Source organism: Barbus barbus (genome assembly GCF_936440315.1).
Source record: "Barbus barbus genome assembly, chromosome: 3".
Taxonomy (NCBI): Eukaryota; Metazoa; Chordata; class Actinopteri; order Cypriniformes; family Cyprinidae; genus Barbus; species Barbus barbus.
The window spans coordinates 43,926,272-43,998,360 of record NC_136731.1 but is presented as its reverse complement, the minus strand read 5'-3'; the positions used below and the strand labels follow the sequence as shown (position 1 = coordinate 43,998,360).

The 72,089-nt window shown below is 38.4% G+C and overlaps 3 protein-coding genes across 4 annotated transcripts in view; all 3 read right to left on the bottom strand.

Annotated features, from left to right (window-relative positions):
- Positions 1 to 2,957: 2,957 nt before the first annotated feature.
- Positions 2,958 to 22,800, bottom strand: LOC306859081 (uncharacterized protein; the record flags this gene model as incomplete). The annotated part of the gene is made up of 4 exons (XM_079399898.1): positions 22,328 to 22,800; positions 17,461 to 18,165; positions 12,000 to 12,323; positions 2,958 to 3,028 (listed from the first exon to the last, which is right to left on the bottom strand). The coding sequence occupies exons 1-4, from the start codon at positions 22,644 to 22,646 to the stop codon at positions 2,958 to 2,960; spliced, it is 1,419 nt and encodes a 472-aa protein (XP_079256024.1). The 5' UTR covers positions 22,647 to 22,800.
- A 7,708-nt stretch (positions 22,801 to 30,508) lies between these two features.
- LOC306852598 (uncharacterized protein) lies at positions 30,509 to 40,237 on the bottom strand. Its single transcript, XM_079389572.1, has 2 exons — positions 39,881 to 40,237; positions 30,509 to 33,606 (listed from the first exon to the last, which is right to left on the bottom strand). The coding sequence occupies exons 1-2, from the start codon at positions 40,017 to 40,019 to the stop codon at positions 32,051 to 32,053; spliced, it is 1,695 nt and encodes a 564-aa protein (XP_079245698.1). The 5' UTR covers positions 40,020 to 40,237; the 3' UTR covers positions 30,509 to 32,050.
- Positions 40,238 to 64,794: 24,557 nt separating this feature from the next.
- LOC306852665 (uncharacterized protein) overlaps positions 64,795 to 72,089 on the bottom strand; it is an 8,269-nt gene continuing 974 nt past the window's right edge. Inside the window, exon 2 of one of the 2 annotated variants that reach the window (XM_079389678.1) lies at positions 64,795 to 66,466. In XM_079389678.1, coding sequence (XP_079245804.1) covers positions 65,409 to 66,466 — 1,058 coding nt within the window. In that variant the 3' untranslated portion in view covers positions 64,795 to 65,408. The remainder of the gene's footprint in view (positions 66,467 to 72,089) is intronic. The other variant, XM_079389679.1, reaches the window with a different exon arrangement.

Genomic DNA, 72,089 nt, shown 5'->3' with positions numbered 1-72,089 from the left:
GCACTACGGGCCCCCATGATCCTTTGCGCTGATTCTTTGCATGATGACGGCGCCTCCTTATAATGACGCAGAAGGGCACTTCAAGAAACAGTTGTTTGGTCCCCTACACCCTTCAACCCTTCGAAGCTCTCACTCCGGAGGGTAAACCCTTTGAAGGGATTGGGGCATAGGAATGAGACCTTGCGAATGGAACGCAGGGCTCGTTGAGTATGAATGTGATCCGCCATGTTGACGTTATCATGTGACCTATGATGTTATAACAAGTGCAACAACTTAAAAGATACGAGCTACAGTTTTTTGTTTTTTTTTCTTCTTCTTTTCATTATTATTATTATTTGTTTTGTCTGTATCAAAATGTTACTGTATGTTCTCATATTTTACATATTGTAGTCTATGTTCAATATTTTTCTACACAATATGTTGGAATGACTGCTGTTATGTTCATTGGCTGTAATATGACTGACATTTAATAATAATAAAAAAGGTATCCAGTAATCGCTGAATAAAATGCACAATGATTCAAGATTCATGATTTTTATTTGTCACATACACAATTATACAGAGTATAACCAGCAGTGAAATGTAGGTCAGGTCCGCTCCAAGGACAGTGCAATTATAAAGTATACAAATATTAAGAAAAAGAAAAGTAGAAAATAAAATAAAGATAAAAAAAATATAAATATAAATGTGTTGACTTAGTAATAAAGAGGAATGTGCAAAAAGAATTTGCAAAAAGTTGTACAGGGTATTTAAATAGCAGCAATATGAGGTAGAAAAAATTCTGAATAGCATATAGATATGGTGATATTTACATGGAGTCAAGTGATGTTATGACACAGAGTTAGAGTTTAGGAGCCTGATGGCCTGGGGGAAGAAGCTCCTCCTAAGTCTCTCAGTTTTTGCCATCAGGCTACGGAAGCGCTTACCAGATGGAAGCAAAGTGAATAGATGTTACCAGGGTGATTTGAGTCCTTGAAGATTTTAACAGCTCTATTTTTGCAGCGTTTGAGATAGATGTCCTGCAGAGAGGGGAGAGCAGACCCTGAGATGCGCTCAGCTAAGCGCACAACTCTCTGTAGTGCTTTGCAGTCCTGATTGGAGCTGTTTCCATACCACACTGAGATGCACTGAGTCAATACACTTTCTATGGTCCCTGAATAGAAAGTTTTCAGGATTGCTGGTGAGACCCTGAATTTCCTCAGCTGTCGCAGATGGTACAGTCTTTGCCTGGCTTTCTTAACCTGTGCTTGGATGTGTGTAGTCCAAGTCAGGTTCTCGGAGATGTTTACACCGAGGTACTTGAAGCTACTCACCCTCTCCACAGGGGTCCCACTGATCATAAGAGGAGTGTAGGGCTGCTGCTGTCTCTTCCTAAAGTCCATGATCAGATCATACTCTTTTTCCCTACTATACAGTAGGTATATACGTACGTCCGAATCTCGTGAGAATTAGTGCACTAATTCTCACCTACTCTTTTATGAATACTTATGATTCAAACATACTTATTCGCTCGCCTAATGCTTTTTTGCCTACTATATAGTAGGGAAGTATACGATTTTGAACGCAGCGAGTCAATCACTCAGTGGGTTGAATGAACGATTCAATGCATCCCTCATTAAGACAGGGACTTTATGCCACCTACTGGTGGTTTAGTTTCATATTTATTTATCCTAAAGTTCAAGTTGAGCTTTATTGTCATTCTGCTACATGTGGGGACATACAGTGGAACGAAATGTCGTGTCTCGCAGGACCACGGTGCTACATAAATACAGACATACAACAACGAAGTAAAAAACACTATAAACCTATACACAACTAACCTACTGACAGATTTAACTATAAGTATACTATAAGTATTTACCGTATCCAAACTAAAAACAGATGAGACTTCATTACTGCAGATAATGAATCAAGTAAGTATATCTTGTTATAAGCTTTGTTTATTCTTAATTTAGTCTTACCATTCCTGCGGCTTTCACACCCGGCAGTTCTTGCTATATGTGCTCGGGAGGTGAATTAATCGTGTCCTAAGTTACAATTTATCTACGAATGCATTCTGATATCGGAATGTTATCGCGTGCGTGGACCAAGAAATTTGACTGCTGAAAGTACAATATTTTATTTTTAACTAAACTATTTAATTATTTAATGTATATAATCAATATTATAACCACCAGTAATATTCAATATATCAGCCAATAATGAAATAATGTTGTTGTTTTATTTTCTTTTTGCATTTGAAGAGCGAGATGTTCCATTACTGGTTGTGTTTGTAATATGTAATATTTTTGTACTTATCTGGAGTTATTAATTTTGCAGGATCAGTGCAGATGTGTTACAGGAGATACAGTGTGGAAACACAGACCAGTACTGAAGGGTTAATGTTAGAAGTCTTTAATGAATTTTTTGCCCAGTCAGCTCACCCTGATCACACATGACAAGCTAAAGTGCTATATTAACTCACTATCCCTATGGATTTTAAATGTTTTGAATATTTTCCATTTGCAAGTAATATATTCCCACCTGTGCTTTTACAAATATTTCTATAATCATCATGTATTTTACATTTAACAAACCAACGGAAGAGGACAGCAGCGTTGCTGTGTCAGTCGTGGGGGAAAAAAGGAACATTCTTCATGAAGATGTGCGAGAGAAGGCAATGCAAGGTGAGTGGGGACAAAAATTACCTTTCTTCATTTTCATAGATTTTGGGATATTTATCTATATTTGGGTAATTTATAAAGTTACATTTTATTACCTGTGAAGTAGGAATAAAAAAATTGTAAAAACATTATGCAGATACTGCAAGGTGTATATAAACTTTTGACTGCAACTGTCTATTGCTTTCACTCAACTGCACCATTTATAATTACAGGATATGTTTTAAAACAATCATTGTTCTTTCTTTCCTCAAGGAATTTTTTTCTGACTTTCCTGCCTCTTTGGAACATTTCTGTTTACAGAGACTGTGGAGAGATGGTGTGCAGCGTCATGACAAATTTACTGCCGATGGAGAGCTTCTGGGACACTGTCAAACAGTATTTCCCAGCAAGTTCATTTGGAGTTCTTTTTTATTTTATTATCAATTAATTAATTTAATCAAACTTGCATTCACTAATTCTAGAGTAAGATCAATGTTTAATGTTGGTGCTAGTAAAGGTTTGAGAATTTATGGCCTGGTTTCACAGACAGGGCTTAGACTCAATAAAGTTCAATAAAGACATTTAAGTCATTTTCATTAACATGCCTTAGAAAAAAAACATTACTGGTGTGCATCTTGAGACAAAACAAAGGCTCTGATATTTTTAAAGATCAGTCAGTGCAAGTTTCTTTCAGTCGAAACAGCTCAGAATTACCTTTTAGTCTGGGGCTGGTCTTAAACCTTGTTTGTGAAACCGAGGGTACCATTAACACAGTTTGGCAATGTTTTATAATAAGGTCTCATTTGTTGTACATGGAATGATCATTTTCTTGAATTTTTTTTGTATTAAATGAGTGTGTTTGTTTGTTAGTAATCCTATACGATATGGAGACCAAATGACTCCACAAGGATAGTAATACCAGTAAATGTTGACCTTGTGGAAATGTTTAGGTCTCCAATGAGGAAACAGGCTTTTACATCATACATAATGATATTTTCTAAGATGGCGAGACTAGGTACAAAGTATGTAAAGTATGTAAGTGATTTTGCATTGACTCTAATAAGTGAGTTAAAGTGTTGTGTAGTGTTGGGATTTTCTTGTGCATCAGCAAAAAGCTTATTTTGTATTTGTTTTAGAGATTGTTTTGTCAATAAATGTAGAGGGTTTTCCGTTTTGTGTTTGTGTTGATTGTAATTAGGTAATTAAGAGTTGTTTTTAAATTGCCTATACTAAATTTAATCTTCATTGCCAGAGATTTATGACATTTAAGTACATTGAAATGACATTTAAGTATGTTTTAGTTCACATTAATTGCTTATTCAGAAGTACAAATTCACCATATTTCAAAGTACATATAAAATATACTAAATTCCCACTTAAGTGGTTCAAAAATGTAACTCAAAAGTTCGACTAATTGCATTTAATATCATTTTAAACTTAAATATATTTGAAATCACTTACAAATAACATGCATTTAGGTGGTCAAAAACATTACATTTAATTCATGCTTAAGTGTATTGTTAACTGACATTAAAGTATAATTTAGTTAACATTAATTGCTTGTTAGTACATTGATAGTACACTTTTAACATTTTAAAGACACTAGAAGCAATTATGAAAGTACATATAAAGATGTACTAAAAAGTTCCACTTAAGTGGTTTAAAAAAATCACTCAAAAGTTAAACTTATTGCATTTAATATCACTTTAAAATGTGATACATTTGAAGTTAATTACAAATGTATTTAAACGTCGAAAATAACATTTAATTTGTACTTATGCGTGTTCTTTTATAGTATATCATTTCTGCAATAAGTACACTTTATAAAAGTACAGTTGGGCAAAAAAAAGTATTTAGTCGGCCACCAATTGTGCAAGTTCTCCCACTTAAAAAGATGAGAGAGGCCTGTAATTTTCATCATAGGTACACTTCAACTATGAGAGACAAAATGAGGGAAAAGAAATCCAGAAAATCACATTGTCTGATTTTTAAAGAATTTATTTGCAAATTATGGTGGAAAATAAGTATTTGGTCAATAACAAAAGTTCATCTCAATACTTTGTTATATACCCTTTGTTGGCAATGACAGAGGTCAAACGTTTTCTGTAAGTCTTCACAAGGTTTTCACACACTGTTACTGGTATTTTGGCCCATTCCTCCTTGCAGATCTCCTCTAGAGCAGTGATGTTTTGGGACTTTCAACTCCCTCCAAAGATGTTCTATGGGGTTGAGATCTGGAGACTGGCTAGGCCACTCCAGGACCTTGAAATGCTTCTTACGAAGCCACTCCTTCGTTGCCCGGGCGGTGTGTTTGGGATCATTGTCATGCTGAAAGACCCAGCCACGTTTCATCTTCAATGCCCTTGCTGATGGAAGGAGGTTTTCACTCAAAATCCATTAATTCTTTCCTTTACACAGATCAGTCGTCCTGGTCCCTTTGCAGAAAAACAGCCCCAAAGCATGATGTTTCCACCCCCATGCTTCACAGTAGGTATGGTGTTCTTTGGATGCAACTCAGCATTCTTTCTCCTCCAAACATGACGAGTTGAGTTTTTACCAAAAAGTTATATTTTGGTTTCATCTGACCATATGACATTCTCCCAATCCTCTTCTGGATCATCCAAATGCTCTCTAGCAAACATCAGACGGGCCCGGACATGTACTGGCTTAAGCAGGGGGACACGTCTGGCACTGCAGGATTTGAGTCCCTGGTGGTGTAGTGTGTTACTGATGGTAGCCTTTGTTACTTTGGTCCCAGCTCTCTGCAGGTCATTCACTAGGTCCCCCCGTGTGGTTCTGGGATTTTTGCTCACCGTTCGTGTGATCATTTTGACCCCACGGGGTGAGATCTTGCGTGGAGCCCCAGATCGAGGGAGATTATCAGTGGTCTTGTATGTCTTCCATTTTCTAATAATTGCTCCAACAGTTGATTTCTTCACACCAAGCTGCTTGCCTATTGCAGATTCAGTCTTCCCAGCCTGGTGCAGGGCTCCAGAATTTTGTTTCTGGTGTCCTTCGACAGCTCTTTGGTCTTGGCCATAGTGGAGTTTGGAGTGTGACTGTTTGAGGTTGTGGACAGGTGTCTTTTATACTGATAACGAGTTCAAACAGATGCCATTAATACAGGTAACGAGTGGAGGACAGAGGAACCTCTTAAAGAAGAAGTTACAGGTCTGTGAGAGCCAGAAATCTTGCTTGTTTGTAGGTGACCAAATACTTATTTTACAGAGGAATTAATTCATTAAAAATCCTACAATGTGATTTCCTGGATTCTTTCCCCCCATTCTGTCTCTCATAGTTGAAGTGTACCTATGATGAAAATTACAGGCCTCTCTCATCTTTTTAAGTGGGAGAACTTGCAGAATTGGTGGCTGACTAAATAGTTTTTTGCCCAACTGTATACTTAAGTGCACTTCTTTTTCACAAGGGTAAATAAACAATAAGTTGAGGTGGTGGTTGAGGAGAGACCCCCCACATGATTGTAAAGCGCTTTGGGTGTACAGCAATACACAATAAAGCGCTATATAAATGCATCATTCATTCATTCATTCATTCATAACATGCTTTTTGTATGATCCCTCTTATTTTGGTAAAATAATTAACATTTAGCAGATTCTGAAATGTGTGTGAATGTATGTAAAGTTTTGACTTCAACTGATATATATATATATATATATATATATATATATATACACATACATACACACATACAGTGGTGTGAAAAAGTGTTGGCCCCCTTCCTGATTTATTTATTTTTTTGCATGTTTGTCACACTTTAATGTTTCAGATCATCAAACAAATTTAAATATTAATCAAAGATAACAGAAGTAAACACAACATGCAGTTTTTGAATGAAGTTTTTTATTATGAAGGAAATATGGAAAATTTATAGAAAAAACAAACAAACAAAAAAACAATTAATGATACACATTGTAAATTTAACAAAACTGTGATTTATACATGAACATTTTCAGTAGGCACTGTGTAATCACAGAAAGATCAAATAAGTAGCACAATTTGGCCCAAGTTGGCTGAAATTAGTAAAAATGCTACACTGCCATTTAATTTTCAATAATGCCAAAAATGGACAACTGATTCATTACAGCTCAAAATCAGCCTAAAATATATCACAGCGCATCTTTACTCATCAGTATCATCCCTATCACTCTCATCATCCCATGTAGCTCTTTCCTCTGTTTTCTGGGAAACAATATTGGCAGACATTAAGGTGACCAGACGTGCTACTTCTCAGGGACATGTACTTTGATGTCATACAACGATCATTCTGCGCAGCGCAAACAATCAACACCTGGTTATTTTAGGCAATTTAGAAATCCTGTGCAGAACATATCCCTGGGAAGTGGCACGTCTGGTCACCTTAAAGTGCCCTTATTATGCCATTTTTAAGGTTGCTAAGATTGTTTTACGAGTCTCCTAAAACAGAGTGCACTTTAGTTTTCTCAAAAAATCTATTTAATTTTACCTCATTTCTAAATGATTCATAAATGTCTCGTGCGAAGCAGTTCGAAGAATCAGTCTCTTTAAACCCCTCCTTTCCGTGAGCCCTCACTGCTGTGATTGGTAAGATGGCGCAGTCCTTTGTGATTGGTCTACAGCGTACAGCACGTGTCAGAAACTAAACGCCCTTTGCCATAACGGAATGACTGGAGACTTGTCAATACATAGAAAAGATCATATCGATTGTACTTTACCAATTTGAGCTGGAGTCTGATGATGAAACCATTGAAGTGGCTGATCAACAATAGCCGGAGCAGGACGTTTCTCAGTGGTAAATCTCAAATTTGTGGTAATTATAAAATGAGAGAAAACTAATTTACTCTCACAGTGTAGGATACAGTGTCTTCTTGGCATGATGTTAACCACATGGAAATTTTACTGTGATTGTGGAAGGGGAAATTGTTCTTGAGAACGTGGTCCAGCTAACATAAGGCTAGCGGGCCACTGCTGGCCCACCAGAGGCAAAGTTGGCGGCCCACCGGCGTTTTGCTCATTGTTATTCCAGCGGACCACGAGCAGCAGCCGATGCTTTTCTGACAGCGGTCCGCTGACAACCCACTGGTTTATAATTACTGTTTGCTGGTGGTCCATAGTCGGTCTGTGGTTCATAATCAGTTTGATTACACTAACCAAAATGTCCTTGCACATAATAATGGATTGAAAACAATGTACAATCATAATTGCAAATTTATTTTCTGTTAACAAATTAAATATACAAATGCATTTACAGTATATTTATCTGGTGGTTTATCCAATGTGACTTTCAAATAGAAGCATTCGATTCACATATTAGTACCCGTACAAAAGTCAACCACAAAATCAACCATGGTTTAACTATGATTGTTGTAGTAAATCCACAGTAACCAGCATAGTAGTAAACCTAGTAACTACAAACTTTGCCATGGTTTCAAAAACTATGATTACCACAGTTTTACTCCAGCATTACTGAAATATTACTATAGTAGACCATGATATTAAAACCTTAGTCTGAGAAAAAACCCTGATTACTACAGTCATGGTTAGTTTTACCATAGTAAAAAACATGGTTAACTGTTGTAAGGGTACAATGCTTTTCGCAACGCAGCTTTAGAAAATGCATGTTTCAGGGTTACAATAAAACATATCCTTTAAACAGCCAGAAGTGACTGACTCACTGGGGAGTATCTTCTGGCAACAAATTAATGTCCACATGTCAATAACTAAGATGATACAAGTTATGTGTTCAAAGTCATGCTCAATTAAACAGACAAACATTAAAGGGTAAGTTTGGTGAATTTTAATTCACTTTATACTGTCACAAAGTCTGTAATATGTAAATGAACAATAATTGGATGATGCAAAACATTATTTGGCTGACAAATAAATGGGTATATCTCATGGAACTCAGAGAAAGATTATTCATTGTTCGTTCACATATATTACCATCATAGTAACAATACAAAGTGAGTTGAAAATCACCAAACTTATGATTTAACCCTTAAATGCATTAATGTTTTGCCAACCATTATTACATATTCTGGACTTTAGCTACCCGGACCTATATACAGTATCTCACAGAAGAATACACTCCTAATGAAATTATCCAAATTGGGCCCAAATAGCCATTTTGGTGTTATCGCTCTCAATCTCTCATACTGGTCACTGGAAGTTCAACATGGCACCTCATGGCAAAGAACTCTCCAAGGATCTGAAAAAAAGAATTGTTGCTCTACATAAAGATGGCGTAGGTTATAAGATTGCCAATACCCTGAAACTAAGCTGCAGCACGGTGGCCAAGACCATACAGCGGTTTAACAGGACAGGTTCCACTCAGAACATGGTCGACCAAAGAAGTTGAGTGCACGTGCTCAGCATCATATCCAGAGGTTGTATTTGGGAAATAGACATATGAGTGCTGCCAGCATTGCTGCAGAGGTTGAAGGGGTGGGGGTGGGTCAGCCTGTCAGTGCTCATACCATACGCCGCACACTGCATCAAATTGGTCTGCATGGCTGTCATCCCAGAAGAAAGCCTCTTCTAAAGATGATGCACAAGAAAGCCCGCAAACAGTTTGCTGAAGACAAGCAGACTGAGGACATGGATTACTGGAACAATGTCCTGTGGTCTGCCGAGACCAAGAAAAAAATGTTTGTTTCAGATGGTGTCAAGCTTGTGTGGCGGCAACCAGGTGAGAAGTACAAAGACAAGTGTGTCTTGCCTACAGTCAAGCATGGTGGTGGGAGTATCATGGTCTGGGGCTGCATGAGTGCTGCTGGCACTGGGGAGCTACAGTTAATTGAGGGAACCATGAATGCCAACATGTACTGTGACATACTGAAGCAAAGACTGGGACGCACGGCAGTATTCCAACATGATAACGACCCCAAACACACCTCCAAGACGACCACTGCCTTGCTAAAGAAGCTGAGGGTAAAGGTGATGGACTGGCCAAGCATGTCTCCAGACCTAAACCCTATTGAGCATCTGTGGGGCATCCTCAAATGGAAGATGAAGGAGCGCAAGGTCTAACATCCACCGGCTTTGTGATGTCATCATGGAGGAGTGGAAGAGGACTCCAGTGGCAACCTGTGAAGCTCTGGTTAACTCCATGCCCAAGAGGGTTAAGGCAGTGCTGGAAAATAATGGTGGCCACACAAATAATTGACACTTTGGGCCAAATTTGGACATTTTCACTTAGGGGTGTACTCACTTTTGTGGCCAGCGGTTCAGACATTAATGTTTGTGTGTTGACTATTTTGAGAGGACAGCAACTTTACAATGTTATACAAGCTGTACACTCACTACTTTACATTGTAGCAAAGTGCCATTTCTTCAGTGTTGTCACATGAACACATATAAAATATTTACAAAAGTGTGAGGGGTGTGCAAGCTTCTGTGAGATACTGTAGCTTGATAATAATTAGCAATAATAAACAGTAAGTGTATTTCCTTAATTTACCCAGCACCAAAAGAACAGTTATCATTTGCTTTTGATACTACAGTCTTTCGTAATTTAGCCCCAGAGCTTGTTTAATACCGGGTTCAGGTATTCATTCCTAATTACAAGAGAATCACAGAAGGATCAGTTGCAAAGCTTCTTGACAGTGGATATAGCATATGCATTTCCTAAATACATCTTACGTGGAAGAATAACTCATTTTAAAAACAACAGTGAAGAACAATATTAAAAAAGTGGACCAAAAAAAAGTGACCTGAACAAGAACAGTTTGTAATAAGCGTCTACAAGTAAGCAAAATACAAGTGATACACATGCATTATAAGACAATTGAACATAATATGAAATTCATAAGAAAACACAATGATATAATTTATATCATGAAGCAAAATGGCATACAAGAATAAAACTTTTTAACATTGTTCTTTAGGGAGGAAATCCATCTTTGAGTTGATCTGAATCGGAGTTGAATCTGCTGGTTTTGAAGATGAAGATTAACTTTATTCACTGTGAAAACTTTAGATAATGATTCTTTGTCATGTTGCTTGTTATGACTGGTCAGGACAGATTTATCCAGATGGCATTTTACTGCTTGATGCATTATTGCGTAGCATTTGATGAGAAGGCAGCATCATATCCGATAATGCTGGATCTGAAGATGATCTACTTAGGATTCATCCACACGAAGCCAGAGCTTTCCTCATCCAATCTTTTATTTTCTCATTCTTCCATAAACACGGCGTTGTCTCAAGAAATATGACCTTACGGCCAACCGTCGGCTTGGTGTGTCCCGGCCTTTACGTGACGTGAAGCAGTGTCTGACTAGGGTAAAGATGTGGGGTGATGACATCATCGTTTCACAAAATATACAGATTGGCTTTACACACAAAACACAAAGGTGTTGTTTTCAGATTTATCCTCTCTTGGACCCGGTTTCAAAAAAACATTTTCAGCCTCCCAAAACGCCCGATCCATCTGGACGAAATATACAACTAAATACGTCTCCGTGTGTACGGGGCCTTACTCTGATGTTTTTTTTGTATGACTGTGTAGAACAGATGATTGATTGAAATGCTTCCCACGTGCAATGCAGTGATACGGTTTATCTCGAGTGTGGATCCTCTCATGTTTTTTCAGAGTTGATGAAATACTGAATCTCTTGTCACAGTGTGAACACTTGTAAGGTTTCTCTCCAGTATGGATCCTCTCGTGTGTTTTCAGAGTTGTTAACTGACTGAATCTCTCATCACAGTGTGAACACATATAGGGTTTCTCTCCAGTGTGGATCCTCTGGTGTGTTTTCAGAGTTGATGACTGACTGAATCTCTCGTCACAGTGTGAACACTTATAAGGTTTCTCTCCAGTGTGGATCCTCTCGTGTGTTTTCAGAGTTGTTAACTGACTGAATCTCTCATCACAGTGTGAACACATATAAGGTTTCTCTCCAGTGTGGATCCTCTGGTGTGTTTTCAGAGTTGCTAACTGACTGAATCTCTCATCACAGTGTGAACACATATAAGGTTTCTCTCCAGTGTGGATCCTCTCATGTGTTTTCAGAGTTGATGACTGACTGAATCTCTTGTCACAGTGTGAACACTTATAAGGTTTCACTCCAGTGTGGATCCTATTGTGTCTTTTCAGATGTGTTGACTGATTGAAACTCTTGTCACAGTGTGAACACATATAAGGTTTTTCTCCAGTGTGAATCCTCTCATGCAGTTTTAAATGGGTCGCTGTATTAAAAGTCTTTTCACACTCAGAGCACATGTACTCTCTCACACCAGTATGTATTTTCTGATGCTTTCTCAAATTTTGTTGATGCAAAAAACTGTTACCACACAAATTCTCCTTTGAATGAACTTTCAAGTGTTTCTTCAGATCTGAAACCCATAAAAACGTTTTACCGCACTGATCGCATGTGTGCTGCTTCTCTCCAGTGTGGATGTTCATGTGATCCTTAAGGTTTTCTGATTGTGTGAAACTCTTCCCGCATTGATCACAAGTTAATGGCTTCTCTCCAGTATGAACTCTCATGTGATGCTCAAGACTTGTTTTGCGTGCAAATCTCTTTCCACACTGAGTGCAGGTGAAATATTTCTTGGCTCTTGTTTTCTTTAAATCTTTCTGTTTGGTTTGAGAGCAACTCAAAGGTTTTTCTCCAGTTTTGACATGATTTTTCTCCTCAACATCACTTGATTCTTTATTCTTCTCATTTTCTTCAATCAACTCTGAAATAAAAGTAAAAAATGGTTCATTTTCAGTAACTTGTTAAAAGATGAGAAATGTGAACATAAAAGTGAACACTGATGTAACAGTGAGAACAGCGCCACTTTTACAAATGGTGGCACCAGAAGCAGATTTGGTAGCGCTGGGGGCTGGTGTGTGGGGTATAAAAAATAAAGATAATTTAATTTAATCATAAAATGACTACAGTTTTGCATTAATAAGTGCAGTTACTAATAACATTACATGTTTATTTCTTGGTAATACACATTTGACACTAAAGCACTAAGCTTGAGTTGGGAAGCATACAAAATGTACTTTTATTAACAGCAGTAACTACAAAATCTAATTTTCATATAGGAAAATATATATATTCTACTCTTACTAAATATTCTTATATAGTATTATACAGAACTGACCAACAACTTTAATGATTATAACTGATGTGCGATTCAGTCGCAGAAGAAAAGTTTGGTGTTTAGTGATTTTAGAATTTCGAAACAAAGCAAAAAGTAGAAATGAATGACTGATAAGCCAGTAAGTTCTCCTCTGCTGCCATCTACTTGTTATAGTGGTAATTTTATGTATGGCTTTACTTTAATAAGGGCTTGTTTACCACAAAACTATATTTTGATGTACAATGTGTTTTGGCCCATTAAAAATACAATTTTAATGTGGAATACTTAAAAAGTCATTAAAAAGTGCTTGAATTTATCTCTCAAAAGGTTGTACAAGCCCTGAAATTAATGATGTAATAACTTTGGACAATTTCTGCCACAACATCATGCGCAGCACATAGGAGTAGTTCTGTTATGCTTTTGCTTTAGTTTGCTGTTTGAAGTTTCTCATATGCAAACTATGAGTGAAATGGGTGTAAAATGCTAAGTTGCAGTCTGGAGTCCAGCAGTGGAAAGTAGACAATTGCGTCCAAAAAAACCCCCCAAAACAAATAAAATTAATTATTATATATATATATATATATATATATATATATATATATATATATATATATATTATAGACACAAACCCCATGTTTCTATACTGCCCTACAAAGGCAAAAGACCTTAACTCTGTAAAATGATGAAACTATAGTGCCATGTGCTTTTTAAAAACCATTTTCATAGGTTTCACATCATCTGCTTGGAAAATATGTAAATATTTTACATTTATTCATTTAGCTGACGCTTTTATCCAAAGCGACTTACAATTGCAATATATGTCAGAGGTCGCATGCCTCTGGAGCATCTAGGGGGGTTAAGTGTCTTGCTCAGGGACACATTGGTGTCTCACAGTGGATTCGAACCCGGGTCTCTCACACCAAAGGCATGTGTCTTATCCACTGCGCCATCACCACCCCAGTATGACTAGAAACACCAGAGACTTGAAAACTCGTGTGCCATGGTTGAAATAAAATATGTTTGATGTGTATTAGTGTTTATTTCATGCTTTACATACATATGAAAAGACGATAGGATCACGTGTGCTGCCTGAACTGAGGAGGCATACTGCCAAGTATGGTGACCCATACTCGGAATTCGTGCTCTACATTTAATCCATCCAACGTGCACACACACAGCAGTGAACACACACACACCGTGAACACACACCCGGAGCAGTGGGCAGCCATTTATGCTGCGGCGCCCGGGGAGCAGTTGGGGGTTCGGTGCCTTGCTCAAGGGTACCTCAGTCGGGGTATTGAGGGTGGAGAGCTACAGCGATATGTCATGACTAGTGTAAGATTAATCGCGATTAATCGCATCCAAAATAAAAGTTTTTGTTTACATAATATATGCGTGTGTACTGCGTATATATATATATATATATATATATATATATATATATATATATATATATATATATAAAAATACACACACATGCAGCATATATTTTGAAGATAATTACATGTACAGTCAGGTCCATAAATATTGGGACATCGACAATTCTAACATTTTTGGCTCTATACACCACCACAATGGATTTCAAATGAAATGAGCAAGATGTGCTTTAACTGAAGACTGTCCGCTTTAATTTGAGGGTATTTACATCCAAATCATGTGAACGGTGCAGGAATTACAACAGTTTGCATATGTGCCTCCCACTTGTTAAGGGACCAAAAGTAATGGGGCAATTGGCTTCTCAGCTGTTCCATGGCCAGGTGCGTGTTATTCCCTCATTATTCCAATTACAATGAGCAGATAAAAGGTCCAGCGTTCATTTCAAGTGTGCTATTTGCATTTGGAATCTGTTGCTGTCAACTGTCAAGATGAGATCCAAAGAGCTGTCACTATCAGTGAAGCAAGCCATCATTAGGCTGAAAAAACAAAACAAACCCATCAGAGAGATAGCAAAAACATTAGGCGTGGCCAAAACAACTGTTTGGAACATTCTTAAAAAGAAGGAACACACCGGTGAGCTCAGCAACACCAAAAGACCCAGAAGACCACGGTGAAGAAAGAAACTCCAGGGAACAGGAGTTTCACAACAGTTGGCCAGATCAAGAACACTCTCCAGGAGGTAGGTGTATGTGTGTCAAAGTCAACAATGAAGAGAAGACTTCACCAGAGTGAATACAGAGGGTTTACATCACCACAAGATGTAAACCATTGGTGAGCCTCAAAAACAGGAAGGCCAGATTAGAGTTTGCCAAACGACATCTAAAAAAGCCTTCACAGTTCTGGAACAACATCCTATGGACAGATGAGACCAAGATCAACTTGTACCAGAGTGATGGGAAGAGAAGAGTATGGAGAAGGAAAGGAACTGCTCATGATCCTAAGCATACCACCTCATCAGTGAAGCATGGTGACGTGACATTCGTGCTCTGCATTTATCCCATCCAAAGGGATAAATGCAGACCCGGAGCAGTGGGCAGCCATTTATGCTGCGGCGCCCGGGGAGCAGTTGGGGGTTCGGTGCCTTGCTCAAGGGCACCTCAGTCGTGGTATTGAGGGCACCTCAGTCGTGGTATTGAGGGTGGAGAGAGCGCTGGACATTCACTCCCCCCACCTACAATCCCTGCCGGCCCGAGACTCGAACCCGCAACCTTTGGATTCCGAGTCCGACTCTCTAACCATTTGGCCACGACTTCCCATGGTGGTGGTAGTGTCATGGCGTGGGCATGTATGGCTGCCAGTGGAACTGGTTCTCTTGTATTTATTGATGATGTGACTGCTGACAAAAGCAGCAGGATGAATTCTGAAGTGTTTAGGGCAATATTATCTGCTCATATTCAGCCAAATGCTTCAGAACTCACTGGACGGTGCTTCACAGTGCAGATGGACAATGACCCAAAGCATACTGCAAAAGCAACCAAAGAGTGAAGGGAAATAAGTGGACTGTTATGCAATGGCCAAGTCAATCACCTGACCAGAATCCGATTGAGCATGCATTTCACTTGCTGAAGACAAAACTGAAGGGAAAATGCCCCAAGAACAAGCAGGAACTGAAGACGGTTGCAGTAGAGGCCTGGCAGAGCATCACCAGGGATGAAACCCAGCGTCTGGTGATGTCTATGCGTTCTAGACTTCAGGCTGTAATTGACTGCAAAGGATTTGCAACCAAGTATTAAAAAGTGAAAGTTTGATTTATGATTATTATTCTGTCCCATTACTTTTGGTCCCTTAACAAGTGGGAGGCACATATGCAAACTGTTGTAATTCCTACACCGTTCACCTGATTTGGATGTAAATACCCTCAAATTAAGCAGTTAAACCACATCTTGTTCGTTTCATTTGAAATCCATTGTGGTGGTGTATAGAGCCAAAAATGTTAGAATTGTGTCAATGTCCCAATATTTATGGACCTGACTGTATATATTTACATAAATTAGATAACATAAATATATTTAATATGTAAGCGTAACATATTTTTCTTAAATATATAAATGCATGTATATACATATACATGTAAAATTGAAAGTTGAGAGTCCTGAGATCTTGTTTCTTACCAGAAGTAACTTGCTCTGTCTTGTCTGTCGGCACGATATCAGTTTCCTCTTTGCTCTGCATTGTATTTTTCACTGCGTGAGAACATGTGTAGTGTGAGAGTGGCATTGTTTGTTGGAGATAGCAACAATAACTAAAGGTGGGCAGGTCTTTGCGAATGGTCAAGTACAGCAAAAGTGATCAATAATTACTGAAAGTAAAAGTGAAACGTAATGAGATAGATCTCTCTCCTACTGACAAGTACGGATGGGTATCGTTAAGATTTTTACGGCATTACTATTCTTACGATACTGCACATCAGTTTGGTTCCAAAGGAGTGGATGGCAGATCTACAATGGCCTTCATAATAATATTAATCATAATATTTCTTGAATAATTAATTAATCAAAGTTACATTATACATGTTAGAGAATAAGTTGAATATGGCTTTAGTCTGCCTTTTTACTCTCTAAGAATCTGTTCTCATTGTCCAGCGTATCAGATATACGTCTTCGGAGAGACGTATTGCATCTGACCTCTGATCACTTGTCACCAAAATAGTCATCAGAAGATATGCTTCTAGCTTGCGTCCATATGTGGAAATTGTCTAAGTTTATCTAGGTTTTGGAACCAATCAGAATTTTGATCACTTATGCATTGACATAATTTGCAACCTCTGTCAGGGTATAATTGATTTTTGTATTGTAAGGCAGAGCGGCCTACGAACTCCATCGCGAATGTTAAAGCTGACTTCTGCTGATGAAACTGCAAACTATTTTCTTCAGTAAATTTTTCTTGAATTAATCACATCTCTGACTCCTGGTCTTTGTTCATCATACCTGGTCCATGGGTTTTAACTGTAATTCCCCAACTGTTATTTAATGGCATACTTTTTTTTTTTTGCATGAAAAAATGACCCTTTAAATACCATGTTCCGGTCCCCATTCCTTCTTACAAGAGAAGTAAATAAGTTAACAAGTAAATAAATATCAGTTGCAAAACTACATGACAGTATATCTTCCATTTGCATTTTCTAAATACATGGAAGAATAATTAGTCATTTTGAAAAAAACAGTTTTGCTTTCCTTCATGAAAGAGTCAGGAAACATGCATTATAGGACAATTAAACATATGAAACTCATAAGAAAGCACAATAAATAAAAATGTTTTGACATTGTTTTTTGGGGAGGAATCTCGAATCTGAATCTTGAATACTTACTGTGATGTCTTTTTGTATGCTTGCGTAGAGCAGATGAATTATTGAAACGCTTCCCACATGCAGTGCAGTGATACGGTTTATCTCGAGTGTGGAACCTCTCATGTGTTTTCAGGTCTCCTGACTGACTGAATCTCTTGTCACAGTGTGAACACTTGTAAGGTTTTTCTCCAGAGTGGATCCTCTCATGCAGTTTTAAAAACTTTGCTGAAGTAAAAGTCTCTTCACACTCAAAGCAGATGAACTCTCTCACACCAGTATGTATTTTCCGATGTACTTTCAAAATTGAAAAACTCTTTCCACGCAAATAACATGAATATGGCTTCTCCTTTGTATGAACTGTCAGGTGTTTCTTTAGGACTGAAGTGCTCAAAAATGTTTTATCACATTGATCACACGAGTGCAGTTTCTCTCCAGTGTGAATGTTCCTGTGTACCTTAAGGTGTACTGATTGTATGAAACTCTTCCCACATTGATCACACGTGTAAGGTTTCTCTCCAGAATGAATTCTCATGTGACGCTCAAGACTATATTTGCTTGTCAAACTCTTTCCACACTGAGTGCAGGTGAAAGATTTATTGGCTCTTCTTTTCTTTAAATCTTTCTGTTTGGTTTGAGAGCAACTCAAAGGTTTTTCTCCAGTTTTGACATGATTTTTCTCCTTATCTTCCTTCAATTTTTCGTTCTCCTCACTTTCTTCAATAAACTCTATAATAAAAGCAAAACAGTTTATTTGTCAGTAGCTTGGAAAAACAAACAACAACAACAAAAAACAAGAGAAATCTGAAAGTACATAAAAGTGAACCCTGGTGTAAAGACAATTTCTATACAAAATTTTGTTCCTTTTGATGCAATTGTATAAATTATACTTCCCTGAAACTTTTCATGAAGAATGATCTTCAAAACAATTTTTAAAACATTATAGACACAATCCCATGTTTTTAAAGGAGAACTATTAAAGGGTTACTCCACCCCAAAACCACAACAAATTCCTTGTGTGTTTGCGCACACTTGGCGAATTAAGCTGATTCTGATAATTCAAATTTTGTCAATCAATCACTTACCGCCATGTCGTTCCAAACCCATAAAAGCAATTGAAGATATTTTGGATGAAAACCGGGAGGCTTGTGACCGTCCCATTGACTGCCAAGTAAATAACACTGTGACGGCTCAAAAAAGTATGAAAGACATCGTCAAACTAGTCCATCTGCTATCAGTGGTTCAATCTGAATGTTAGGAAGCGACAAGAATACTTTTTGTTTGTGAAGAAAACTAAAATAACGACAGGATTTTAGAATTTATTTATTTTCTCTGAAAAACAACGAAATTGACTCAAGATTCTTATGCCAAGCGCCATGCTCTACTATTTGAGCTACAGGAAAGCTATAGGAACCGGAGCTTCTAACAGCAGCTGTGCATTGAAGCGATGACTTTACTAATCAACGATCCTTTAGTAGGTGGGGCTTATTTGCCATATTGTGCATTGCACTTTTTCCCATTCATAAGTATTAAGAGTCCACAGTGTAATCTTTGCTCTAAAGCGCATCCTGCTGGCAGAGAATGAGCCTGTCTATAGCAACAGTTAAGCCCGGCTCACACTGTGCGATTTTGGCCACGATTTGTTCGTCTGAGACAAATTTTGAAAATCCTAACATCCTAAAAGATTCCTATAATCCTAGGCTAAAATCGGTTGTCTAGATCGCTGGTTTGACATGTTCACCGACAGCCGATTAATGGCCGTTGCGATCAATTTTTTCCTCCGATTAAATTCTGGCAGTGTCAGAAGATTTCAGACACTTTCCTCAAGTTTCCTGCAGTGTGACATCTCCTACGACGACCGTCAAACCAAGAACCAATAGGAGCACTGAACTTGATGACGCAATTAGCGCGACAACTTCAAACCATTCATTATTTGTAAAAAAAAAAAACAATATATGTACAACGTAAAGTTTACTTAAAGTTTATTTATTAAGGGGCAGGATGTTTAAACTCGAATAACAAAATTACCTCAAGTTCGCTCTGTAGAACTGGAAGTCCATAAAGTCCTCTTTTGCCCAGCCATGACTTGCTCCACACACGTCGTCTTTTTCGTTTTTTTTGTTTTTTTTTACATCAAGGCATGTAATTAATAAAACTAACGCTACACGTTGCTGTTGTTTGCTAGCTACCATTATAGCGAGAGAACGCGGGTCACGTATTGATGACGTAAAACTCCGGACAAGTCTTCTTGAGTACGTCCGTTTTTATCGCGTCTTGACTGTCGTACAGTCTGACATTAAGACAACTGAGATCCTACAGTCTGACATGGGGATCATGTTCGTACAGTGTGACAAGCAGCAATCGCAAAAGATTATTAAAAATCGCACAGTGTGAGCCCGGCTTTAGTGTAGTTTTATAGTATATTTTATAGTATAGTTTTTGTTGTTGTTCACTCTTTTTTTCTGTTTTCTGCAGAAACTGAGCACTGTTCATATTCTTTATCATGGCTGAAGCACTTTTGTTTCAATCTATAAGAATAATCAACTGATGTTATAGTTTAAAGTTAAATATATTAATATTAATAAGGTGAGACTGAGAGTGTTATAAAAAGTAAAGTAAAAAGTAAAGTCGTGACGTATTGTCAAGTATGGTGACCCATACTCGAAATTGGTGCTCTGCGTTTAACCCATCCAAGTGCACACACACAGCAGTGAGTAGTGAACAAATGCACACACACACACACACACACACACACACACACACCGTGAACACACACCCGGAGCAGTGGACAGCCATGCTCAGCCAGGGGGTTCGGTGCCTTGCTCAAGGGCACCTCAGTCGTGGTATTGAGGGTGGAGAGAGCGCTGTACATTCACCCCCCCCACCTACAATCCCTGCCGGCCGGGGACTCGAACCCACAACCTTTCGATTCCGAGTCCGACTCTCTAACCATTAGGCCACGACTTCCCCACTTATGTGTGTTATGTTCCCCACTTATATGTGTTATGTTTATTTGACAGTGATTTCACATTTATTGTTTGTATGAAGTCTAAATACAAATAAAAGGTGACCGTTCATTTATTTGTGCCATTTGTTTTCTAAAATAGTTAAAATAGTTCCTATAGTTTTATAGGAGGTAGGCTTGCTGCGATAGACGGTGTTGGCGGTGATACCGGTGTTAAGCCGCAACACCGGTTACTTTACTTGCCCACCGCGGCAAGTAACCGTAATTTAGATTTTTTTTTTAATAGTAATAAAAATCATTTAGTTCAGTTAGAGAACAGACACTACAATTAAAACTGAACACGGCTGCTCAATGCAACACATCGAGCGAACGACAGTCACGCATCACAGATCAGATTTCATTTATCACGTGAGGAGAGTGAGCCGAGGGGACTGACAGAAGAGTGAGGTGAGACAGACAAGACGATGACAGAAGAATTTCAAAACGGAATGTAAAAGCGCCTGTTTAAAGAATTATTTTGGATTTTGAAAAGCCTGTTGACCTGCCATTTATCTAAGGTGATATTGGAAGGGTTTTTTTTAACATTCATCTCTCATTTATTTGGTTCCACAGTATTTGCTAGTTTTTATTTTATTTAAACTGTGTGATTTTCCCAAGTGAAAGTAAAATGCGCACGGTGCTTTTACAAGCAAAGGAAAGTGGGAAAACTCAAACAAACTAAAAACAAACAACTGCTTGATGCCGAATTGCCGCAAATTCGAGGTGAGGTATTACCGGTGTTGTCACACGTCGATTAACCAGTGGGAAAATTTCCTCACCGTCACAACCCTAATAGGAGGAGATTTCATAGACTTGGCAAATCCTTGTTTCATAAGATGTAGGTACAGATAACTGTTGTGGGTGTTCTTGGCAGTTTTTCTGAGGATTTATTTTATTTTTTATTATTATTGTTGTATTGACCGAAATAAAAAAATATATTGTGATATACATTTTGGCCATATTGTCCAGCCCTATGTGAAATAGTCTTAGACTAGTCCAGAATTTAATAGGCGCTATTACAGGACTAAATTGAGGCTTAAATTCAACCAGGGTTAACTTCAGATTAACATTGTGTTTCTAGTCTTTATATATCAAAATTATTGGCACCCTTGATAGATATGAACAAATAAGCCTGTAAAACTATATATCTGCATTGTTAACAATTTAGATTTTTTATTCCAAAATATACATTTACTTTTTATTTTTTGAACGATCAAAAGGTAAAACAATCGTTTTAGTTTCACAACCTTCTTTGATCATATTCTCTTAGGATGCCAATATAATTTTGACCATCTCTCGCTCTCTCTAAAACATAATAATTTGCATGTTGCAAAACTGAAAACAACAGCTGGGTGGAAGAATTTAGGCATGAATTCATTACAAAGAGATTTCTAGACATTCCTTTTTCTTTTGCTCGACACCTGATGTGTGCAGTTTACTTTGCTTGCTTTAAAAAAAAAAAAAGTTATCTTCTTCAGCAACATTTTTTGTTTGTTTTGTTTTTTTGATTGCAGTCTTTCTTCCACTGCTATTGTTTTCTTTGGATTTGCTTCTGAGTTCCATTCAATTTTAAGCTTTTCCTTGTTCGTTCCATGTTTTATAGGCAACCTCTATCATGCTAATTCAGATTAGCACAGTTGGTTTCAAATTATTCTAGTTTATTTTAGTTCAGGACTCCATAGTCCAAGAGATAGTAATCTGTACTTAATCTGTGTTTCAGAAAGCCATTTTTGAAACCTTGATTAACTATTCTAGATTAAGCCTACTTCTATCTTAATTTAAACCCTGTCTGGGAAACTGCCCTAGAATTTACCTCCGAAGAATGCGGCTTGGTTAGCCTAATGTCCCACAAACAGTCATTAAAGAAGAATGAAGAATAACACCAACCTCCTTGTTCCTCCTGTTTTATACTCCGGGTTTCTGGTTCCTCGTGTTTTATTCTCCAAGTTTCTGGTTCCTCCTGTTTTATTCTCCAGGTTTCTGGTTCCTCCTGTTTTATTCTCCATGTTTCTGGTTCCTCGTGTTTTATTCTCCAGGTTTCTGGTTCCTCGTGTTTTATTCTCCATGTTTCTGGTTCCTCGTGTTTTATTCTCCAGGTTTCTGGTTCCTCGTGTTTTATTCTCCATGTTTCTGGTTCCTCGTGTTTTATTCTCCATGTTTCTGGTTCACTGGTGTTCTCCTCACTCTCTTCTTTAACAAACACCATCTTCACAGCAGATCTCAGTTCAGATGATCCTCCTCCAGATATTCCTGCTTGTTTCTAAACTTAGTCACGACTCTGAGGATGAGAACATTACAGGTATTGAAACAGCACCACAACAAAACACAAGAGATCGCGGGGAAACTAATCTTCTTCCTCTGAGGTTTAATGGTGTTTGGCAAACAAACATGTGTTTTAGCGCCCCCCGCTGGACTGGAGTGAAAGCGGCGAGAGGATACGGAGATGGGTATAAAACGGAGGTCGGAGCCAGCTGCAAATGGGTGTGCCAGACGCAAGTAGGCTGTACAAACCAACAGATGATTTTGATTGGTTTGTTTAATGTCATGTGGGTTGTAGTATCGGTTCACGCTCCTAGTGGCGGTAGTGGGCGATTTTTTTGCAATCCGTCATAAAAACTAAGACGGCGGCACAGTAGGTTTTTTGTTTGTTTTGTTTTGTAAAAATTATTACAAGCTGTGAAAAGTGCATTTTCTTGGTGGCTTTTGTACAACGTTTTCTTAGTACCCCACACAGCTTACAATCTTGTGCCTGTCAATATCTTTTTTTTCTACAAACAACCATTTGCTCTCCAGGTTATACGGATGACCATAAGCAGGTAATGTAATTGCATGGCATTGTAATTTTGGTAACACTTTCTATGAAGCCCATATTTACAATACATTATAAGGGTATTTTAAGGCATTATAATGAATGCATAATGCATTATAAAAACCTTATAATATGTTATATCATCTTATGAATATCCATAATAACAGTTTTAATGTATTATAATATTTACTTATTAGTGGTTATAGCTTTTAAGAGTATGACGATTTATAAGTTGCATCCACTTAAGTTACAATGTATTATATTTCTCATAGTTATAATGTATTATAAGTTTCATATGTTGCCACCTTTCTTATGCTACTTTACTTAAAGTCATCAATGTCCACTTATAAGTATAGTAATAATAATAGTAATATATATATTTTTTTCTCTCAAACAGCCATAAGATCAGATATCAGATCAGGGGTCCGTTCTTCGTACGTCGCTAACTCAGTTAGCTGGATTTGATTGTTGACGATTTGGCATGATCTTGGATTGTTTGGTTCTTCAATGCTCATCCTGGAGTTGCTGTCATAGCAACGGGTCGGTAAGCTTAAACCTGCTCGGGAGCAGGCTTATTTCATGTAAACAGGATTAGATCGCGGCTTTATAAGCGGCGGTGATACGGGAAGTCTGTTGCACTTGCAGCCATGTCTAGCCCGTTTTTACGAGAGCAACCTGTTGCGGAAGGTGCGAGGATAATTCGCAGAGCTTTTAGAATTAAATTGCGTTTTGTGACACAGACAGCATCCATTAGCACAGCGCGATAGTGTACTTTTTGAAAGATATCGTTTTTCACGTGGGGGTGTCATTTACATAATTAATTTGTTAGAACCTCATATCAAGTTTGACTCGTCGAAGTCGGGCTTTAACCACAGCACAAACTGTGTGCATCGCGTTGAGATTCTTTGCGAGTGGCACTTTCCTGTACACTATTGGGGATGCGGAGAACTTGGCCAAAAGTGCTGTCTGTCGTGCCATTCGTAAAGTTTACCTGGCGCTCAAGCAGTTTTTAGGTGTTTTTGTAGTCTTTCCAAGCCACTTAAGACCCCAAGTTGTAAAACAGAGCTATTTCGCAATTGCAGGTACATTCTACTTGTTAATGAAGATCGTATGAATATGACCACACTAGTAAATATAAATCGATTGTCCCCCAGGCTTCCCTAATGTGATTGGTGCCATAGACTGCACACACATTCATATCAAGGCCCCACCAGGCCCCAATGAAGGGGGTTTTGTGAACCGAAAGGGGGTTCACAGTATAAATGTGCAGGGGAGTTACTATCACAATTCTTAATATTTTATATTGGTAATACAATGTATTCCATAAGTATGCAATTGATTGACTACAATGTCTTAGATGGTGTGTGACTCTATGTGTCATATCACAAATGTGGAAGCCAAATGGCCAGGATCTGTGCATGACTCAATGATTTTCAGAGAGTCACATTTATGCACATTATTTGAACGTGGTAAGGATATTAATGTCATGCTCACTGTATTACACACACACTTATTGTGGGCCTAACAGAACTGCATTTTACCATTGTACAGGTGATTACGATGGGATCCTGGTTGGAGACAGGGGCTATGCTTGTAGGCAGTATTTTATGACTCCATTCCCTGACCCCAACCCTGGACCACAAACCAGTTACAATGTAGCTCTAGCCAGGACAAGGGCACGCATTGAAATGACCTTTGGCTAAATGAAATGACTAAAGGGAAGATTTCAGTGTCTGAAAAGTCTGAGGGTTGCACCTGACAGGGCATGCGACATTGTCGCATGTGCTGTATTACACAACATTGCCACCATTAGAAAGGAGAGGACCCCTGTGGTGGAAGTTCAACCTGATGATGACCTCCAGCCAGTGCACTTGGATCAACCTAGTGGCAGAGCTGCACGGGGCAGGATTGTGGAACACCATTTTTGAGAATAATTTAATAAAAATTAAGACAAATAAAAAAAAAAAAAAAGACAAGGCAAATATGGATTCAATGACTTTTATTAGTTGTTCTTTGAGAAAAAACAACAAATTAGGGTCATCTTTTGCCTGTAAAGAGATATTGTTATGCAAGGTCAACAGTAGTGCTCTGAAATGTGAAATGTTTTAGTACTTACTCTGAAGTTCCTTTTGCAGCAACTCTTTCTTCTTCATTAGCTGTTGAAGCTCTATTTCTCCCCTCAGTTTTAGTTTTTTTAAATGCAAAAATTCAACCTTATGCTGTAGGCTACGTTTATAGAGGGAACGGATGTCACCCTGTGCCATTTGCAGAGAAAATAAATTAGACTCAACACATACAAAAAAAAAAAAAAAAACAAAGTAAAAAAACAAAACAATGCAACACTGTCCACCTCTGTATCGGTTCTCTGTGCAGACTCCCTCTCTGCAGGCCTATGTGCAGACTCCTGCAACTCATATTGCGGTCAAAAATATAAAGGACATTAGTTGATACAAGTTTATAGGGTATATTATATAGTGCATTTTTATGTGTAGTTATGCTTCCTCCAAAGGACACTCATCCGAGAGGGTCTCTTCACTGTCCTGTGCAATGAAAATAAATGGTATGACAAAGTGATACGGTGTCTCCACTGTTGATATTGATTTCACTATTGAGAAAAAAAAGAAAAAAAAAGTACAAGTCCACTTACTGCACATGCTTCTGCCACCACTTGCATGGGAACTGGTAAAAGTGTGGGTGTGTTATGTAAAACTGCACAGAAATAGAGAGAAAAAAAAATTTCATTACAATGAGGTACACAGGAAAAGAAACATAGCAACGTTCTTTTGTTTGTTTCTCCGCCCCGCCCCCATTTACTCAAAGTAGGTTTAACTGCCTTCCTTTCATGTCAATGCAATTCAGCACTACTCAAGATTTACCAGTTGAAGGGTGTAGCTGACATTTGGATTACACCAAATGCAAGGTAGCTACCAATTATTTTACAGTAGCCTATACAAAGTGAATTAAAAACCTCTTTGCCAGTAATGAAGGTGCTGCTGCTACTGCTTCCTGGCTGTGGGTCTAAGGAAGAGCTGCTCCCAGGGATGCCCTGAACATTGGGTCGGTTCACATTTAACTCAAGGGCCAGCTCTTCTGCCGGGGTGTGACGTGGGGGTGCAGGACCACCGCCTGTTTTTTTTTTTTGCTCTGCCTTTTTCCTAGTTGCTGATATCAACAAGCACATAATTTCACAGTCTTTTTTTGTTTTAAACGACTAAGAACAACATATGTAGTTAATTATTACCATTTTGTAGAATATTCTTGTATTTCACCTTTACTTGTTCCCAATTTCTAGTGGGTCCTGTGGTGGCTCTAATATGAAAGATTAAAGTATGAAAATGCTTAATGTACATATACTGTAATAACCGATTGAAAACATCTAACACAATCACTACTTACGCATTTAATTTGTCTGCAACGTTTTGCCAGCCCTCTCTCCTGGCTTTTGCAGCCTTTGAGGTGTTCCCTGTCGTTTTTATTAAATTTTGGATCTCCCCATAGCCCTCCATCAAGAGTTCTTGTTCTGCCGCTGAGAAAAAGTGGGCGCGCTCTTTGGCCATTGTGGGCAACCAATAACAGCGTTGCTGATCAGTGTTTCTACTATCGATACATATCCCCTTTTAAACCAGCGCATGAACGCGCAATGATCTCAGATAACTCAATCCAGCCATATAGTCAATAGACTTAAGGGGACATCAAAATCAAATGTAACCTAACATAAACATTGCATTTTTTTTTTTTTTTTTAGTTGAAATTATTAACTAGCTCAAATCAAAATTAATATTAGCCTAACAGGGAACACTCAAATAACACTCCACACCTAACCACTTACAAGATGTACTGTAGTAAGATACTATGCAGATCATAAATAATGTCAAGATATATAGTCTATTATCAGTGTAAAAGTAGATTTAATATGGTGTGCATTGTGTTATAAATGACACAATTTTATACAGTCTGTGATAGATACACTGTAAATAGTGAACAGTTGGATCAACTTAACTTAAATTTTCTAAAGAATAAGGTACATTTTCAAAAGTATTAGAACACATCTCCTAACCTCCTAATCCACAATGTAATATAATTAAAACATGGTTTAAATAACCTTTTTTTAAATACTAATAATAATCAATAATCAGTTTTGTGTACATTAATGGTGAATAAATTAACGTTTTGTCTAGTGGTTTTTAAAAGGAATACTTCGTTTAAAAATAGTAATAACTTGACCTGATCGCGAGCCCCTGTGAACGCAGTTTGATTACTGGTCACGTGGAGGAGGATTGTCCTTTATCTGCTAAATTGCACTGTCACTTCTGGTATGGATTCACTGATCTAGTGAATCCATACCAGAATTTTACATAATTTACTTAAAGGGACAGTTCACCCCAAAATGAAAGTTCTTCCATTATTTACTCTTCATCACACTTATGTTTTTCCAAACCTGTATGAATTTCTTTCTTCTGTTGAAGACAAAAATATATTTTGAAGAATGGTGATAACCAAACAGTTCACAGTAGCCATTGACCTCCATACAGTAGTAGGAAAAACATTACTGTGGAAATCAATGGGGCCCATCAACTGTCTACAACGTTTGGAACAACATAAGGATGAGTAAATGATGACAGAATTTTCATTTTTGAGTGAACTATCCCTTTAATGCAATGTATAATTTTGATTCTGAATTACAGCATACAATTGTAATTTGTAGAGAAACAATATTTGTGGAGACACATATATTATCAGACACATATTATTTGTGGAGACACATATATTATCAGAAATTACAGCTGCCCGATTAATCGTTAAAAGATCGTAATTTCGATCCAACTTACTCTTATTCCTAAATGACAATGTTTGTTGTTGTTGCATACTAACACCGCGTCTACACCAGATGCGACAGTTGTCATATCGCACCGCGGCACAACAGCTAAAGTCTGTCTACACTAGACGCAACCGTTGAAAATCATTTAACTTTGTGTCAGTATGTCATAAATAGAACGAAGCATCAGTTTGCGGTCTGGGATTTATCACGTCGCGCCGTATCCAGTGTAGACAGAGTCACTGATTATAATGGGCTCTATTCTATTTTGTCACACTGTGCTGCGTGGTGTAAACATCCATTATTTTTTATAAAGCAAACTTAACATCTATCTTTTTCGAATCCTAATTAGGAGATGACGAGCACACAAAGCTTTGTCCTGTGATGCTCATACTAACCAAGCGATAAAAAATACTCCTTACCGTGCTTAAAACAAGGTGTCTGCAGATCAGAGTCCGAAACAGTCACTTGTGGGACAACGTTGTCCTGCACCACTTCACAGTCAATATTCATTTATTACATTCTTTAATATAATATTAAGACAACATCAGCTCATTTTGTGCATCATACATCATTTCTATTTCATTACACATGCACAAAAACTTTTCTAGTTCAGTTTTCAATTTGATCAAGCGTTTACATATTCTATTTAAAGGATTAGAAAAGGTTTATCCCACCTTTCTAAAGTGATTGAAATTGTAATCGGATTGAGCATTTTTATTTCGATTGATTTGTTTACTTGGAGCTTTTTCAGTACACAATACACAAAGACAGAGAAGGCAGTTGTCATGTGTAGGTATGAAACAGTGTCACTTTTCTTTTAACAACACATCCTTTTTTTCTGTGTTAGAATTATTCAAATGATCACAGAAGTACTGGGATAAAACTTTAGTTTGGATATAAAAACTGATGTCTACAGTAGCGATCAAATCATTTGAAACAAAGTTGACACTTCTGATAAAGATTATATCAGTGATGTAGTTGCCGACAAGTGACCGTTAAGTCATTGAATCATTAATTTAAGAGATTAAAAACCTAGATTCATCCAGTAATGAAACAAGTTAAGCATCTATTAATGAGTCATTTAATCATTCATTCTGACCATTCATTCATTGGGGCCAATATGGAAACCGTGGACAAACCCACTCACAACTCATATTTAGATGGCTCCCAGATGGGTTTTACATATGATCTCTAGTTGAGCCCCACCGAAAACCCAGGTAAATCCTGCATAAAACCCACATGGGTAAGTTGCACAGGGCCAACATGTGCACTTGCAACCCATATATCAGCCCATGTAGTAAACTTGTAGCACACACATAAAAAAAATAAAATAAAGCTGGGACCAAGATGGGTCTTGCGCATGTTGCCCAGTTGGGGCCCCATCTGTTTGCAAGTACAATCTCACATGATATCCATGTGGGCAATTGGCCATTATGGACCCTGCAGACAATCCCATCCCACTTTTTCAGCTCCAGACTGCAACCTTTTTTGTCACGACTAAATCATGTTTCCCAGCTCAACTCTTCTATTGCTTCATTACACCAGTTTCCGTTGTCTATTTGTTTTTTCACATCACACTTTGCTAACTCTGTGACACATTAGTATTATACGAATCTCAACGGTTCTTCTCTTAAACACCCAATCCAATTTTATATGCAAATACCTTGTTAGAAGACAAAGGATTGTGAAGTTTCCCTGTGTGTTAGCATGTCTTAGAATAGATTAAGTGTTTAATGTACTTAATACAGTCTTGTTTGTTTCACACTCAAGGTTGTTTGTATATATATATATATATATATATATATATATATATATATATTAATACAATGAAGAAACTTGGACATCATTGCGTGGCGTCTTTGCAAAAAGGGTTTTCACCAGGTTGTTGATTGGCTAGCTGGAAGTTACATCGAAGTGACGTCTTGGGCATTGGCTGAAGGATGGTGTGGAGTCATGCACGCTGGTTGAAGTTTTAAGGTTGGTGCAGACAACGTCTGACAAAACATAACATTGGACATTAAACTCTCAATGGGAAAAGAAAAGAAACTGAATTTTAATTAGAAGAAAGAAAGATCTGGATGGATTTTCTTCTCAGGGTGGTTTAGTAGTGTGCAGGCCAAAGCACACTGGAAGTGGAGTGCTAGAAGAATGCAAAAAGCAGTGTCAAAAAGGCAAAATTTGTTGGTGTCCTGAGTTTGTAAACTCATCTGTTGGACACATCTCAAATGGTGTCTTGACCAATTTGGGGGTTGCTGTTTCACCTCCCAATACACAAATCAATGTGTTATCTTATTAGTCACATAGTCCGACTTTCCTCACTCTTGCAAAGTATAATTTAGACATGATTTTTATAAGAAGAATGAGATACGTTTTACAAAGAATATACTGATATCACCATCTTGGGACAGAATTCTCAAAGAAACATACCAAACATGAATATAAACCTATGAACTATTTAATAGTTATTAAAAATGACATACACAATCAGTGATTAGAACATAAGTCAAATGTGTGGGTTACATACATGAACTGAAGTTATGCAATGGAATGATATTTGTTCATAAGTCCTTTTAGCATATATTGTATATGTTGGTTGATCTGATGCATTTAATCATGTAAAGACTGGGATCTGATTTATGATCATCCTTGTTAACTTGGGCTTCTTTGTGGAATTCAGCTCTTTGCGTTTCAACAATGTTCTGTTTGAAACTTAAATTGTCTGATTTGCTCTGATACGCTACATTGTTGATATAATGAATAATAAGGTCATCAGATGCAAAATTCACTTTTACATGTTGCTTGAACTGAAATGTGTCCTGGCACCACCACCGTATAATGATAGGAATCCACCCAGTGCTTTTTTTTTTTTTTTTATCCCCATAAATCATAACCCCTTTCTCAGATCAAGCAGTTTACAAATTCTTGGCTGTGTGACATCACAAAGACCCAGGCCACTCCCATGATTGTTGATTGACACTAGCGTTTTACATCAGACCCGCCCTGAGTGAGCTGTCATCAGTCTACCATTGTTTCCACCACACTGTAAATAAAAATAAAAGTTGAGCCAATTAAAAATTTTAAGGCAACCAGCTTCAGCAGATTTTTTAGTTCTCAACTTGTTGTTTTAGGTTTATACAACAAAAAGTTGAGAATCTCCTACAAAAATAAGTTGAGAGAACTTAAAATCTGCTGAAGCTGGTTGCCTTAAAATTGTAAGTTGGCTCAACTTTTTTTTTTTTTTACAGTGCAGATCAGGAGTTGACAAGAATGTCTCCTAAGCGATTGAGTAGTTGTTATTGGATGTAACGAACTGCATGATTCTTATTGTATATTTCTGCCAGTCACCACGATAATAACCTATGCCTAAATGTAATATAGAAACTTATTTTCTGTAAAGCTGCTTTGCAACGATTGGTATCGTGAAAAGCACTCTACAAATAAATTGAATTGAACTGAATGTAAATATTAACACAGCAGTTGTCATTTACGCTTGACATCTGAGCTGCTGAAGATGCAGTGGCTTGATTTTGGTTTTGAAGGGAATGTGCCCCCAATCTACCTAAATCCATCTATGTTCACACAAATCATTTGTGATTCAGCTTCACCGACAGAAGAAGTATATAAGGTTTTTTTAATGAATCTTTGCAAATCGCCTTTCATAATAATGTGTTAGTTAGCAAGTTCTGCGGCTAAAGTCTCACGAGAGTGGCTTGTAGCCCCACTAAACCGAGAGGCAGGGTGAACACAGCTCATTAGCATTTAAAGGAACATCCACCGAATCAGCTGTGACACGAAAAATTGTGTTGTTTTACACTACAATTGAGACATTTTAGCCAAAGCATGTTATAAACTTTTTATTAAGACCCTAAAGAATCATATCATCTTTGTGGAAAATGGGCATCCGATGACCCCTTTTACATGTTGAGTCTAAGGTATCCTTTACACACAAAAGACTTTCCACATTGAGAGCAGGTGAAAGGCTTTATGAAGTGTGAGTTAGCAAATGATCATTAAGGTCTCCTTTCTGTGTAAATGTCTTTCCACACTGAGAGCAGGTGAACGGCTTTTTCCCAGTATGAATTAACATGTGCCTCTTAAGGTTTGATTTATGTTTAAAACTCTTTCCACACTGAGAGCAGCTGAAAGGCTTTTCTGAGGAGTGAGTTAACAAATGATAATTAAGGTCTCCTTTCTGTGTAAAAGACTTTCCACACTGAGAGCAGCTGAAAGGCTTTTTCCCAGTATGAATTGACATGTGCTTCCTCAGGCTTCCTTTACATATGAAACTGCTTCCACACTTTGAGCAGATGAAAGGCTTTATTCCAGCATGAATTGACATGTGAATCTTATGGTATCCTTTACTTGTGAAACTCTTTCCACACTGAGAGCAGGTGAACGGCTTTATCCCAGTATGAATTAACATGTGGCTCTTAAGGTTTGATTTATATTTAAAACTTTTTCCACACTGAGAGCAGCTGAAAGGCTTTTCTGAAGTGTGAGTCACCAAATGACAATTAAGGTCTCCTTTCTGTGTAAAACTCTTTCCACACTGAGAGCAGCTGAAAGGCTTTTTCCCAGTATGAATTAACATGTGCTTCCTCAGGATTCCTTTACATATGAAACTCTTTCCACACTGTGAGCAGGTAAACGGCTTTATTCCAGCATGAGTTGACATGTGAATCTTAAGGTATCCTTTACTTGTGAAACTCTTTCCACACTGAGAGCAGCTGAAAGGCTTTTTCCCAGTATGAATTACCATGTGATGCCTCAGGCTTCCTTTACATGTGAAACTCTTTCCACACTGTGAGCAGGGAAACGGCTTTAGTCCAGCATGAGTTGACATGTGAATCTTAAGGTTTCCTTTACTTGTGAAACTCTTCCCACACTGAGAGCAGATGAAAGGCTTTTCTGAAAAGTGAGTTACAAAATGATTCTCAAGGTTTCCTTTCTGTGTGAAACTCTTTCCACACTGAGAGCAGGTAAAAGGCTTTATTCCAGCATGAATTAACATGTGCTTCTCGAGGCTTGCTTTACGTGTGAAAGTGTTTCCACACTGAGAGCAGCTGAAAGGCTTTTCTGAAGAGTGAGTTAGCAAATGATTCTTAAGGTGTACTTTCTGTGTAAAACTCTTTCCACACTGAGAGCAGGGAAAAGGCTTTAATCCAGCATGAATTAACATGTGATCCTTAAGGTGTACTTTCTGGGTAAAACTCTTTCCACACTGAGAGCAGGTGAAAGGCTTTATTCCAGCATGAATTAACATGTGATCCTTAAGGCTTTTGTTACATGTGAAAGTGTTTCCGCATTGAGAGCAGCTGAAAGGCTTTTCCCCAGTATGGACTCTCATGTGTTTCGTAAGGCTTCCTTTCTGTTTGAAAGTCTTTCCACACTCTGAGCAGCTGAAAGGCCTTTTGGCGTCTGTTATTTGAATGCTGCAACTCGCTGATTTTTCTCCATTGGCATCATGATCTTTCTGACAATGATGTTTCTCCTCCACTTCATTCAGATCTTGACTTTCTTTTTTAATTATCATCAGGCCTAAAATTGAATCAATATAAAGATGAAAATCAATTGGTACATTTGAAAAATGAAAGGATTACATATTTGTGTAGGCTTGCTGCTATAGACGGTGTTGGCGTGATACCGGTGTTAAGCCGCAACACCGGTTACGTCACTTGCCCACCACTGTTCTCCCACCTTTGTTTTGATTTTTTTATAGTAATAAAAATCATTTATTTCAGTGAGAGAACAGATACTACACTTAAAACTGAATGTGGCTGCTCAATGCAGCACACCAAATGAACGACATTCATGCATCACAGATCAGATTTCATTTATCACATGAGGTGAGACAGACAAGAAGATGGCGAGTTTCAAAATGAAATGTAAAAGCACCCATTTTAAAATATTTTGGATTTTGAAAAGCCTGTTGACAATTCATTTATTGTGATATTGGAAAGGTTTTTTTTTTTTACAAACCGAAGATATGTTGGGGCATTTTTTTTTTTTTTTTTGAATGAAATAAACTAAAAGACTTTCAAAATCACATGAGCCAATATTTTATTCACAATAGAACAGATAACATAAATGTTTAAACTGAGAAACTTTACACTTTTATAAACTAAATGAGCTCATTTCAAATTTGATGCCTGCTGCAGGTCTCAAAAAAGTTGGCACGGGGGAAACAGTGTTGAAAAAGCAAGACATTTTGAATAGATTCAGCTGGGAGAACATCTAGCAACTAACTAAGTTGATTAGATATATGATGATTAGCTATAAAAGGGATATCTTAGAGAGGCAGAGTTTCTCAGAAGTAAAGATGGGCAGAGGCTCTCCAATCTGTGAAAGAGTCTGTAAAAAGATTGTGGAATACTTTCCTCAAAACAACGTTTCTCAACGTCAAATTGCAAAGGCTTTGCAGATCTCATCATCTGCAGTGCATCACCATCTGCAGTGCATCACATCATCAAAAGATTCAGAGAAACTGGAGAAATCTCTGTGTGTAAGGGACAAGGCCGAAGACCTTTGACGGATGCCCAAATTTGACATTCCTTTTGGAAATCATGGACGCCGTGTCCTCTGGGCTAAAGAGGAGGGAGACCTTCCAGCGTGTCATCAGCGGTCAGTTCAAAAGCAACATCTCTGATGGTATGGGGGTGCATAAATGCATACAGTATGGGCAGCTTGCATGTTTTGGAAGGCACTATGAATGCTGAAAGATATATAAAGGTTTTAGAAGAACATATGCTCCTCTCCGAACTGCGCTCCCAAGCATTCATCTAGCGAATCTCCGATCCCTTCCTAACAAAATGGATGAACTACTTCTCCTCACCCACACAAATAAGGACTTTTCAAACTCTGCTGCATTGTGCTTCACTGAAACCTGGCTGAGTGAAAACATCCCGGATAACATGCTTCATTTGCCGGGATATGCCGCATCACGGAGCTAACGGGGAAAACGAGAGGTGGTGGACTATGTTTCTACATAAATGAAGGTTGGTGTTCAGATGTAACAACTCTGAAGAAGATGTGTTCTCCTAATTTGGAGGCCTTCTTCATAAACTGTAAGCCGTTCTATTCACCCCGAGAGTTTTCCTCCTTCATTCTCGTGAATGTGTACGTGCCTCCGGACGCGTGCGTGAGCACCGCGATGCAACAGCTGGCCGAACAAATATCTGAAACAGAGCAAAGGTATCCGGACTCTTTTTTAATCATTCTTGGAGATTTTAATAAAGCAAATCTCTCCCGCGAACTGCCAAAATACAGACAGCGCGTTACATGTCCCACCAGAGACAGTAATATATTGGATTATTGTTACACAATAATTAAAGATGCATATTACTCTGTCCCACGGGCAGCTCTGGGGCTCTCTGATCACTGTTTGGTTCATCTCATACCGACCTATAGGTAAAAACTCAAATCTTCTAAGCCTGTATTAAGAACTGTTAAGAGATGGACTAATGAAGCAGAGCAAGATTTAAAAGCTTGTTTTGACCTCACTGATTGGAGTGTTTTTGAAGCCGCTGCCACCGATCTGGATGAACTCACAGAGACTGTAACATCATATATCAGTTTCTGTGAGGATATATGCATCCACACCAGGACATTCTTATCATTCAATAATGATAAACCGTGGTTTACTGGGAAACTCAAACAGCTTCGTCAGGCCAAAGAGGACGCTTACAGAAGTGGGGATAAAATCTTGTATAACCAGGCCAGGAACAGACTAACAAAGGAGATCAGAGTGGCTAAAAAGAACTACTCTGAGAAGTTGAAAAAAGAACTTTCAGCCAAAGATCCGGCGTCGGTATGGACTGGTCTGAGGAACATCACCATGTACAAGACACCACCCCCACAGTCTGTGGAGAACCAACAACTGGCTGACGATCTCAATGTGTTTTACTGCAGATTTGAAAAGGCCAGACTGACACCCAGCACCCGCTCTGATCTGCACTTCACACATTCACCCTCCCCCCCCCTGCAACCCCCCTTACTCCCTCCCCCACCATTCTACCTGCGTTTAGAGGATGTGAACCGGGTCTTCAGAAAACAGAAATCTAGGAAAGCCTCAGGACCAGACGGTATTTCACCTGCCTGTCTAAAAGTCTGTGCTGACCAATTGGCCCCCATCTTTACACAAATCTTCAACAGATCTCTGGAGCTGTGTGAAGTTCCCTGCTGCTTCAAACGCTCCACCATCATTCCCGTCCCCAAAAAGCCCAAAATCACTGGACTTAATGACTACAGACCTGTCGCACTCACGTCTGTGGTCATGAAGTCACTTGAGAGACTGGTCCTGGCCTACCTGAAGGACATCACTAGACCCTTGCTGGATCCTCTTCAGTTTGCCTATAGAGCAAACAGGTCTGTGGATGACGCTGTCAATATGGGACTGCATTACATCCTGCAACACCTCGACAAACCTGGGAATTATGCAAGGATCTTATTTGTGGACTTCAGCTCGGCCTTCAATACCATCATACCTGACCTTCTCTCAGACAAACTGAGACAGCTCTCTGTACCCTCCTCCATCTGTCAGTGGATCACCAGCTTCCTGACAGACAGGCAGCAGCTAGTGAGGCTGGGCAAACTCGCATCCAGGACTCTCACCATCAGCACTGGCACCCCTCAGGGTTGTGTTCTCTCCCCACTGCTCTTCTCCCTCTACACGAATGACTGCACATCAAAGGACCCCTCTGTCAAGCTTCTGAAGTTTGCGGACGACACTACAGTCATAGGCCTCATCAAGGACGGTGACGAGTCTGCTTACAGACAGGAGGTTAAGGAGCTGGCTGTCTGGTGCAGTCTTAACAACCTGGAGCTGAACACGCTCAAAACTGTGGAGATGATAGTGGACTTCAGGAGAAACCCCCCTGCTCTCCCCCCACTCACCATCATGAACAGCACTGTGACTTCAGTAGAGTCATTCAGATTCCTGGGCACCACCATCTCCCAGGACCTGAAGTGGGACAATCACATTGACTATTGCGAAAAAGGCCAAGCAGAGGCTGTATTTCCTCCGCCAGCTAAGGAAGTTCAACCTGCCTCAGGAGCTGCTGAAACAGTTCTACTCTGCAATCATCGAGTCTGTCCTATGTTCTTCTATAACTGTTTGGTTTGGTTCAGCTACCAAAACAGACATCAGAAGACTACAACGGACAGTTAGGACTGCTGAGAGAATTATCGGTGCCCCTCTGCCCAGCCTCCAAGAACTTTACACCTCCAGAGTGAGGAAAAGGGCTAAGAAAGTCACTCTGGACCCCTCACACCCAGCTCACTCTCTCTTTGTACTGTTGCCCTCTGGCCGGCGCTACAGATCACTGAGCACCAGAACAGCCAGACACAAGAACAGTTTTTTCCCCCAGGCCGTATCCTACCTGAACAACACATAACACACCCCGGTACTGTACATCTGTAAATAACTCATCAAACCTTCATCTGTACATAGGACACATGCACATTCACAGTTCTGTCTATGGTCATGTCTCTTTTCTGTATATTTTTGTTTTTATTACTATTGTTATTCTTAATTATTGTATATTCTCTTCATTAGTGTTCTTTATCACCTTAATTATATGTTGTCTGCACTATGTTTGTACTTTCTGTACTGGAAGCTCATAACACCAAGACAAATTCCTTGTGTGTGCAAACACACTTGGCAATAAAGCTCTTTCTGATTCTGATTCCAGGCGACGTGCATTTCAGCAGGGCAATGCAAAACCACATACTGCAGCTATTACAACTGCATGTAGTAGAAGAGTCCGGGTGCTGAACTGACCTGCCTACAGTCCAGATCTTTCACTAGGGATGGGCGATATATCGCATCTGGTTGCATGTGCATCTCGTCAGTAAAGCCGGTTCCTTGATTAGCGCTAAATCTCCATCACCTGTTTTCAAATGGAGCGGCATTTAATACACGGAGCCGTAGTTCACTGACAAGCTACGCAATATCGCTTTCATTATTGCAGATATATCGCCTTCGACAATGAACGCAAATTGCGTAGCTTGTCAGTGAACTACGGCTCCCATGCAAACATGCCCCCGTCCCAACTTTATCTGTAGCAGGCATCAAATTTGAAATGAGCTCATTTTGTGCATAATTGCTAAATTTATCAGTTTAAACATTTGTTATGTTATCTATGTTCTACTGTGAATAAAATATTGGCTCATGTGTTTTGAAGTCTTTTAGTTTTCATTTTATTCAAATTTAAAAAAAGTCCCAACATTTCCAGAGCTCAGGTTGTAAATATTCATTTAATTTATTAACTTCCACAGTGTTTGCAGATTTTGATTTTATTTAAACTCTGTAATTTTTTTTTTTTCATCAATGTTGTATGCCGTCCGTGCCTCCAAACGTTCTTATTTGTTTTGCTAAACTTTCTACCTTTCATAATAATTATTTGTTCCACAGTCTTTAGGCTCCTGATTTTCAGTTATTTAAACTTTGTGTAAGTCATATGTTATTAGGCATATTGCATGGTGTATTTTTATTCATTTTGTTAATAAAAGTTCTATGTTCTACATTGTATTTTGTTGTTGCTTTTTTTTTTTTTTTATCACAATAAATAGCATAAGTCAACAGGCTTTTCAAAATACAAAATTTTAAAACAGGTGCTTTTACGTTTTGTTTTGAAACACTTCCTCCATCGTCTAGTCTGTCTCACCTCACTATTGTTGATGCTTGAATCGAATTCAAGCAATTGATGCCGAATTGCCGCTAATTTAAAAGTGTAAGTAAAATGCACAAGGTGCTTTTACAAGCTATTTAAACCGAAGGACACAGGAAAAGAGGGAAACTCCATCGATTATATTCATGCTATTAGGAGAAAGAATGGTTAGTTTGGTCACTGGCTTGATTTACGCACACACACACACACACACTGAACAATTTTGAGACAAATAAAATCTGACTGAATTTGAACAATTACACATCAGAAATCACTGATTACACATCAGACATTAGAATAAACAAGTTTACTTCCATGTTGTGACAATGCTGTCAGGTATATGTAACCCTGGAGCACAAAACCAGTCATAAGGGTAAATTTTTGTAAATTGAGATGTATGCATAATCTGAAATCTTAATGGTTTGTTAGGATAGGACAATATTTGGCCAAGATACAGCTATTTGGAATATATCTGGAATCTGAGGGTGGAAAAAAATTATAATTTAAAAATATTGAGAAAATCGCCTTTAAAGTAGTTCAAATTAAGTTTTTAGCACTGCTTATTACTAATCAAAAATGAAGTTTTGATATAGGACAATTACAAAATATCTTCATGGAACATGACCTTTACTTAATACTCTAACGATTTTTGGCATAAAAGAAAAACTGATAATTTTGACCCATTCAATGTATTTTTTGGCCATTTCTACAAATATACCTGTGCTACTTATGACTGCTTTTGTGCTCCAGGGTCAAATATATCTTACAGAAAAAGCCTGTTTGCATTTTTGCAAAGCCTGCTGCAAAACTGTTACTGATTTACAGTGAAATGTACTGAACAAGCAAATAATGCTCCACTGAGACATTCACGATGGTTGACATATAACCACAGTCCTATAGCGACTTTACTAAAACACTGGATTCTACTGAATAAAAACACATTCAGTCTCACACGGTCCGAGTTCAACGCAGTTTCACGATTACAAAACGCAAAAATAAAGGCTAATTAAAGTAATAATTAAACATCCACAGTTTCCAGTCACATTTCCATTAGAACTTTGAAAGTTAAGGTCTTATTTTTACATAAAGGATCTGTGGATGTACCACAAACAGACATTAAAGATGAATGAAGAATAAACACCAACCTCCTTGTTCCTCGTGTTTTATTCTCGAGGTTTCTGGTTCCTCGTGTTTTATTCTCGAGGTTTCTGGTTCCTCGTGTTTTATTCTCGAGGGTTCTGGTTCAATCATGTTCTCCTCACTCTCTTCTTTAACAAACACCATCTTCACAGCAGATCTCAGTTCAGATGATACTCCTCCAGATATTCCTGCTTGATTCAACACTTAAATATTACAGGCACTTACTGACCTGATCCAAAAACTGTATTTCTCTATTTACAGAAACAACATTTCTAACGTTTGTATTAAAGCAGCATCACGACAAAACAACAGAGAGCATGGTGAAACCAATCTTCTTCCTCTGAGGTTTGATGGTGTTCGGCAAACAAACATGTGTTTTAGCGCCCCCCGCTGGACTGGAGTGAAGCGGCGAGAGGAGGGAAATAATACGGGGAAGGTGCGCTGATTTGTTTCCTTAAAAAAAGCCGATCAACAAACTGATTGGTAGTAGAGAAAAATAAGAGAAGTCAAATATTTCAGGTCCCTAATGGTTAAGAGCCATTCCACAGAATAGTTGCTATTTGCTTCCAAAACTTAATACATATACTGTACCTAAATATTTGAGACAGTCCTATTGGTGCATTAGTATGCTCCAGCTTAAATGTAGACCATGAAATATGGAAAATTCATAGAAAAAAAAACACACCATAATTAATGATACACATTGTAAATTTAACAAAACTGTGATGCTTTATACATGAACATTTTCAGTTTGCACTTTGAAATCACAGAAAGATCAAATAAGTAGTACAATTTGGCCAAAGTTGGCTGAAACTACACAAAATGCTACCCTGCCCCCTTTCATTTTTAATAATGCCAAAAATGGACAACTCTACAATAGATTAATTACAGCTCAATATCAGCCTAAAATATGACACAGTGCATCGTTACTCATTAAGGTGACCAGACATGCCACTTCTTGGGGACATGGACTTTGATGTCATAAGGTTAGGACATGGACTTTGATGCTCCACAGTGACGGGCCTGAATGACTATCGACCCATAGCCCAATCGACCTCATGTGACACACAGCAGACACAACAGCACTTATATTTTGTTTATTTTTTCATTTTTATTTGAAACATTCCCAAACGCTTTAACTATATCATGAAATATCTTGATTCTCACCTTTATATATTATGTTGATCTATGGGGGGCAATGCTCAAGTAACCTAATAATGTAAACTATTAATAAAAACCAGTCTGTTTATGGGTGTTATGACATAAAATAATTTTAATACGACTGACTTTATATTTTATGTGAATTTAATATTGGAAGTTAATGTGAATAAAAACATTGCAAGTTAGGATACTAACTTTCATTGTACAGAAACAGAGCATTTACTACATTATCAAAGACCAATTTGACTGACAGTCTAGTTCAAGCACTCTCAAAAACTACCATTAAAATCACTGAAGCTGTTTACACTATTAAATATCTTACAGATTCGTACACACATTTGCACTTTGTTGTTTCTGACAAGAGAATTCACCAGAAAGAGGTATTCAGTCAGAAAGCGAGTAAAGAAAACACCGCATTTTAGCGATGTCTCATCTGAACGCCTCTGATTGGTCATTGCATTCATAAGCTCAACAGAATCGTGTGTGATTGGTTATAATGTGCAGTGCTGTAAAAATGTCTGTTTCTGGCTCAGTGCCAGCCAGCGAATGCAGAATTGTATCAAATATAGTAAATATTAATTGGCTATTTTTTGTCTTTTGAAAGCTGCATTCAAAATCCACTTGGCTCAAAAATCTGAGGTGGCACGATGAATGGGCATGATGCCTCTGCACATACTTAAGTGCGGACGACGCTCACTGTGTTTTCATCTTCTGCCGTCTCTATATGATCTATATCTCCAGCTGCTCTCAGAGTCATTTCATTAGCATTTTATCGTTTCATTTAAGAAAACTATCGTCTTATAACATGATACACAGCAGCTGCAAGTTCCTCATGGAAACCCGTCAAAATAAAAGTTTAGTTTAATGTTAAGAAACTGTCAAAATATACGACTCAATGCTACTACTAATAAATATTAATAAATCTTTATTTTTAATGGAATAATCACATTTTTTTTCTTTTTAATTTTAACAGTAAAACTCTGCTGTGCAGCACTTTGTTTGCCAAAAAATAAGAGAGTTTAATTTATTAGATTAGGATAAATTAAATGAATGTTTTATACCTTCATCTGTTTACCAGAAAAATTAAGAAGAACATTTTATAGCGCCCTATTATTGTTTAAGAAAGGACCCTATTAAAAAAAAAAAAAAAAAGAATAGGTTTAAAATACAGGCCTGTGGTTCTTAATTTTTGTTGTTAATTCACCATTTGTAAACTTATGTGTACTGTTAATTTCTTAGAAATATCAATAGCTTTTGTATATAAACTATATTCACTGAATGTAAAAAAAAAAAAAAAAAAAAAAAAATCAAGATTTGAATCGAGAGCTTGCGAATTGAAATCGAATTGAAATGGGACATCTGGATCGATACCCAGCCCTAATTTTAATGCATATTCTGTATTTGGGGGGGGGGGGGTGTATTGGCACAGTGGTTAACCAGGAAAATTAAAAATGGCACATCATGCCGAAAAGGTTGCAGAGCTCCCCTGTTAGAGAGCAACAAATAAATTAGCTTAAAACATGAAACTGGGATCAGAATCAACCATCAGCATCGGAATGCCTGTATTAATTTTTTTTAAAAAATTTTTAAATTTTTTTTTTAATCCAATCAAAATGCTTGCAGTTTTGCTTTTTAAAGAGCCCAAAAGCTAAGCAAAAGGGGTTAGTTCTGTTGAATATGACTCATCTGATTTACAGGTTCATCTAAAAAAATTTGAATATTGTGAAAAACTTTCATATATTTTAGATTCATTACATGTATTAGAACACTTTAAACACTTTAAACCTATAAACCTATAAAAAACACTATAAACCTATACGCAACTAGCCTACTGACAGATTTAACTATAAGTATACTATATATAAGTATTTACCCTATACAAACTAAAAGAATAAAGGATAAAAAAATACAAACTATACGAATGCTTCACATAAATATTTACCCTATACAAACTAAAAAATAGAAGATAAAAAATACAAACTATACAAATGCTTCACAAATACTGTACATGTGCAAAGAGAGACATTTGAGTCAAGCAGCTGGTTGGGGAACAGTGCAGGATGATTTGTAGTGCATGAGCATGTAAACATACATATATTTACATAGTCTTTTGTGGGATTGTGTACCCGCAGCAGTGTGTGTAAAGTGTCTAGTGCACATAGAGGAGAGTGTGTTACTACAGGTGGTTTGTACAGGCCCACTCACCTGTGTGTAGCACACTTCGAATTGCACAAAAAAAAGTTCCATACAGTTTTTTATTTGGTGTGGTGAAGTGGGGGGGTGGTCCATGTTCAGGAGGTAGGGGTTTGCATGGGGTTTCAGAGGGGGGCGGGGTGGTTTGAGTTCAGGGCTCTCACAGCCTGGGGGAAAAAGCTGTTGAGCAGTCTGGCGGAGCGGGCTCTGATGCTCCGGTACCGTCTTCCTGATGGTAGGAGCTGGAAGAGACTGTGGGAGGGGTGGGTGGAGTCCTTCACGATGCTGTTGGTTTTGCTGGAGCATCGTGTAAGGAAAATGTCCAGAATGGAGTGGAGAGGGGCACCGATGATCTTTGCAGCTGTGTTCACTGTCCGCTGGAGGGTCTTGCGGTCAGCAGCACTGCAGTTCCCGTACCAGACAGTGATGCAGCTGGTCAGCACACTCTCGATGGTGCCTCTGTAGAATGTGGTGAGGATGGATGGAGGGAGACTTGCTCTTTTCAGCCGGCGGAGAAAGTGTAGGCGCTGTTGTGCCTTTTTGGAGAGTGACATGGTGTTGGTGGTCCAGGTGAGATCCTCTGTGATGTGCACCCCCAGGAATTTAGTGCTGCTGACTCTCTCCACAGTCGAGCTGTCGATGGTCAGTGGGGGGTGGTCAACGGAGTTTCTTCTGAAGTCTATCACAACCTCCTTTGTCTTCTCCACATTGAGGGACAGATTGTTGGTGCCACACTATTTAGCCAGCTGTGCCACTTCCTCTCTGTAGTGCGTTTCATCGTTGTTGTTGATGAGACCTACCACTGTTGTGTCATCAGCAAACTTGGCAGTGCAGTCATGGGTCAGCAGTGTGAAGAGCAGCGGGCTGAGCACACAGCCTTGTGGGGCCCCTGTGCTCAGTGTGGTAGAGCTCGAGGTGTTGTGGCCGACACGGACTGACTGAGGTCTTCCGGTTAGAAAGTCCAGGATCCAATTAAACAGGGAATTGTTAAGGCCCAGCAGGTTTAGTTTATTTATGAGCTGTTGTGGGATTATTGTGTTGAGTGCCGAGCTGAAGTCAGTGAACAGCATTCTAACATAGGAGTCTTTATTTTCTAGGTGGGTAAGAGCCAGGTGGAGGGTGAAGGAAATTGCATCGTCCGTAGAGCGGTTTGGACGGTATGCAAACTGGAGCGGGTCGAGTGTGTTGGGGAGGCTGGTTTTGATGTTGTGCATGACTAGCCTCTCAAAGCACTTCATCATGATTGGAGTCAGTGCTATGGGACGGTAGTCACTGAAACAGGACACAGGTGATTTATTTGGTACTGGTATGATTGCTGTGGATTTGAGACGTGGGGACGACTGCCTGGCTCAGCGAGGTGTTGAAGATATCTGTGAGGACATCTGTCAGCTGTGCAGCACAGTCTCTCAGAACACGGCCAGGTATGTTGTCAGGACCCGCAGCCTTGCGTGGATTAATCCTAGATAGGGTCTTCCTTACGTCGACTGGAGACAGACAGAGCGCCCGGTCGTTGGGAGGTGTGGGCAGTTTTTGTGCAGGTGTGTCATTCTGCATTTCAAACCGTGAATAAAAGTGGTTGAGTGCATCGGGGAGGGATGTGTGCTCATCACAGGCCTGTGGCGGGGGCTTGTAGTCAGTGATGGTGTGAATGGCTTGCCACAGGCTCCGTGTGTTTCTACTGTCTGTGAAGTGGTTGTTGATTTTTTGAGCATTTGACCGTTTTGCATTTTTGATGCCACAGGACAGACGGGCTCTTGCTGTTTTGAGGGCTGCTTTATCTCCTGATCTGAATGCGTCATCTCTGGTCTTTAGCAGCCCACGAACCTCTGCTGTCATCCATGGCTTCTGGTTTGCACGTGTGGTGATGGTCTTGGTGACTGTCAGTGCACTTTTTGATGTAAGCAGTCACAGTTTCAGTGTACTCATGCATGTTCCAGTCTGTGTCCTGGAAGCAGTCCTGCAGTGCTGAGGTGGCATTGTCTGGCCATACTGTGATCTGCTTTTGAACCGGTTTGGCGAGTTTGAGAAGTGGTCTATATGCTGGGATTAGCATAACAGTGATGTGGTCTGAGTACCCGAGGTGGGTGCGGGGTACAGCCTTGTAAGAGATCTTTACTGTTGTGTAAACAAAGTCCAGTGTGTTGTTTCCCCTTGTTGCAAAGTTCACATGTTGGTAGAACTTTGGTAAAACTGTCTTTAAGTTTACGTGGTTGAAGTCACCGGCTATGATGAAAAAGCCGTCTGGGTTTTTTGTTTGTTGTTCACTGATGGCGCTGTGTAGTTCACGAAGCACGTACTTAGCGTTTGCACACGGGGGTATGTAGACCGCAACAATAACAATGACCGTGAACTCCCGCGGCAGATAGAACGGTCGACACTTCACAAACATAAACTCCACTGTTACACCAGTCTTTGTTGATATACACACACAAGCCACCTCTGCGGGTCTTACCAGACAGTGATGAATCTCTATCTCTATCTAGCCCGTGCAGCTGAATGGCGGAGTCCAGGATGTTGTCGTTTAGCCATGTTTCAGTGAAAACAAACACACAACAATCCCTTGCCTCATGCTGTGTAGACCGACTGAGTTGAATTAAATCCAGTTTGTTTTACAGAGAGCGAACGTTTGAGAGCATGAGTGTGGGAAGAGCCGGTCTTGTTGAGTTAGCTCTTAGCCTAGCTCATATACCTCCGCGCTTACCGCGCTTCCGTCCTCTCTCACACCGCTTGCGACGCTGCCTTGTGCGGGTAGCATCAGTAGGCGAGGCCGTGGTCTCGAGGTCCGGCTCCAGCAGTAAACAAAGGCCTCGTAGCTTCTCAGTAGCCGCCGGCGAGAGTTGATGTTCGTATGCGTTGCTGATATCCAAAAGACTTTGGCGATCATAGATGACTTCTGGGGTGATTTCCTTATGAGTTAGCGGTAAACTGACACTATTTGGAGACGAACAGACGACATTAAAAGTCATAAAAGCACCATCTTTGGGACCCGGAGCAGCCACTGCATCTGATCGCGCCGCCATCTTAGTACCTTAGATATGTATGTGTATAATAAAGATTCAAGTTCAAAGGTCTAGAAAGCCTCTTATCTCTATCTCCACCTCTTCTGTGAAGTAGAATCCTCTCGATGGCCAGGAACTTCATGTCAGACAAAGAGTGGTTAGCAGACTTAATGTGACAAGAAATGTATCATCCTGTCTCCTAATGGCACTTGTGTGTTCAAACATTCTTGTGCGTAATGCAATGTAGTTCTGCCAGCATATAATTGCAAACATGGACAGTTGATAATGTAAATAACATATGTACTCTTACAAGTGATCAATTGTCTAATCTTTAAAGTTTTTAAACGTATGAGGATGTGTAAATGATTTACATTTGACATAGTACAGAAAGTACAGTTGTGACATGGAAAGTTACCCTGGGCATCAACAAGAGTAGTCAGAGAAGAGATGTAGGTGTCACCATGAACAAGCTTATCCCTCAAATTAGAGCTCCTGGAAGAGACAAAGAGTGGTTGATCACCAAATACATTCAATAATTGGGGGTCACTTTGGAGAATGTGCCAATGACTCTTGATAATCCTTTTGATGTCATTGCTTGGTGGACTGTATGTGGATTTGAACATACATGAAAACTTGTTTCTTTTTTCTTAGTCAAATTTCTTTCCTCCTGTTTTTGTAGGCGAGAAACCTTCTCAAGTGCAGTGTCAAGCCATTTATTAGGATAACCCTGTGATATATATAAAGGTTATATAACCCTGTGATATATATATATATAAAGTCCATATAAAGGTTCTGGGCTTTAGCCTCAAAATCCTCTTTTTTAGAACAAATACTGAAATACAAAGACCAGGCCATCGAGAGGATTCTACCTCATAGAAGAGGTGGAGATAGAGATAAGTTGTTGTTGCAAAGGGAGGCTTTCTGGATCATTGAACTTAAATCTTTATATCCTGAGGGTATGAATGAAAAACTAGAACTCTCTTGTTTCTTGTAAAGATTGCTATTAACATTGCTGCATTGTTTTCGATCTCTTCTGCTGTATCTTTTGTATTCGTAATGTTTATTAATTCATAAAAAATTAATTTTCAGTAACTTGTAATTTTTTTTTATAAATAAAACAAATGTGAAAGTAGATAAAAATGAACCACAATATAACAGCAGAAAGCAGTTAATCATTTTGATGCAATTTTATAAATTACAGACCCCTGAAACCTTCCATGAATGGGATAAATTGATCTACAAATTATTACTTAAAACATTAAAGGCACAAATGTTTCCCATGTTGCTATAGGGAGAATGCCCTGAGAATCCACAGCTGCCAAAAAAGTCTTCCATATAGAGCCTCAATGACTACTATCCTGTCATACTCACACCTATCATCATGAAGTGCTTTGAGCGGCTCATTATGAGGCACATCAAGACCCTGCTGCCACTCTCACTGGACCTGCGGCAGTTTGCATATGATCCTAACTCAGTCCCGGCGCCATGGGCGGGCAATGGGGGGCCTGGCCCGCCCTGTGAGTCACTAGTGCCCGCCCTGAAGAAAACGCTGTACTTTGTACAAACATCAGTTATTATTTATTTACTCTTGCATTGCGAAAAAGCGGAGATCTGTTTCCTCCAGGCTGTGCACGGTGCTCAATCTGAAAGGAGGCGGGGTGGAGTTACGAGCTTTCGCTGAGAGCTTGAGGATCCAATGGCGTTACGAAGTTTTACTGACAAGCTCTTTTTAATGATTGGCATTGGTTAAACATTTTAAAACCCTCTGATTTAAAATAATAATGACGAATTATAATACAGATATGAAGTATGGATAATTTTTCATTCACGGGCTGTGCCCCCCCACTTTCCATCCTCTCCCCTCCTTGCTGAACGTGATCGATTTCAAAAGCGAAAGTGAAACCAATAAAACAGCGCACATAAGAATGCGATTGCATGCTTTAGCGAGCGTCAGGGACTGCACGCAATCACAGATTGCACCCCCTGAAAGCTGAGCCTGCTAAGTCTCAACAACTCCCTCTGCAACTGGTCCTTTTGACAGAGAGACCTCAGTCAGTCTGGTTTGGGAACAGGTCTGTGTGCTCAGCCCCCTGCTGTTCACACTGCTAACTCACGACTGTAGTAATTTACGGTTTGAATCATCAGTAAGAATGACAAGTTAGCTTACAGAAAGTAAATACATGGGTTAAACGACTGGTGCGAAACCGACAACCTGTCTCTGAATGTGGACAAAACAAAAGATATGGTTGTAGAATTCAGGAAGGCATGGTGCAGTCACTCCCTACTGAACATCAAGAACACCAAATTCCTTGGTGTTCACCTGTCAGAGAATCTTACCTGGTCCCTCAACACCAGCTCCATTACAAAGAAAGCCCAGTCTCTACTTACTGAGGAAGGCCCAGCTCCCACAACCCATCCTCACCACTTTCTACAGAGGAGCTATCAAGAGCATCCTAATAAGTAGCTGCCTGGTTTATGAATTGCACATCCTTGGATTGCAAAACCCTTAGCGGATAGTGAAGACAGCTGAGAATATCATCGGGGTTTTCATGGACATTTATGCAGCATGCTGCATCTGAAAAACCCCCAGCATTGTGGCTGATCCCATCATCCCACACCCCTGAAACCCACTCTTCACCCCCCTGCCATCTAGAAAAAAATGTTTAAAAATGTGCCCATGTCTATTAAACCTTTGCAAAACCGGAACATTCAAATCTGTGTTCACGCTGTATAAGCGTGAAAGTTCCGAAACTGAAGCTGTAGAACTAATAGAACGTGATGACAGAAGAACTCATCCACAATATCCACCGTGCGCTGCCATCAGCTCCCGCGTCTCACGAATTTAGCACTAGATTTAGCAACTTTCAGACCCTTTTAGCTGCTTTTTTTCAAAGAATATACAAACTGACAAACCTAGCGACTTTTTTGGATAAACCTTATGGTTCAGTTGGAAGATGTCAGCAGGGCTGCCCCGCGAGATCTGACTCTCTCTCTGCGTCTGTTCTGTGTAGTGAGCGGTAGAGAAGAAGCAGTGCATTCAGCTGGCCGTACCGCAGCAGACTCACCAGTAAATAAGTACACAACAGCGTTTCCAAGCACCTGTCACTTACTGACAGTTTGGAATTAGAAACATGAGCATATTTTGTGTTAATATGATACACTTTTTTGTTTGTAGTTTTTTTTTTTAGTTTGTGACTCAGACACAGGCAGTGCAGTGCGCTGCATGAGACAAAAAAGTAATATAGCCAAAACTACCGCATAGCTGCTCTTTAGTGTAACGTTAGATGATGTTGATTTTATCAGACGATGTCACGATTATAAATGAGAGTGACTCCTGGTTAACATGTAGGCTATTAATGGGTCGTATTTAGTCACTATTTAGTGTGGAATTTTTATACAAAATTCTCTCATCATGACAGCAAAATATGGCATTCTAAGTCAATCTACTGCAGTTTTTCCTCTCAAACAGTAGAAAATATGGTTAACACCCGGTCATGCATGAAAAAAATAAATACAGTCATATACTGTGAAACCGGTATAATTGTGAAAAATACTGTGATATAAATTTTTGGCCATACGCCCAGCAATAATATATATATATATCAATGTGAGTTTTTTTTTTTTCAATATCGTGTAGCCTTACAAGTAAGTTTAGTAAAGCTAATAGACTCAGTAGCTTCTGCAGCATGAACACAAACAAGTAAGGTAAACGTACCTATTAAGCTCACCAAAATCTACATTGAGACATTTTTAGTGCACAAGATATTGGTTTCAGTAGAAAAATGTATGTTAAAATAAAATATCAATCTCTCACGCTAAAATATTTAATTTTATTTTAAATGACAAAAGCATTTCAATTAAGATATGCATGATTAAATGCAAAAAAACTGGCTGTGCCTGATGGGTGCATTTTTGTAGCACACCCCTGTTCCCATTAAGGTCACATCATGTTTTATCAAAGATTCTTGTTTATTTTAAACCTTTTTAAAGAAAAATATATTTCTTGAAGGTACAAAGTCAATAACAACAACAACTAAAAAATGAACACTAAAATTAACCAACAAGGCATTCAATTCGATCAGTTATATATTCATAGTGAAGCGTCATTTAAGCACACTGCAACATCTACGCTACTCCACGTTAAGTAGCACATATTCAAAAATCAAATAAGACATTTCATTCTTGGGGATGAACACAGAAACTAGCCTCATTATGAAGCCTCTTATTAAATGGACATCAACTTATAGTCTCTTAAGTCTGGAATAATCAGTTAATATTTAAAGTCTGTTTTGAAGTATTTATAACTATAGATGTTCAATGTGGAAGAGCTTAAACAAAGCACTGAGCTTAATTGGATCAGCAACTATTTTTACTAATTTTCATGTACTATTTATTAAAATGACAAGATTTTGCTAAATAAAAACTCTAGGTCATGTATTAAGTTCATACATATTTTATTATGAACAACTATTATTAACAATATCTATGAAATTATACTTTTTCTTATTGACGTCACACTGAAGCTGTGTGATTTTCATAGTAGTGCACCCTTTAAACTCACCTTAAAATAATATGAAATCTTTCAAAATTACAGCACTGTAAAACCACAGACCAGCAATAAACTGTAAATTTATAATATTATGGATGTAAAAGTACAATCCAGTAATGCCTGTGAAGTAATATGTTAGCGTAGCACACAATCTCATACAGCTAGTCAGCTAACTGTGTTCTGTAGCATCTGTAGCTGTGTTGATAAAACTATCTTTTGGATCTAATTGTAATTATATACCGCATCCAAGTTCCAGGTTATAATATGCAAAAGTCTAAACATTAATCTCATAATAATTTTACACTAAGTAGTGAAATTTACCCAAAATAAAGATTAAATATCTAGAAAAAAAAGCACATTTACAGGGCTACACGTTTGGTGAAAGTTTTCAGTGTGAACACACAGACAGCCATATCTTAGTGTGCAATTATCTGATTAACTTGAAAGTATAGGAGGTATATAGTAACAAAAATATCAATTAGTTAAGACATCAAGTATGATAAAACATTGTTTTCTTTCCTTTTACAATCTGAGCTCAAATACGGAAGTGTGCTTAATGGGTTCTTGAGCATAATAGATACGTTTACCCTAGTCCGCCATTGTTGTTGTTGCTGCTGCTGTTATGTGATGTAGCAGTGTCTGACTAGTCGATACGTGGGGTAATGACATCATTGTTTAACAAAATATATGGATTGGCTGTACACACAAAACACAAAGGTGTTGTTGTTGGTTTTCTCAGATTTATCCACTCTGGGACCCGCTTTCATAAAATAGCAGTTTGAGGCTTCCAAAATGTATCCATCCATCTGGACAAAACGCTGATAAGATACAAAATATTTACATGTACAGCTAAATGCGTCTCCGTGTGTATGAGGCCTTACTGTGATTATTTTTGTGTGTGTGTTTTTTTATTTTATTGTATTACTGTGTATAACAGATGACGGAATGAACCGATTCCCACGTGCAGTGCAGTGATACAGTTACTCTCCAGTGTGGATCCTCTCATGTGTTTTCAGATGTGTTGACTGACTGAATCTCTTGTCACAGTGTGAACACTTATAAGGTTTCTCTCCAGTGTGGATCCTCTCATGTGTTTTCATATTTGTTGACTGATTGAATCTCTTGTCACAGTGTGAACACTTATAAGGTTTCTCTCCAGTGTGGATCCTCTCATGTGCTTTCAGGTCTCCTGACTTTTTGAATATCTTGTCACAGTGTGAACACTTATAAGGTTTCTCTCCAGTGTGGATCATCTCATGTGTTTTCAGATGTGTTGACTGATTGAATATCTTGTCACAGTGTGAACACTTATAAGGTTTCTCTCCAGTGTGGATCCTCTCATGTGTTTTCATATTTGTTGACTGATTGAATATCTTGTCACAGTGTGAACACTTATAAGGTTTATCTCCAGTGTGAAGCCTCTCATGTGTTTTCAGATGTGTTGACTGACTGAACATCTTGTCACAGTGTGAACACTTATAAGGTTTCTCTCCAGTGTGAATCATGTCATGCAGTTTTAAACAGGCTGCTGAACTAAAAGTCTTTTCACACTCAAAGCAGGTGTACTCTTCCACAGCAGTATGTATTTTCTGATGTACTTTCAAATTTTGTAGACGTGAAAAACTCTTACCACACAAATTACATGAATGTGGCTTCTCCTTTGCATGAACTTTCAAGTGTTTCTTCAGAACTGAAGCCCATAAAAATATTTTACCGCATTGATTGCATGGGTGCTGCTTCTCTCTAGTGTGGATGTTCATGTGTGCCTTAAGGTTTGCTGATTGTGTGAAACTCTTCCCACACTGATCACAAGTGAATGGTTTCTCTCCCGTATGAATTCTCATGTGACACACAAAACTTGTTTTGTGTGTGAAACTCTTTCCACACTGAGTGCAGGTGAAAGATTTATTGGCTCTTCTTTTCTTTAAATCTTTCTGTTTGATATGAGAGCAACTCAAAGGTTTTCCTCCAGTTTTGACATTTTTCTCCTCAACTTCAGTTGATTCTTCATGCTCCTCTTTTTCTTCAATGAACTCTGAAATAAAAGTAAAAATTGTTAATTTTTTGTAAATTGTTCAAAGGTGAGAAATGTGAACATAAAAGTGACCCCATTCAATGTTTAAGGTCTGTAAATACTAGGGGTGGAACAGTACACAGATGTTACGGTTCGGTATGTACCTCGGTTCGGGGGTCACGGTTCAATGTGATTTCGGTACAACAGGAAAAAAATAAAATAAATCTACTACGCTCGGTTTCTTTTCATTTATTTTGAACAGACAGTTGTACAAGTTACAATTTCTTTCCACCTAGATGTGAAAACACTGAATATTATTAAATATATATATATATATATATATATATATATATATATATATAGACATACATACATATATATATGCACAGTATCTCACAGAAGTGTGTACACCCCTCACATTTTTGTAAATATTTTATTATATCTTTTCATGTGAAAACACTGAAGAAATTACACTTTGCTACAATGTAAAGTAGTGAGTGTACAGCTTGCATATAACTGTAAATTTGCTGTCCCCTCAAAATAACTCAACACACAGCTATTAATGTCTAAACCGCTGGCCACAAAAGTGAGTGCACCCCTAAGTGAATAAGTCCAAATTGGGCCCAAAGTGTCAATATTTTGTGTGACCACCATTATTTTCCAGCACTGCCTTAACCCTCTTGGGCATGGAGTTCACCAGAGCTTCACAGGTTGCCACCGGAGTCCTCTTCCACTCCTCCATAAAGACATCACGGAGCTGGTGGATGTTAGAGACCTTGCGCTCCTCCACCTTCCGTTTGAGGATGTCCCACAGATGCTCAATACGGTTTACGTCTGGAGACATGCTTGGCCAGTCCATCACCTTTACCCTCAGCTTCTTTAGCAAGGCAGTCGTCGTCTTGGAGGTGTGTTTGAGGTCGTTATCATGTTGGAATACTGCCGTGCGTCCCAGTCTTTGCTTCAGTATGTCACAGTACATGTTGGCATTCATGGTTCCCTCAATTAACTGTAGCTCCCCAGTGCCAACAGGACTCATGCAGCGCCGGACCATGACACTCCCACCACCATGCTTGACTGTAGGCAAGACACACTTCTCTTTGTACTCCTCACCTGGTTGCCACCACACACGCTTGACACCATCTGAACCAAATAAGTTTATCTTGGTCTCATCAGACCACATGTCATGGTTCCAGTAATCCATGTCCTTAGTCTGCTTGTCTTCAGCAAACTTGTTTGCATCTTTAGAAGAGGCTTTCTTCCGGGACGACAGCCATGCAGACCAATTTGATGCAGTGCACAGCATATGGTCTGAGCACTGACAGGCTGACCCCCCCCCAACCCTTCAACTTCTGCAGCAATGCTAGCAGCACTCATACGTCTCTTTCCCAAACACAACCTCTGGATATGACGCTGAGCACTCAACTTCTTTGGCCAACTGTGGCGAGGTCTGTTCTGAGTGGAACCTGTCCTGTTGGTCTTGGCCACCGTGCTGCAGCTCAGTTTCAGGGTCTTGGCAATTTTCTTAAAGCATACGCAATCTTTATGTAGAGCAACAATACTTTTTTTTCAGATCCTCAGAGAGTTCTTTGCCATGAGGTGCCATGTTGAACTTCCAGTGACCAGTATGAGAGAGTGAGAACGATAACACCAAATTTAACACCTGCTCCCCATTCACACCTGAGACCTTGTAACACTAAGGAGTCACATGACAAAGGGGAGAGAAAATGGCTAATTGGGCCCGATTTGGACAATTTCACTTAGGGGTGTATTCACTTTTGTGGCAAGCGGTTTAGACATTAATGGCTGTGTGTTGAGTTATTTTGAGGGGACAGCAAATTTACACTGTTACATAAATGTAAAGTAGTGAGTGTTCAACTTCTATATATATATATATATATATATATATATATATATATATATATATAATCTGAAGTGCATATATACAGGTCCTTCTCAAAAAATTAGCATATTGTGATAAAGTTCATTATTTTCTGTAATGTACTGATAAACATTAGACTTTCATATATTTTAGATTCATTACAACACAACTGAAGTAGTTCAAGCCTTTTATTGTTTTAATATTGATGATTTTGGCATACAGCTCATGAAAACCCAAAATTCCTATCTCAAAAAATTAGCATATTTCATCCGACCAATAAAAGAATGGCCATTATGTTCAGTTATGCACTCAATACTTGGTCGGGAATCCTTTTGCAGAAATGACTGCTTCAATGCGGCGTGGCATGGAGGCAATCAGCCTGTGGCACTGCTGAGGTGTTATGGAGGCCCAGGATGCTTCGATAGCGGCCTTAAGCTCATCCAGAGTGTTGGGTCTTGCGTCTCTCAACTTTCTCTTCACAATATCCCACAGATTCTCTATGGGGTTCAGGTCAGGAGAGTTGGCAGGCCAATTGAGCACAGTAATACCATGGTCAGTAAACCATTTACCAGTGGTTTTGGCACTGTGAGCAGGTGCCAGGTCGTGCTGAAAAATGAAATCTTCATCTCCATAAAGCTTTTCAGCAGATGGAAGCATGAAGTGCTCCAAAATCTCCTGATAGCTAGCTGCATTGACCCTGCCCTTGATAAAACACAGTGGACCAACACCAGCAGCTGACATGGCACCCCAGACCATCACTGACTGTGGGTACTTGACACTGGACTTCAGGCATTTTGGCATTTCCCTCTCCCCAGTCTTCCTCCAGACTCTGGCACCTTGATTTCCGAATGACATGCAAAATTTGCTTTCATCCGAAAAAAGTACTTTGGACCACTGAGCAACAGTCCAGTGCTGCTTCTCTGTAGCCCAGGTCAGGCGCTTCTGCCGCTGTTTCTGGTTCAAAAGTGTCTTGACCTGGGGAATGCGGCACCTGTAGCCCATTTCCTGCACACGCCTGTACACGGTGGCTCTGGATGTTTCTACTCCAGACTCAGTCCACTGCTTCCGCAGGTCCCCCAAGGTCTGGAATCGGTCCTTCTCCACAATCTTCCTCAGGGTCCGGTCACCTCTTCTCGTTGTGCTGCGTTTTCTGCCACACTTTTTCCTTCCCACAGACTTCCCACTGAGGTGCCTTGATACAGCACTCTGGGAACAGCCTATTCGTTCAGAAATTTCTTTCTGTGTCTTACCCTCTTGCTTGAGGGTGTCAATGATGGCCTTCTGGACAGCAGTCAGGTCGGCAGTCTTACCCATGATTGCGGTTTTGAGTAATGAACCAGGCTGGGAGTTTTTAAAAGCCTCATGAATCTTTTGCAGGTGTTTAGAGGTAATTAGTTGATTCAGATGATTAGGTTAATAGCTCGTTTAGATAATCTTTTCATGATATGCTAATTTTTTGAGATAGGAATTTTGGGTTTTCATGAGCTGTATGCCAAAATCATCAATATTAAAACAATAAAAGGCTTGAACTACTTCAGTTGTGTTGTAATGAATCTAAAATATATGAAAGTCTAATGTTTATCAGTACATTACAGAAAATAATGAACTTTATCACAATATGCTAATTTTTTGAGAAGGACCTGTATACTGTATACAAAAAAAGGATGCATAATATATAGTGTGTTTACATCTTACAGAACATTTGTATTGTTCAGTATTAACGTTTAGTGCAGCCTTTAGTTATCCTTAGTGGCTTTTCACCAGGGGAAGGGGGGGCCTAATGGTTAGAGAGTTGGACTCGTGATCCAAAGGTTGTGGGTTCGAGTCTCGGGCCGGCAGGAATTGTAGGTGGGGGGAGTGAATGTCCAGCGCTCTCTCCACCCTCAATACCACGACTGAGGTGCCCTTGAGCAAGGCACCGAACCCCCAACTGGTCCCCGGGCGCCGCAGCATAAAATGGCTGCCCACTGCTCCGGGTGTGTGTTCACGGTGTGTGTGTGTGTGTTCACTGCTGTGTGTGTGTGTGCACGTTGGATGAGTTAAATGCAGAACACGAATTCCGAGTATGGGTCACCATACTTGGCTGAATGTCACTTCACTTACTATCTGTCTGACATGAAAAACACTTCAAGGACAACACCAGCCTTCATATAAGTGTATTTCTAATGATTCCTCACTCCAAACGTATCCCTGAAGCAGCATTTATTCTCATATCTATTTCTTTACCTAGCAAGTCCATTTGAAATTTTCGCAATTTCTCAACTTCCGGTCGAAGCAAAATGGACATATAGGACACATACCCCTCGTAAAGCATACGATTCTGATCCAGTGTTAATTTTGACAAAACAAATTTTTATTTAGTTTTAGTCATAATCTTTTGACTAAAATGCGACAATTTTAGTCATCTGAATTGTTTTAGTTTTAGTCTAGTTTTAGTCAACGAAATACAATAAGATTTTAGTCGACTAAATGTAAAATTGAATGGGTTTGGATAAATTGTAATGCATTAATTTAGAATTTCTCAAAAATTTCCAAACCCATTATATACTCCCAGAGAAAACATGTATTAATTAACCTGTTATTATGAATCACTTTTAAAGCTTGAACATGCAATACAGATACAGATTTAACTGCAGTGAGATAAAAAGTTTTCACAGACGAAAACGAGACGATAACTAAATAAAAAACAGCTTTAAATGACGACAACTATGAGGACAATTTAGTGACAGTTTCGTCAATGACAAAAAAATGTCGTTGATGAAAATAATGACGAAAATTACAGTGTCAATGAAATTAACACTGTTCTGAGCATTAAAAAAAAAGTAATTCTCTACCCCATTCCTGTGAGGAGTTATGGTCGTTTAAAGGAACCACAGAAATGAGCTAAAACAGCTAAATCTAGCTAAGTAGAGAATGAATGCTGCTACTACAGGGATACATTTGGGATGAGGAATCCTCAGAAATATACTTGTTTGAAAACTGGCGTGGTCCTTTCAGTTAATTACTATTACAATATCCATATTACCATTCTTTTATCAAAACGCTGGGGCAGACCTACCGGTATTCACTGAAGTCACTGTCACTTACCACAGACAATGATGAGCAGCTTCGAAGTCCATTGGTAACCATTGGTTACCGTTGGTTAGTTGTTCCAGACAACCTCATTCAAATTACTAAGATCATGTGTGTGTGCGTAAGTGTGCCATGATGTTAAATATCCAGCATGTTTTACAGAATTTTGAGAGTAGCCTAAAATTCTATTGAGGTTCTGAGCCTGCTGATCAACTATTAGTGAAATCATCACAGATCCATTGATTTTGGTTGGATTTTTATGATTTTTTCTGTGGAATGAGTATACTGTTTGGTGAAAAGAATGACATATTGACTGATGTCATAACTTGGGGGAATAGTTGATTGCCAGTGAAGTAAACATGAAAATATTGGAAAAAAGTGAGAAAACGCCTAATTTTTTGGCATTAAATTAATGCAAAATCATGTAGAAATGTGTTTTAAGAGTTATTTTTTCAGTGGATGTTGTCAGAACATGTGTTCGGTGTACCTGGAATGCATTTATTGACAGCCTACCAAACCCACTGAGGATTTGAGGAAAAAAATATTTTTTCACATTTTTCTAATAAAAAATAAAGGGTGCATACACTAAAATGGCCTCAATTGTTTTTCACAATATTTCCGGCAGAGCAGACCCTCCAATTATTGGTTCATAGGGTCAAAATTAACAGAAAAAACACAAATAAAAAGTATGACAGACCATGTCAGGTTCAACCCATTTTTGAGACTTTGGCTCCCCAACTATTCCCTTCTATGTACTATTTCTAATCCATTCAAACTCATCTATCTAATATTTCTAATTAATCTATCTATCCTAGCGACATGCTAATCATGCTAGAAACATACTAACAATATGCTAGAAGCTTGCAAATCATGCTAGCAACATGCTAATCATGCTAGCAACCTGCTAGTCACTTGCTAATCATGCTAGTGACATGCTAGTGACTTGCTAATCATGCTAGTGACATGCTAGTGACTTGCTAATCATGCTAGAAACATGCCAGCGACATGCTAGTCATGCTAACAACATGCTAGTCACTTGTTAATCATGCTAGAAACATGCTAGCAACATGCTAGTCACTTGCTAATCATGCTACCAACATGCATATGCATATAACATGCTTATTTCTAATTAATCTATCTATCTATCTATCTATCTAACTATCTATCCTAGCGACATGCTAATCATGCTAGAAACATACTAACAATATGCTAGAAGCTTGCAAATCATGCTAGCAACATGCTAATCATGCTAGCAACCTGCTAGTCACTTGCTAATCATGCTAGAAACATGCTACCAACATGCTAGTAACTGGCTAGCGACATGCTAGTAACTTGCTAATCATGCTAGAAACATGCTAGTGACTTGCTAATCATGCTAGAAACATGCTAGTGACTTGCTAATCATGTTATAAACATGCCAGCGACATGCTAGTCATGCTAACAACATGCTAGTCACTTGTTAATCATGCTAGAAACATGCTAGCAACATGTTAGTCACTTGCTAATCATGCTACCAACCTGCATATGCATATAACATGCTTATTTCTAATTAATCTATCTATCTATCTATCCTAGCGACATGCTAATCATGCTAGAAACATACTAACAATATGCTAGAAGCTTGCAAATCATGCTAGCAACATGCTAATCATGCTAGCAACCTGCTAGTCACTTGCTAATCATGCTAGAAACATGCTAGCAACATGCTAGTCACTTGCTAATCATGCTACCAACCTGCATATGCATATAACATGCTTATTTCTAATTAATCTATCTATCTATCTATCTATCTATCTATCCTAGCGACATGCTAATCATGCTAGAAACATACTAACAATATGCTAGAAGCTTGCAAATCATGCTAGCAACATGCTAATCATGCTAGCAACCTGCTAGTCACTTGCTAATCATGCTACCAACATGCATATAACATGCTTATTTCTAATTAATCTATCTATCTATCCTAGCGACATGCTAATCATGTTAGAAACATACTAACAATATGCTAGAAGCTTGCAAATCATGCTAGCAACATGCTAATCATGCTAGAAACATGCTAGTCACTTGCTAATCATGCTAACAACATGTTAGTCACTTGTTTATCATGCTAGCAACATGCTAATCATGCTACTGACATGCTAGTATCTTGCTAGTGACTTGCTAATCATGCTAAAAACATGCTAGCAACAATATCTATGTAATCCATCCATCTACATTTTCAAACTTCAAGCTTTTACAACTGCTTTTAAACTTAGGCTAGGCTTTCTCAAGCCAACCTAAAGTTTGTCTTGACGAACTTTTTTATCTAGTTTTTTTTATTATTATTATTTACTTGATAATTTTAAGGCAACGGGTTTCCTCAATTTTTTTAAGTTAAGTCAACTTATCACTTTTTACAGTGTAAGCAACTTCAGTGATTAATGGGAGTTTTTGAGAGTGCTTTAATTCTGCCAATGATAATGTTCTTTGATAATGTAAACGGAGTGTCCATATACACTTAGCCCGCCTTTTGGCAGAGGCTATTTATACTAACTCTGCCCACCAACGTGTGACAGGGACTGTCAAATTGATAAAAAATGGCTTTGAATCATAAGCTCCAGTGGCGCAGATGGAAAGGGGTATTCTTTTGATTCTTTTGACGAGATGGGCCAGGATTCGAACCCCTTTTCAAATCTCATAACACATCATAAAAGCATTTATTGTCAATAAAAATGAAAGAAATAACCAAAAAGTTGAAAATAAAGTATCGTGTAGGGTTAGGGTAGGTGTCGGGAGGGCTTTATTGTACCAATAAGGTGGCATCCATTTAATAATTTTAATTTGAATTAAAATTATTAAAAATTTACACTCAATACATTATTAGTACATACTGTTTTATAATGTAATACAATACTGAAGTGCAGATAATTTCCACTATTTTGCGACAAGTAGTATAAATAGCAGAAAATCCTGCTATTTTAACAGTGTAAATATAATCTATAGCTATTTGCACTTAAGTGTAAATAGCATATCGCTTAAAAAATACTGCTATTTTCACTTGGTGTAAATAGAATCCATTACTATTTGAATTTAAGAAAAATGACCGCAATTTCAACTGAGGGGGGCCTTTAATCAGTCCGTGCCCAGGGCACCGGTGCGTCATAATCCGTCCCTGCACCTACTGAATACAACGACTAACTTGTAGTTTCTTTGGAATAAAGAAGAGCTTTTAGAATGTTAAAAACTTATAGAAATAAAACAAGCGAGTTGACAAAAAAAAAAAAAAAAACATTAACACCCCTGCCCACCCCCACAAAAGCAGGATGGTAGTGATCTCTCACAGCTCTGGCAGTGTGTGCACACATCTACGTGTAGCCATTCATCCACATTTGAACCAAGTGGACAGTAAAAATGCTGTAAATACAGACTGATAAAAAATCAAAAAATCAAACCTGCTTTAAAAACCCAGCAACACAACTGTAGCTGTATAACTTTACAACAGCAACACTGCTTTAACAAAAAAGCAAAACAGCAAGATTTATTTGACATCATCGGTCTTGCGGTACGTTGATGTCATACACATAACATCTGTGCAGCTGCTTCAAGTCAAACACCTATTGTGAGATGCCCAACAGTTGTTCTGTGGCTTTATAGGTAATATTTTTGTTTATACAATTTTGCAAAATCAGACAAAATTGTGTCTAACACATACCACAATAAACTTCTTAATACTGAAGTGTTGCAAAAACATATCACATTTGCAACTGGTCAGTGCTAAAAAAAAAATGCTGGGAAAATCACTTTACGTAACCCGTCAAGATGATTACTGATATGCTGTCAAAAAAATAAAATTTTCGAAAAGAAAAAAAAAATCACTCACTGACTTTCAAAGCTGCTGTGTAATGACTTTCTACTTCGAGGACCTTGATAGAAATGTAGTGGAGTGAAAAGTACAATATTTGTCTTTCAAATGTAGTGAGGTTAAAGTCACAAGTTTCCAGAAAAAATAATACGCAAATTAAGTAAAGATACTCAAAATTTGTACTTAAGTACAATACTCAAGTAAATGTACTCCACTACTGACCGCCTCTGGTTTTATGGCCTTATTTCAGTGGCTACAAAATTTTTGTTTTTCACTAACCATGCATAAAACATTTCTTTCTCAAAAAACACAATCATGTACATAATTGCTGCTAACATATTATTGTTGCCTAGTTTGTGCTGTTTACAGTGTTATTAGACTTTAGCCATTTATATTTTTATAAGCAACTGAAAAAAATCCTCAGGGAATGTCAAAACTTCTCCAGGCCCCCAAAACACCCTCAGACCCCAGAGGGTTAATCAATAATCGGTTATCAGTGCATGATGGACTAATAATGTGAGGTGAGAACCATTTCTTTAACCCTTAAATGCATTAATGTTTTGCTAATCACTCATATTCAGGTCTTTAGCGACCCAGACCTATATATCCAGCACGGATAGATCCTAAACTGCTGCAATAGCAAAAAACTCTCTTGATATTTTAAGAACCATTACAGAACAAAAGAATAAAGCATATTTCGTTACCTTTTGAAACTTAAAGAGGGTTCAATATGAGCAGATGCTTGTACCATCACTGTCACAGTCAGCGCGCACATGCACAGTGCACTCAGCATCTGCATCTCAAACATATTCGCAAAACTACCATGACTTCAAAATCAATAGTTTGATCGCTGGCAGCTTATTTACCACATCCACCATAAAATGACAGTGACATTTATATTTTATGGCATACAGTAATTGCTCTGCAACATAGCCATTCAAACCTGTTCAATTTTTGCTGATGATATTCTTTTGTTTTAAGCCTACGGTGATTAGAAGTGAAATATCACGTCATTATTGTCTATTAAACAGTGCCACCCCGAGGAATAAAGGTGAATTGCATGTATTGAGTCATCAAATATTTGAATAGTTTTGCACAGAAAAAATATACTAACACTAATACACACCTCAGGTCACAGTTTTTATGAAAAATTTATAAAAAAACAGACATTCTTTTACATTTTATTATTTTTTTCTTGTTTAATTGTTTATACTGAATAGATTAAGGAATACTAAGAAAGCTGATGGCTAACTTTAAAAAATGAAGGAGGGAGAGGGTAGTCAACAACGTCCCGGGTTGCTAAAGACCCGAGGTATGCATTTAAGGGTTAAACCTGCTTCCCTCTGTTCAGGTCATAAAATACACCAACGACTGGTCGGGAGAAAACCACCTGTGTGGATGAAGGATTTCATAAAGTAGTTAATCAAAAGACAGCATAAATTGGGAGAGATAGTTAAAAATGTGTGCATGTAGAAAGTGAAAATGAATAAAAATCTGTATGTGTGTTTTACTGTGTGGATTGCACGAAGAGAACAGTATGGGCTGTCAATCCTCCAAAGAGAACTTGAGGTAAAATGTTTTTATTTGAGATATTACTTATTGGACCAAAAAAACAATACACAGAATCTCTTGGATTACAATTTACAACTAGACGGATGCACTGTTACATCCTCTAAAGTCAAAAATCTGGGTGTTATATTAGACAGCAACTTGTCCTTTAAAAATCATATTTCCCATGTTACAAAAACAGCATTCTTCCATCTTAGAAACATTGCCAAGCTTCGAAACATGCTTCCTGTTTCTGATGCAGAAAAGCTAGTTCATGCATTCATGACCTCTAGACTGGACTACTGTAATGCACTGCTAGCTGGTTGTCCTGCATCTTCAATAAACAAGCTACAGATAGTCCAAAATGCAGCGGCTAGAGTTCTTACCAGATCAAGAAAATATGATCATATTACCCCAATTTTACAGTCTCTGCACTGGCTACCTATTCAGTTCCGTATCATTTACAAAATATTATTACTTGCCTATAAGGCCCTAAATGGTTTAGCTCCTGCGTACCTAACTTGTCTTCTACCACGCTACAATCCAACCCGCTCTCTAAGGTCGCAAAACTCTGGACTTTTGGTAGTACCTAGGATAGCAAAGTCCACTAAAGGAGGTAGAGCTTTTTCACAGTTGGCTCCCAAACTCTGGAATAGCCTTCCTGATAACGTTCGGGGTTCAGACACACTCTCTATGTTTAAATCTAGATTAAAGACACATCTCTTTAGCCAAGCATTCACATAATGCATTTTATAATCTTGTACTGTAGTATATCTGATCAAATGTACATTATTATTATTATTCTTTAGCTTGGGTTGAACAAATCATTTTTGCTTAGATGGAACAGCAGCTACGCTAATTATGTCTCTATTTGTCTCTGTTTCTGCCACGGGATTAACATCCCGTGGTAATTAGGAATGACAGAAGCTTCAGTCTGGATCCAACCCCTAAATGATCTGAGATGACCGAACACCTGAGAAAAGATAATGCCAACCCCTCAGAGGACCTAAGAGGATGCCAACGCTCAGACAACATACAGAATTACCAAATGACCACTGGAACTAGTTGAGACCTTACAATCTGACTTTGCTGCAGTTAAATTGAACTGCTGGTTTGTTGGCCAGAGGATTTTGATTTTGATATTGTGCAGTTGCTTTGACACAATTTACATTGTTAAAAGCGCTATATAAATAAAGGTGACTTGACTTGACCTTTGCTCTGTTGCAGTAGTCCCTCAGGGAAACATCATAAATACAGGAGTATTGTTGCCATAGCTCTAACATTCACTCCATTGTAGACACTGGACACGCCTACATCCTGCGCTCATGTCACTGGCTCTCCATTGAAAAGAATGAGATCATGTTGCTTTGTCGCTGTGTGCCGCTTGTAGTGTGAACGAGATGTTACCTTGCTACTACTACCTTTCTATAACTTTGCTGTGTTTGATTCATTTTTCAGCATGTTTTTTTTTTTTGCACAATTAAATAGAATTAAAATTGCCGGCAAATAAACGATTCTCAACAGATTACGTGTTGTTTATGGGACAAAATTAACCGCACCCTTGGTGCAACCTATTTGGGCCCCACATGAATGTGTTCATCAGTTAATTGCAATGGTAAGTAAAAGTCAATATTATAGAACACAGAGAAATAATGTGCACATTTGATTTCATACTGTACATTTATTTGTGTGGTAGTGTGTTACATGTAAACAGAAAAAGTCATATTTGCATGTCTACTTTTACACATTTCTTTCATGAAGACATATAGTGAACATAAAATTGCCACAAAATGACAAATCAGAGAGAAAGGGGGAAAAATACTATTGCTACAAGTTTCCATCTTCTTGGTGGACCTGGTAGATATTTGAGTATACAAGTACGTTTGACAGATTTTGGATCATTTTGTATGTGAACACTCGCATGATGAAAACAAACAAATTAATAGCTTAACATATTTCAGTTTATTAGTTTTGAGAGAAAAAAAGTTCACATCCTAAAAACTGGGCCAAAGGGACTGAGAAATTAAAAAAAGTCAGCAATGTTCTGAATTTGTTTTTAATTTCTTTAAAATGTCTGTTTTGTTTTTCTTTTTAAATAACAAAAAGAGGAATCTGGTATTTTAAGAACACTTAAAATACCAGATGGATCAGTAGTGGAAAGCCTTAACAATATCCACCCCTACACGCAAAAAAAATCACTTTTACATGTTTTTTTGAACATAAATGTGTTGGCAGCGTGAACCTTTCTGTGTAAAAGTCTTTCCACACTGAGAGCAGCTAAGGCTTTATCCCAGTATGAATTAAAATGTGTTTCATAAGGTTTGCGTTACGTGTGAAAGTGTTTCCACACTGAAAGCAGCTGAAAGGCTTTTCTGAAGAGTGAGTTACCAAATGATTCTCAAGGTGTACTTTCTGGGTAAAACTCTTTCCACACTCAGAGCAGGTAAAAGGCTTTATTCCAGCATGAATTAACATGTGATTCTTAAGGTTTTTGTTACACGTGAAAGTGTTTCCGCACTGAGAGCAGCTGAAAGGCTTTTCCCCAGTATGGATTCTCATGTGTTTTGTAAAGCTTCCCTTCTGTTTGAAAGTGTTTCCACACTGAGAGCAGCTGAAAGGTTTTATTTCAGTATGAATTAACATGTGATTCCTTAGGTTTCCTTTACATATGAAACTCTTTCCACACTGAGAACAGATGAAAGGCTTTAATCCGGTATGAATTAACATGTGCTTCTTAAGGCTTGCTTTGCGTGTGAAAGCATGTCCACACTGAGAGCAGATAAAAGGCTTTTCTGTAGAGTGAGTTACCAAATGATTCTCAAGATGCACTTTCTGGGTAAAACTCTTTCCACACAGAGAACAGCTGAAACGCTTTACTCCAGCATGAATTAGCATGTGCTTCTCAAGGCTTGCTTTACGTGTGAAAGACTTCCCACACTGAGAGCAGCTGAAAGGCTTTTCTGAAGAGTGAGTTACCAAATGATCCCTAAGTTGTCCTTTCTGGGTAAAACTCTTTCCACACTGAGAGCAGGTAAAAGGCTTTATTCCAGCATGAATCAACATGTGCTTCTTAAGGCTTTGGCTGCACGTGAAAGTGTTTCCACACTGAGAGCAGCTGAAAGACTTTTCCTCAGTGTGAATTCTCATGTGTTTCTTAAGGCTTCCTTTCTGTTTGAAAGTGTTTCCACACTGAGAGCAGGTGAAATGCCTTTTGTCGTCTGTTATTTGAATGCTGCAACTCCATTTTTCTCCATTGACATCATGATCTTTCTGATCCTGATGTTTCTCCTCCACCTCATCCAGATCTTGTCTTTCCTCTTTCACTTTCATCAGGCCTAAAATAAAATCATTAAAAAGATGAAAATCAATGGGAACATTTGGAAAACAAAAGGATAAAATATTTGTGTACAGTTTTTTTTTTCTGACTGGCTGTTGTTGGTCTTCTCATATAATATTGCGTTCATTATCCAAGATGAATCGCATTTGATTATGAACACAATATCTCGTAGCTTGTCAGTGAACTACAGCTCTGTGTCTTAACTGCCGCTCCATTTGAAAACAGGTGATGGAGATTCACCGCCAATCAAGGAGCCGGCTTTACTGACGAGATGCGCATGAGAATCGCATGAAATTAATTGAACAGCCCTAGTCTGCGTTAGTAAATACTCATAAGAAACGCTCAAAGATGCTTATCTTGATTATTTTAATCTAAATGAGTCCATACATCCATATCTCTTGATAAATAAGCCATTGTTTTGTTTGCATCCAAACTGCACATACATGGCGGACAGCACTCACGAGCACAGGTATGAGACTCCGCCCACGTTGCACGAATGAAGGTGAATGAAACACCTTGAGCGCAATGAAGCCCATTTAAAAAACAAACAAGCGCGTTACATAAATAGATTTACTATTGTTATAAATATTAAATGTTCTGTATAACGCACTTAATGTTGTTGTTTTTTTTTTTAAATCACAGATATTTTGTTTTTGACAAATTCACAATATTAAACGTGTAGTTAACTTTATGATAATTATTGCTATATTATTGCAACCATCTATGACTGAACCGAGCCATTGCCAGAAGTAGGGCTGTGCGATATGACGATATATATCGGATGGACAAAATAAAAAGTCTATCATTTCATATTATGTTCTATTCTTTATTTTGTTTTGTCACAAAATACATTGTTTACGTTAATACGTTTTCATTATTTGGATGACTGCGATCTTTACACGCCACCACGGGGCGTGAAGGGGAGACAGAACCAGGTGGAGAACGACCAGAACAAAACGAGGAGCTTGTTCCTAAACGAGGGACTACATCTGTAGCATGGAAACACATTTTTAAGCACTGCAGTTTTAAAGCAACTGATTTTAAGCCATTGAAACACAAACAACGGAGCTATATGCATGCGCCGTCTATCATAGATAGATAGATATATTTAGATTATGTCTGTTCAGTAGTCCCTATAACATGACATAATTTTAATTTGTGGTGGTTCAAATTAAATGATAAAAGCAGTTGCAAATGTTGTACAAAATAAATATCACCACTACTCATCTTTGCACCAATAAAACACAAAAAACAGTTTTTCTATCAAATTATTTGTAATATGTAATTATTATATTAATTAACTTTCAAACCCGATTCCAAAAAAGTTGGGACACTGTACAAATTGTGAATAAAAACCAGAATGCAATGATGTGGAAGTTTCAAATTTCAATATTTTATTCAGAATACAACATAGATGACATATCAAATGTTTAAACTGAGAAAATGTATCATTTTAAGGGAAAAATAAGTTTATTTTAAATTTCATCAACACATCTCAAAAAAGTTGGGACAAGGCCATGTTTACCACTGTGTGGCATCCCCTCTTCTTTTTATAACAGTCTGCAAACGTCTGGGGACTGAGGAGACAAGTTGCTCAAGTTTAGGAATAGGAACGTTGTCCCATTCTTGTCTAATACAGGCTTCTAGTTGCTCTACTGTCTTAGGTCTTCTTTGTCGCATCTTCCTCTTTATGATGCGCCAAATGTTTTCTATGTGTGAAAGATCTGGACTGCAGGCTGGCCATTTCAGTACCCGGATCCTCCTACGCAGCCATGATGTTGTAATTGATGCAGTATGTGGTCTGGCATTGTCATGTTGGAAAATGCAAGGTCTTCCCTGAAAGAGACAACGTCTGGATGGGAGCATATGTTGTTCTAGAACTTGGATATACCTTTCAGCATTGATGGTGCCTTTCCAGATGTGTAAGCTGCCCATGCCACACACACTCATGCAACCCCATACCATCAGAGATGCAGGCTTCTGAACTGAGCGCTCATAACAACTTGGGTTGTCCTTGTCCTCTTTAGTCCGGATGACATGGCGTCCCAATTTTCCTAAAAGAACTTCAAATTTTGATTCGTCTGACCACAGAACAGTTTTCCACTTTGCCACAGTCCATTTTAAATAAGCCTTGGCCCAGAGAAAACGCCTGCGCTTCTGGATCATGTTTAGATATGGCTTCTTTTTTGACCTATAGAGTTTTAGCCGGCAAAGGCGAATGGCACGGTGGATTGTGTTCACCGACAATGTTTTCTGGAAGTATTCCTGAGCCCATGTTGTGATTTCCATTACAGTAGCATTCCTGTATGTGATGCAGTGCCGTCTAACTGCCCGAAGATCACGGGCATCCAGTATGGTTTTCCGGCCTTGACCTTTACGCACAGAGATTGTTCCAGATTCTCTGAATCTTTGGATGATATTATGCACTGTAGATGATGATAACTTCAAACTCTTTGCAATTTTGCTCTGAGAAACTCCTTTCTGATATTGCTCCACTATTTTTCGCCGCAGCATTGGGGGAATTGGTGATCCTCTTGCCATCTTGACTTCTGAGAGACACTGCCACTCTGAGAGGCTCTTTTTATACCCAATCATGTTGCCAATTGACCTAATAAGTTGCAAATTGGTCCTCCAGCTGTTCCTTATATGTACATTTAACTTTTCCGGCCTCTTATTGCTACCTGTCCCAACTTTTTTGTAATGTGTAGCTCTCATGAAATCCAAAATGAGCCAATATTTGGCATGACATTTCAAAATGTCTCACTTTCAACATTTGATGTTATCTATATTCTATTGTGAATAAAATATAAGTTTATGAGATTTGTAAATTATTGCATTCCTTTTTTATTCGTAATTTGTACAGTGTCCCAACTTTTTTGGAATCGGGTTTGTACATTGGAAAGGTTTCTGTGACCTCTCGCGAGATCTCGGCAAAAAGTCTCACGATTTTTTTCCAGAACATGATGCATGATTGGATACACTTAGCCTCGAATAGCGCTCCGGAGTGTGGATTTATTGTCCATTAACCCTTTAGGCGCCAGGGTTTTTTGGAAAAAGGCTGGATTTTGACATCAAGATTTCAAAAGCTTGTGGCTTGAAAGGGCTTAAAGATAGAGATCTACTGTAAATTACAAAAATGTTGGGCATGACTGAAAGTTTATGTGGGGTGTAAATATACTAATCTAATTGGCATATTATGACGTTATCAGGGGCGGCCCTCTTGAATTTCATAATATTCTGAAAATAGTAGATATTGAATTGATGTTCGATTTTTTTTTTTCTTTTTATCCTCATTCCAAATGATCAGAAAAGAGGAAACCAACAATAAAACAGGAAAAAGTACTAAATTATTACTATACTATATAGTAGTAAAACGCATGTGAACAGTAGCCTACTTTTTGATCAGTTCATCAGTAATATTCAGGAAATAATAGATATTGAATGGATGTTTGAACTTATTTGCATGTTTGTTTGTTTGTCTTTATCCTCATTCCAAATGATCAGGAAAAGAGGAAATCAACAGTAAAACAGGAGAAAGATATGGCTGCTGTTTTGCGCACTTACTTCCTGTTGCGCGCACGTGCTCTCAAGTGGCCAAGACCGCAAGTGTGGGTATTTGGACAAAGCCATAAATACTATCTATCTATCTATCTATCTATCTATCTATCTATCTATCTATCTGTGATAGATATAATTAACACGTGTATTATGGATAGATTCTATACATATGTAAATATATAAATATATCATTATAGAAAAATATATTTTTAAAAATAATGATATATACTGTATATATGTACATAGAATCTATACATAATAGATGTATTAATTATTTCTATCATAGATAGATATAATTAACACAGTGAAGAATAATTAATTTACGCAATGTATGTAGCGTTTCTTATTTATTGTATTCTTTTATCCTATTGCTTGCAATTAGTTTCTTATCCTTATTTCATTACTGCCTGTTTATCTTCAGTGAGCTTGAGTTTGTTTTTTGTCTCTTTTTAGGCTTGTATTAGTAGTATTGACATTGGTGACAAGGATTATGAAAATTCTGTGGTATCAAAGATTTTAAAATCATAAAAACCTTTTTAAAAGAAAATAAAAATACTATATTGTGATATACACTCACCGGACACTATATTAGGTACACTGTTCAATTGCTTGGTAACACAAATTGCTAATCAGCCAATCACATGGCAGCAACCTAATGCATTTAGGCATCTAGATGTGGTGAAAACAACTTGAAGTTCAAACCGAGCATCAGAAAGGGGAAGAAAGGGGATTTAAGTGACTTTGAACGTGGAATGGTTGTTGATGCCAGACGGGCTGGTCTGAGTATTTAAAAAAACTGCTGATCTACTGGGATTTTCACGCACAACCATCTCTAGAGTTTACAGAGAATGGTCTGAAAAAGAGAAAATATCCAGTGAGCAGCAGTTGTGTGGCCGAAAATGCCTTGATGTCAGAGGTCAGAGGAGAATGGGCAGACTGGTGATAGATGATAGAAAGGAAACAGTAACTCAAATAACCACTTGTTACAACCAAAGTATGCAGAATACCATCTCTGAACGCACAACACGTCGAACCCTGAAGCAGATGGGCTACAGCAGCAGAAGACCACACCGGGTGCCGCTCCTGTCAGCTAACAACAGGAAATGGAGGCTACAATTCGCACAGGCTCACCAAAATTGGACAATAGAAGATTGTAAAAACGTTGCCTGGTCTGATGAGTCTCGATTTCTGCTGCGACATTCAGATGGTAGGGTCAGAATTTGAACCATTGATGATAATGAGTTTTAAGTGTCCAGATAAACTGGTGCAGTGTGATTGACAGCTTGTTTTTTGATCGCCGAATTTACAAGCTTTTGGCTTCTCTCCTGAGGCCACAAGAGGACGCATCGAGCAAAATATTACTAATCCACGGTTCTTCAAAACATAATATAACAGGACTAGCTTTGAAAAATTACAATATTTAAAAGAATGTTTAACCTTCTATAATCTAATTGTTTGACAAACAATTAGAAACAAAACAGCATCATGTATACATAGTTTAATACAAAGCACAGAAAACCAATCACAAAGAGAAACGTTACCTTTTTCATTTAAAAACATGAGATGCAGTGAGTGGGGAGAGACCCGTCCTGCCATAAAGTTTTGAGACATGTTTTTTTTTTCAAAGTTGACCCTCTAGAAAATGCGCAAAATATGCGTTCTGTGTGAAGGGCTTGGTTCCAGTTTTGACGTAAACAACATCATCTCCGCATTGATGTTCTCTTTTTCTGCAGTAATTTGAATGAACAACATATGCAATGGGTTCAACTGGATAGGCTAAAAAAAAAAGCATTACAATGCAATGACACCTACCTACATCTTCATCGCATCTCGTGCGCCACTGATAACTCTGCCTGATGCACACCTAAAATTTGAATGCAATGTTTTGCATTCGAATGTGGATTTTTATTTTAAATTTGACGAATATTTTAAATTCACATTTTTTTTGACAGCCCTAACACACACACACACAAAACAACAACAAAACACTGAACAATTTTGAGACAAATAAAATCTGACTATATAATAACACATCAGAAGTCACTGATCACAGATCAGACATT

Coding starts and splice junctions, on each gene's coding strand:
- LOC306852598 (XM_079389572.1), bottom strand. CDS start 40,019: ATGGTGTTTGTTAAAGAAGAGAGTGAGGAGAACATGATTGAACCAGAA. Junction 33,607..39,880: donor AAAACACGAGGAACAAGGAG/GTTGGTGTTTAT, acceptor ATTCAATTTTAG/GCCTGATGATAATTAAAAAA.